The sequence below is a fragment of the Cryptomeria japonica genome, chromosome 1, assembly GCF_030272615.1.
Source record: "Cryptomeria japonica chromosome 1, Sugi_1.0, whole genome shotgun sequence".
NCBI classification, from domain to species: domain Eukaryota; kingdom Viridiplantae; phylum Streptophyta; class Pinopsida; order Cupressales; family Cupressaceae; genus Cryptomeria; species Cryptomeria japonica.
Window position 1 is genome coordinate 710,721,285 of NC_081405.1, and position 72,089 is coordinate 710,793,373.

At 37.0% G+C, this 72,089-nt stretch overlaps 1 protein-coding gene across 1 annotated transcript; it reads left to right on the forward strand.

Annotated features, from left to right (window-relative positions):
• Positions 1–12,968: 12,968 nt before the first annotated feature.
• LOC131062523 (tRNA(adenine(34)) deaminase, chloroplastic) lies at positions 12,969–47,661 on the forward strand. Its single transcript, XM_057996208.2, has 4 exons — positions 12,969–16,819; positions 17,001–17,088; positions 17,595–17,722; positions 47,296–47,661. Exons 1-4 carry the CDS (start codon positions 13,305–13,307, stop codon positions 47,564–47,566), a joined length of 4,002 nt encoding a protein of 1,333 aa, XP_057852191.2. The 5' UTR covers positions 12,969–13,304; the 3' UTR covers positions 47,567–47,661.
• The last annotated feature ends 24,428 nt before the right edge of the window (positions 47,662–72,089 follow it).

Consider the following 72,089-nt stretch of genomic DNA (forward strand, 5'->3'; position numbering starts at 1 on the left):
GTCTTGATGATCTTCCCTAGGGCTGGTACTTCATCGACATTGCAGAAATCGGTGATGGCATGAACAGCTTGTGGTGTGATATCATGCGTTCTCTCAAGATACATTTTGTCACCATGAACCCTGCTCAGGATGATTCTAATATGGTCATCTGTGAAATCCTCTAGGAAGTAAACCGCATTATGAAGCATCTTCTTCTCCAGGATGCTATATTCCGGTTTGATCTTTTTATCCTTCCCACAGAATAGACCTAGCTGCGAGTGGATTGTGAGAGACCCTAGGTCTTCAATTTTACAATCTATATAATCAAAGATTCCTTCTTCTACTATTACTCCAGCAGGAACTTGTGATAGGGCATTGTATTTGGGCTTGCATTGAATGAAGTTTACTAAATCGACAGATGTACTCGAGCTAGTATGAGATGCGGAAGCCATGATAAAAATAGAAAACTCGAGAAATACCTTTCAGAAATCGTGAATTTAGGGCTTTAAGATTCAACTTCACCTCACACTTCGTCAGTTGCACAATCACCGCTTTGCGTTCTTCTCTTGACCGTTTGCAATTAGCTTCTGAATCTCCTTCAAGATTTCTAAATTTCTCCAAATCGCAGCACAAATCACTTTTTCTTTGCTCTGTACTTGAAAAACTTCTTTGCTCGAAAAATGATAGTGAGAAATGATTTGAAAATCCCTTTTAAGAACATTCCTCACCCACCGTAATTAATGCTCCATCATTAGGGCGTAAACCCTAATTTGCCTTTTACCATTTCTGGTCTTTCGCCACAAGACAGGTATCACACACCGGTTAAGGTCTTTTACCAGTGTAAACTGGGGGTTCGAAACATTTCACCGTTTGCTCCCCCCAAGCTTTTCTGAAGCTTAGTTTGCCGGTTCCGTGATTTCCACACTAGGTGCATAAACCGGTTCTTCTTGCAACATTGCTGGTTTCTTCTACCAGGTTTTGTTCATATCTGCTTGAACAATTTCAACATCAATTTTTCCTTTCGGAGTGACCGGTATATCATCTGATATACTCTTTCTACTTCTGCAAAATCTTGCCGAATGACCCAGTTTGTTGCAGTGATAGCAAACCATTCCAGGTGCTCTCCAAGGTCCATTGTTCATGTTTCCATTCTTCCTTCTGCATGTTGCAGCAGTGTGACCATAACCATAACAAATCCAACAGTTTTCTCTCCATCAGGTTGCCGCTTGATAGCCCCCGCTTCCCGACTGATGATTAAAGGCATTAAATCGGTTGGGGTTCCGGTTCACAAAAGATTTTGGACCAACTCCTTGAGTCCTCTGAGGATATCTTCCAGTGTTATTCATGACAGACTTGCATTCAGATGCTCCGTGCCCATACTTGTTGCATGCATAACAATTACCATTGAACTTATTGGATCTAGGTACATTGTTTATAAAGTAAGGAAAATTATTATAGGCTTTGCTCCTACATACATTGGCAGTATGTCCTTCTTTAAGATAGTTAAAGCAAACAGGTTTGAATTTTTGCTTACCTTTACCTTTGAATGTTGGTTGCTTCTTTGATGCTTCAGCATTTGCACTTGAGGTCTCACCTTCCTCATGACCAGAGAAAACAAGTCCATTGGTATTCTTTACCAGTTTTACCGATTCAAGCTTTTGCTCTAGCTTAACAGTACTCTTGTTGAACTTAGCAAGTGTTTCCTTTGACTTAAAGAGTTCTTTGGAAATAGCAGCATTGAATTCCTTCAAGGTTGCAATCTTAGAGATAGCCATGTTTAGTTCACCTTGTACTTCTTCTTTTTCCATTTTGCTTTCATGAAGGTGAGCAGTAAGTGCATTGATCTCTTGCTTCAACTTGGAGATCTCATGATCTTTGTCCTTAACCAAATCTTCAGTTTTTCTCCGGTTCTCAAGCTCTTGACACATTCGAATAGTCAGTCCTTCCAGCTCCTTTCTCAGGTTGGAGTTTGATTCATTCAACTTTTCTACTTCTTGAAGTAGGGCTTCCATATCCGCTTCATCAAAAGAACTATTTTCAGATAGCTCCATTAGTTTTTCAGCATGTTCTCTCCTTTTTGCCTAAGAGGCCTTATATTTTACCATGAGTTCATCATAGGCTTGCTCAGATTGAGTGAGCCGATGAGTAAGTTCCCTCACAGTGTATTCCCCCATATCTCTTTCCAAGTGATTAGACTTATAGAAACATAGGCTCTGATACCAATTGATGAATACTAAGAGGGGGGGGGTGAATTAGTATATCGAAAAACACTGTATTTAAACACTTAAACAGTCTAGTGATAAACCAGTAGAACAGTTTAACAGTCAAACTGATTAATAGACATGCAAACCAAAATGTAAATAAGACATTCACACACAGGAGCAATAACACCATAACACAAAATATTTGACGTGGAAACCCAAATGGGAAAAACCACGGTGAGATGAAACTCACAAGTAACTATTTGCAGAATAGGAACCAGACCGGTTAAGGTCATACAATGTTCTTTACCAAAACAGATCCTGTTAGGAACTCAATCTTTGTTAGGAGATAAGTCTGGTCAAAGACTACCTTGCTAGAGGATTTTAGATCCACAGATGTGAACCACCTTGTTAGAGGATTTTACAAAGGCTACTCTAAGCCTACCCAGTTAAGGGCTTCATACTTGTCAAAGATGTGAGTAATCAACAAGTGAATGATATAGCAAATAGCACAGATTGCTTGGTTAGATCTATTATGGCTCATAGCTAATGCATTTCAACATTACTTCAGTCTTTAGTAACTCACACTCTATTACACCTCAAAAAATTGATCTTCACAGTTAAGATCATTCTTACAAAAAATCATCAACCACCTTAAACCCTAGCAACAACCTAAAACCCTAGATATGATGTCCTTATAAAGGAATCTAATTTCATGTCGGTCCAATAGGTTTACAATCCAATTTCCTAGGTTCAATGAATCTAGACATACTTGGTAACACGACACAAAAAGCACCGCCAGAGTGTCAGCACCGTCAAACAATCGGTGGATGGTAACTCATCACAAAATGGCAGTTGATAACTTATCACAGAATGTCGGTTGGTAACTCATCAGAGTATTACCGGTTTACACAAAATACCGGTTGTCGATTTGACAAAAATGAAGACTGGGAAATATGTGTTTTGCCGCTTTGATCCCTCGTACCGCTTGAGATCCACGAACCTCTTGGAGTCAACATACCGCTTAAGACCGGTAAACACATTCTACAAAACACCAATAGTCTAAAGACTATAATACAACATACCGGTTGCAACAAATTCCGGTTGAGCTTTGACTCATACATATAAAAGTGATCTCAATGCAAGTGTGTGTCCATCAATGACAATCACATCATAATCATCAAAAATGCCAACAACATCTAGGATTTTATTCATCCTTTCATAATGATTCATTCATTCATTTGTATCTTATCTTTTTATGCAATCAATATAGAATTATCGGGCTGTATTGAGCAAATTATTCTTTCATAATTTCTTTATATGACAGGTGGTGTGCTTGCACAAGATTCTTGTCTTGTGAGGTTGGATCATCAACTTCTACACTCAGGTCACCTGAGTAGCTGTAATGTTAGAAGTAAAGGTCAAATTGATAATTCTAGAAAACCAACTTAAGCTTGTTCATGAAGTAGTTCCAGAATATAATAAGAAATCAAAATACATCTAAGATAGCAAATGATAAGAGAAATTCTAAAAAACACCAAAAGGAACAACTAATGACAATAAAAAGAAAATAAAGGATTCATTAGTTCAATGGCCAACAATAAGTCTTCATGTGATGCTAAGGCTACTCAAACTTGTGATAAAGGTAAAAGTAATAACATGTTAGATAAAAATCAAAATGCTACTCCTATGCAAAACTGTGTTCCATTTGATATGAACTAAACATTATCTCGAATGAAATTTTATACACCATTGCTTGAGATGATGAAAATTGATGAGCATAGGAATAAGAAAGTGGCTTTGATTTCAGGGCTTACGAGTGAAAATGATCAAAATAAAAAGCATGAGTCTGAAATGGGAAAAGAGAAGGTAAATGAAGTAGAGGAAAATTTGCAAGAAGTCCTAGAGGTATACTTAGGGACTACCTTTACTAAGTGTCCATCTCAAATATAACCTTCAATGTTAATAATCAATATCTTTCTATGAGAGAAATGAGCTATAAAATTGTAAATGAAATAACACAATTACAAACCTGTGATTTTAAGAGATGTGAAAATGTCAAGATGACAAGATTGTATTAGGAACTCAAAAAAAGCTACAAAAGAATGATGGCATGCATTAATAAACATGTATACCAGCCTATGCAAGAGGATAAAAAAGAATGCACCAGAATGAAAAAATACAAGCTAGGAAGTGAGTTTATATAGAACTAGGGAGAGGATGTAGGTGGCATATCCAACCTATACAGAGTGACCACCAAGTAGTCTAAAAAATGGAAAATTCTCCTCTCTTTAAGGATGGTGACACCTCAACACTTTATATTATCTCCTAGTTATTAACTAATTAAACTCACTTTATTAACCTAAGCAAGCTTAATTAAATTATAGGAAAAATATATGACTAAGGCAAAACAAGTATCCCACTAGGAAAATAAAAACGTACACTAACACTAATTGATACGATGGAAACACTCCTAGGCTATGAGTGACATAAGTAGGAGTGAATCTCTAGAGTGTTTGTTCCCCTAGTATAACACCTATTTTACTACTGCTGCAAGGAAAAAAGATAGAGACTAGATTTGAAATTCGACTTAAAACATAAAAGGAAGCAATACACCAAAAAAATAGTGGCTTGTACTTGCTTTAGTATGCACAATGCAACTAAAAAGGCCAACTAACAATGCATAGATAAAGTTTTCACCCATTTGCATAAGTATTTTATAGTGAGGTTTTGAGTTTATGATATTGTTCAAGAGGAATAGCATTCACATATGAACTTTTAAACATAGAGCTATAAACACAACACAAATTATGATTTGTAAATGAGTTACTACTACATAAAGGCAAGTAAATGAGATAAATATCAAGGATTATTGTTTTATCACGAGAGAGAATCAATCATTTTACAAAAAATATATGTAGTACAAAGCTTTGAGTAGGCAACAATGACTCTTTATTGATTATAAAGGAATTATTCAACAAAATGCAAATCTATTACAATAATGGTTCTAAAAAAAACTCTTCTAAATACTTTCATCATTTATAATATGAATTGTCTTTGAAACTCGTATTCAAAAAAAACCTTATTCTTCCTCACTTAGGTGTGATGCAAGACTAACTCAAAAATCAAGGAAAAATTACTAGCTTCCTCAAGATAATTGAATATTGCTCTTGAATGCTTGGAATATTTGTGGAATCACTTAAGATGAACCATTTCTTCAAACTTATGTCAAATGTGTAAGATTTTCTCCTCTCAAACTATCAATCTCTAAACAGTATATTGACCTTCTATCATCCTTCTCTTCACTTTATTATATATCAAGGCTTGATCCTATATTCTACCTATATTTTCTATTTGCCAGATCTTGGAATCTCCAATGAATCATAGGTTAGGGTTCCTTATGAACCAAATAAATCATTGGAGGTTCTTAAGGTTCATAAAACCTCTGAACATTATGATGAGTTCTTTACTTTTATCTTAGATCTATCAAGCTCAGGCTCTAGGATCATTTCTTTCTTTATCAAACCTATCATTTTCTCTTTATTTACTCTTTCTTTCTTTGTTGGGCCTTACAACTTCCCTCTACTCTTTATCAAACCTTTCCTCTCATTGTTAACACTTTGAAGTCATCACAAGGAACTAGGAAGTTTTTCCTTTATCGAATATGAGAATTCCTACCTCCTTTATCTCATTTTGAGATGTTGAACTTTAAGTTGTCAAGGATTTTATCCTCTATGGGAACCAATTATGATGCAAAATATAGAGGATTCCTACCATGATAAGGATTATGCAAGTGTTCATCCCTTCTTCTCATGTCGAGGCTCTTAGCCTCATTGAGAACCAAGAACCTCCTAGGTAAGAGTTCTTGGTACAGGGGCACTTAGCAATTTTTATTGAGTTTGTTTCCAGGATGTTGGAATTATGTTTTAGTTTTGTAATAAGGCCAAGAGGCCATAGAGTGTGTGCTAAAATGATTGTAAGGGCCCTAAGAGTCTTAGTTTGACCAATGCTGGCTTGTGAGCTCTTAAGGGTGCCAGGTAGAGCACTTAATAAGATAAGTTGTTTTTGGGTTAATGTAGGCTGGTTGATGTTGTTTTGAAGTTGTTAAGGTCATATGAGTCATGTGAAAGTGACCAAGTTTGGGTTTGAGCAAAATTTTCTCACCTATGCAACAATTTCCAAAAGTTGCTCATAGCAACTTTGTAACATTTTCATACTCCAATAGTTAGTTGGTTGACACAATCAGTTGTGAATGTTTGTAACTACTCCAAGGCCAATATAAGGCTTGGAAAGATTGATGACAAATAGTTGTTGAAGGTTTTTGAAGATCTAAAGCAAATAAACAAGTTTTGGTTTTCTCATTTGTGTGTGTTCTACCGAGTTTTTAATGTTCTTTGCAAGGTTGTACGACCTGTACAAATCGAGCATCCCAAAATAGGGACATGGATTATTAATCTGGTGTCTTACTTTCATTTTTTTTTTGATTTGGAGTCTTGAAGTGTTGTAGGTTGTGAATAAAGTCCATTTTGTTGCAGGCGGGTCCAAGAGCCCTAAAAACCAGGGTTTTGAGAGAAAAATGGCTCCAACCTAACGTTCCATGGTGGATTTCCTCTCTGAAACCTTATGGAATGTTAGGTTGCAATGTACTTTATGTTTTATTTTTTGGTTTTGAGTCAGGGGAAGCCAAATCTGAGATTTGCCACCATACCCTAAGCTCGGCACGTTGAGTTGGCAAGCGTTAGGAATCATGGATAACAAGCCCTAATTGGGTGAGTCTAGTGGGTGAAGAAGAAGTATGGTTGGTTTTCAATTCCATATGGAAGCACGGACCCCAAAATATCATCAATTCACTCAAGCAATTAGACCGGTGAAGGATTTTTGATCAATCCCTATTTTTAAGGTCTGGAAAGGGGCAATTAGGCCTAGTTAACCGGTAAGGGTTTTATATGTTAGAGACAAAACCCACCTTTGGTTTTGAGATATTTATGTAAACCCCAAAAGGGTGTCTAGAATGTAAAAGAGTTCATAGGGTTGCTCAAGAATTTTAACTGGTGAATGCATAATACCTCGATGACAAGGCTACTAGAACCGGTTAGGCCTAAAAGTGCAGTTTATTTATAAAACACCAAACCGGTAAGTGTCAAAAGATCCTGAGGAAGGAATAGGGTTGGGAATATATCCAAAATAATCCAACCTAATGTGTGCAGTGTGGGGAATGAACATCCTGTGGTAGAGGGGTTGAACTCTTAGGTTGAGTGTGAAAGGGAGTGGAAAAACAAGGTCTCCTAGCCAAGAAAATGGAACTCACAAAACAACAAGAGCTTATCCTAGACTAAGGACCTTGGGAAGGTCAGAGAGGGTAGGTCTTGCAGATCCTTGGAGGGTGTGAGGTGTAGAATAATTGGATGGTTCTTGGATTGCTTGGAGGAGATACCTAGACAAGGTAGCACAAACCGGTGAGAGACAATTCACTCTACATCAGTTCTTCACCTATGGGAACTTAAAAATGATGATTTGGCTTACCCTTTAGTGCCTTTTATTGAGGGTGTCCATCTTAGTGGGAACTAAGAATTTCTCCTTTCAAATCTTTAAGCTTTCACTTCCTTCTATCTTGGGTGATAATTAGAATTGGAACCATTGGAGGGTTCTAGGTTCTCGAAACCCACTTGACCTATAACAAGCTCATGTTTGAGCTTTCTTATTGACCAAAAACTTTCACGAATCTTCTATGTGTTGGGGTCTTCAAGTTTTTATGTTTTAAAAAATTCCTTGCCACTTATGACCTTGAATTAAACTAAGTATGAAGTTCATCTAGGAATTGTACAGCACGAGTTTTAAAACTAGTCCATCTAGGAACCACAACACCATTGGGAGTTCCAAGAGTTATAGAAACTCCTTTAACCTCTAATTTAGTTATTGAGGCTAAAACCTCCAACTTCACATAACGTTGTCAAATTTCATCTAATTTTCCCCAAATTTGAACTAGGAATTACCCATTTGGGAACTTTAAAAGGAAGATGACTACCCATACACAATTTTTTTTAGATATTTCAAATTTTGGGTAAATGACTAGGGATAGGGCAAGGGAAAACCATAACAAAAGCACAATGGACCCATATACCCACAAAAGATCTCTTAGATCAGTTATTACAAATGAGAAAATAAGGGTGGCACAAAGTATCAACATGCCTTACACCTCATCTCCCCATGGTGACCTAATTAAATCTACATTCCACCTCAAATCCTTTCTAGGCACTTGGAATTGAAGATTCTAGATTGTTTTGTCAGATATTCTTGAACCCAAGCTTTCTCATTTTGCTTGGTATGCATTATTTATCAAGGCCTTCCACTTGTATCTCACTTATTTCAGTTGGGATTTCTTAATCTCCATTGTCAATCTTGTGGTTAACCTGACTCCCGAGTACCTTTTTTTGGTTGTGTACCAAAGCCTAGGAAGCCTAGATTTATATTCATGATCTCTTCAAAAATTATTTATCTATGAACCATTTTCATAGAATAAGGTTTAATTGTGAGATTAGCCCTACCTCCCTTTTAAATTTACCCAAATTTGGTATGCTTTGAATGTAGATATATTTACAACATTTTGAAAGACATAAATTTTACTATTTTTTGTAGTTGTGTAGTTGTTATTCAAATCTTTATATTTAAGCTATGATTTTATTGAGTGTGCTTATGCATATTTAGGTATAAGTAAATAGGTTGCATTTTAAGTTGCTCATTTGTAGGTGCTTTTGCATCATTGGGGTAATTCCCTTTGTAAAATTGTCAGGTTCTCATCTCCTTTTGCCTCCCAAAGGTCACTCCCCTCCACATGGGCACAAATGTGGATGTGGCTAGCCTAATCGAAGAGATCATGGTTCTCAATCACATGGCTCAAAATGGCATTCTAGATGAGCCAAGACTCATGTTGTTATGGATGGTCTTAACCTTCTTACTCACTATTGGCTTCTTAACATGGACGTGGTGCTCCTGGCTAGCTATTTTTGGAATTTTTCCTTGCTTGGATCTAATGATTCCTTGTATTCATTTCAATAACTTATATATGAATATCAAGAAGAGGAGGGTGCTCTTCTAGTTGGAAACTAATTGTTGATGGTTTCATCTCCATAGATGCATGGGATAAATTGGATGATTGTGATCGCCTTTGATGGTGTAACTCTTACTTCCTAGTAGCTTTGTTGATTCTTGTTGTCCAAGCTTGACCTAATTGGACTTTGTTTTATTACATCATCTTGTTGTTTATACCCAACATTGCTAGACTTTTTTTGTTTGGGTTTAATCTTGTTAGACTTTTTTTCTTGTTTCATTGTGTTGTTTGGAATTAATCTCACTTAGGCCTTGAGGGTATGCCTTCTACCATTGCCCTCTTTTACAAATATTGTATGATTTTCTTTTTCTTATAAAAAATAGTAAAACCATGTTATTTATAAAAAACCTTGATGTCCAAATTTTTTACACAGTGAAGGTAATATCCAAAATATAAGCTTAATTTGTACCTTTTCATTAATCACCGATATAAATAATTGTCTCCCTTTGTCTATTTAAATCATGAATTCCTAAATTTAATTAGGAGGTCATAAAATATGATTATTATACATTTAACATTTATGTTTTTTAAATTATTCCCCTTTTGCATATTTCCAAAAATAGTTTGTGCATAGCCTACAATCGTAGCATTCAAGGATATCACATTTCCTTGAGGTTTTTTATCAAACTATTCATCTTTTTTTTTTATAATTTGTATTAAAATGTAATTTTACACATTCAATATGCATAAGGATCTATATTTTTTATTTAAGAATGATTGTTGGTAGGGTTTTTTATTTGATAATTTATAATTTAATTAAATTGTATAGTATGAGAATGTGAATTTTAATACTTTATGCAATTGAATTTATATATTTTTGAAAGTCATTGTATGAATTTATTTATTCTATAATGTATTTTTTAATTTTTAAAATAATAAATCATTGAATGTAATCTTAAATGTTAATGAAAAATAAATTGCAACTATCATAAATTATATAATATAATTAATTTTTATTTTTTTGGTCTCACTATTTAACATATTATCAACTAAAAGATAAAATCCAATATTCAATTTAACAGATTTAGTGTTAGTTATATGTTTGAAAAAACTTCCCCTTGAAGAAAAATCTAGGAATGTAATTAGCTAAATAGTCTAATCTACTTTGCTCAATGTTACATGTAAATTATTGGAATTCCTAATAAACAAATGATAGAATCCTATGCCAAATAGTCTCATTGTAGATTTGGGTTCATCCTATAGTGTGTTGGTTGGGTGGTGGCGTTGTTGTTATGTCTACCAAGGTTCAAACTTCCATTGGGTCATTGTGATCATAGGCTTTCGGGTCAAAAGTGTTTCACATGGTACCAAAAGGTGTGTAGTGCCAAAGTTAGTGGTCACATTAAAAAAGTTTACTTGACAGTTTAAAAAAAGGTGTCATTGCAGAGAAGTTTTACCACTGTACTAGGTCAACTCTTGATACACAAGGTTTAAAATAAGGTTCTATCTTATATTTCTAGGAAACCTATATCTATGAACTCTTTCATATGCTTTTGATTGGTTGTCCAAAAAGGAGAAAGAAAACCATTAAATGTTGTACCTTGATAAAGTAGTTTCTAGGAAGCCTCATTAGGATCTACTGCATATTCTTTTAACTTTAAACTGAAATGAAAGTTTTTAATGACATCCGCAAGACTAGGTAGTTTATGAAACCTGATAGATGGACTATGTTGAAACCAACAAGCCACAACCACTAATTTTAGATGTCATCTATCTCTTCGTCAAAGTGGTTCCTCACCATCTCCTTTAGAATTTGTATGGTTTTATGGATAATGGGAGAATCACAACTACACCATGCAACCAACCTAATTACGCTGCTCATTTTTTTTAATCTTCACTATAATGCAAACCTTAGAGTATGTTTTCTAGGAAAATATTTAGTCACTACCTAAGCTTCTCTTTGTAAACACTTTGATATATTATTTGAAGAAATAATATAGGAGGCAAATAAATTCTACTTGCATGGGTGCCTATCAATCGACTATCTTGAGTTGAATGTGTATGTGTATAGATTTGGTCACATAAACACAAAACACATTTATTAAGAGTCTTGGATTCAAAGGTTTTCTATCCTATTGGCATAGGAAATTATACAAAAAAACCACTACGAGTATAGAATACTTAGGGCTCTTAGAAGAGGCAACGTAAGATGGTTCAAGATTCTCTAGTGAGGAAATAAAAATATCATTTGTAATGATTTGAGAATTTGATAGAAAAGAAATTTCTCAGGTTCTACCTTAGTTTCTACAAGCTTAGGGACACCATTGGACTAGGATGGAGATGTTGTCATTATAGGTGCAATAATAAAAGTATAAAGCTTGAGCGAGCATATTAAAAGAAACAATAGAGCAAGAATACCTAAACCCCTCTAATGACATGTCTAACTATAATGTAGATGCTTTTACACCTCTCCAAGCACGATGACAACTTTTATTTATTTGTTTGTTTCATCACCTAATTTTGTGATTTAGTTGAAAATCAAACATGACAAATAAAAAATTCAAACCTCGAGAATACAAATCCTTGGACATTGCCCTATCACCATTTATTATGTTTTGTTTGGCCAAATGTTAGTTCAAATAACTTTATTGTAGCTCATAATTCTCATTTTTCGTTCTAAAACTGGAGGCAAATGAGAATGAAATGAAATCATTTTATTAATATTTTACCATACACACACATATAACCGAGGGGAATTGATAGGTTAGCCCAACAACTTGCAACTTAACTCTTTGACAAGGTGAGCCCCCCCAAAATAATCTCTTAGGGTGAAGGATCAAGTCTGAACCGACTAACTGTTACTTAATCCAATAAGAGAGAAGCAGATATGAAACCTATATGGGAATAACCCAAAGCCCTCATTTAACTACACCATCCTTTCAAAAAAGGGGCAAACCCTAACATTTAACTTATATTATTAAGACATTAGAATATAAGCTAATATTAAAAATAGAATTAACAATTGATAAAAAAAATATATAAACTAATGATAAGTAATTTTTTTTGAAAAATGTATAAATTAATAATGAATAAAAATTTAATCAATCATAAAATTCTATTAATATTAATAACAATATATTTATTATTATATTTTAGTTGATCAAAATTAAGCCTAATTGTTTGGATTGCATTCTAGCTAGAGTAATTTGATATCTAAAGGTATGAATAATTTTTCATTTTTTTAGTTGTCAATTCAATTTAAAATGTGCTTATATTTTCCGAAGACAATTTTTTTCTCTTAGAATGTGATGCCTTCAAGAACAACAATGATACGTTTATTAATATCTTAACCACTAGCTCGTGGTATAATTTGATTATCAAGAGTAGACTGAAAAGTTGGTGGCGCTCATCATCAACTTACATAAGAAAAAAATTGATTTACAAAAGTTTTGATTGGATAGAGTGTCCCATAGACTATCTTTAGCCTCTTATATGTTAAAATTGTTTTTTTCTTCTTTTTTTCATATTTCTTTCCATAAATGAATATCACATAACTCAATTTGTCTGTAATAATTACAATTAAATTATTTTTACTACAACGTGAGGATCTCATTAATTCGATACTCAACCTGGACGCCATTAACCCTCTTTTAAGGCCAATACCAATGTTGATATACAAATAATAAAAAAAGTGTAACATAATCAAAGTAGAACAGCCAACACAAGTGGACTCTTTACAATTGTTTATCCTTTTCTGGGAAAGCAGCGGAATCTTTAGAGCTTTGAAAGTAAACAATGTCCATTAAACTCTATGTACCAGATCATTTATATCCAAAGCAGCATGGTTTTCTTCTCTATCAAATCCAGATTACTAATAATGATAACAATTTTTTAAGTTCCCGGCGTACTCACTGGCGTATGGACACCCCATATCCCTACTGGATCTACACAGAATCTGAAGCTGGTTGAGGTATGTTTTCATGTCCGTACTCTGTTTTTTCCCTCTTCATTTGATCCAGGCAAAGGAAAACCATGCGGATGTTACGAATTTACTAAGAGCTCCATGAACCCAAAAAATGTATATGTACATGAGCTCACCCTCCATAAGTTTTGGGGGAAGTAGTAGAAGAGACTGTTGTCCAAAATATAATTATTGGTGGAACAATCCATTTGAGCAAACAGCAGTCCCAACAAGAACAAAAAAATTTCTGTTTGTCTCAGCATACGCTAAAGATTCAGGATACACAAAAGTTTCATGTGGAGTAAGGCAGTCTGCCCTTATTTGCAATCCTAGGTGTCGGAGAGTTACAGGTGCTATTGGGTATCGAAAGACATTTTACATACAGGAAAAGTGCAGTTATGCAGCCCTGTGTTCAGGTCAGCGCAGGGTATGCAGATGTTTGGGATGGGATGAGGAGGAAGAGCGAGAGGAAGCAAATGAGGATAAAGATGAATGTTTGTCGATTTGTGAATTAGGCGATGAGGCTCAGGAAATTTTGAGTTTGCTGATAGAAGATAGTTGCAGAAAGAAACGAGTTTTCAATGGAAGGGAATCATCCAAGTCTTCTAGGGCAGGGAAAAGTTTGGAGAGAAAGGCATTTTATGCTGAAAGAACAATCCCAGGGAGAGTTTGCATGGATAGATCATGTTGTGCAGAAAAAATAGATGTGGGAAATGGTGCTGGACACCTGGGTTCCGAGTATAGGTGCGGTAGGTTTGTCAGGGAGAGTGCCGAAAAGGGCACTGCGGAAAAGAAAGGAAGTGTAAGAAAGTCATTGTTTCGGGAGAGAGAGATGTGTTGTAAAGCGGGCTCGAAGGCATCCACGAGTAATTTGAGGAGTAGGATAGAGTGGATTTCTTCTTTAAAATTGGAAAATGAGGAAGAAATAGCAAGACAAGATACTTACAGAACTGATTCAGGTGAATCAATGAATCAGTTAAGGATGACAGTGAGCTTGGCCTCTGGAGCAGGTTCTCATAAGGAGGAAACATTGCAAAGGGGCAATGAGAAAAGTGGTGTAGAAAAATCATGGAACAAAACAAAGAACGATAATATTACATCGGGTTGTACGGTAGAAACCCAAAAGCAGGAAAAATTTCGAAAGGGCGCCGAGGAAGCTGGGTTTGATATTGGTGCAAATCATTGCACGGTACAATTCCAGAAGGCCAACCAGAAAACTGATTCAAAGACATCATTTTCTGGTCAGAGAACTGGTGCGCAATGGTCTTCTACAGTAGTATCCACACATCTGAGAGAAGTAGGAGAAGAGAGTACCAAGAAGTCTGGCTTTGAGGTATCTATGAATGATTCAAGTAATGTCCGGCATGCTTCTATTGAAGAGCAGACCAAATCGGTTTTGGTGAACGAAGGGGAGAGTTCTGGTGCGGGTTTGATCTCAAACAAGAATCCAAGGGACCAACTGGATCAAATGGAGTCAAACAAGGAAGGACACTGTACACCTCGTGTGCCATCTGATAATTTAAGGAAGATTTCGGGCTGGAGTTGTGCTACAGAACTAGAGGAAAGAGAGAAAGTGATAAAAAATAACGAAAAGTTTGTTGTCCGACAGCAGGATGAATTACATACAAGCAAGAAGTTCGAGAAAATCTCACAAAAGAAGGGAGCAAAGTTGGTCCCTGGAATGGCATCTGATGATTCAAGGAAGATTACTAGGTTGAGTTCTATCTCGAAAATGGAGGGGCAAGAGTTAATTGCAAAGACTACAGAAACATCAACATTTCAAAAGCAGGATGAACTTGTAAAAAATTATGGGAGAAGTTCTAGTACGGAGTTGGAGGAAGTAAAAAGCCTAACAGAAGAGAATGCAGAAACTGCTTCTAAGAGATTTGGTACACTAATATCATCGAATAGAACAGCTCAGAAGTTTTCTAAAGACTGTTTCAATTCTGGAAGCAATGACCGTGCCAGCTCAGTGCCAGCACAGGAGCAGAAAACATCAACTGTGGTTTATGAGAAGGGCAAGGGAGATTCTCAGGAATTGCTTAAAACTTCATCATATTCATCTGTACTCAGTGAATCCTCTCATTCAGCCATGCACAAAAGTCAATCCACTAGAATTATTGAACAAGCAAATAGAACTCCTGAAAGGTTAGCTCAAAGCTCTTCCAGTAAAACAGAAGTAGATGTATTGAAATCTTCCAGTGGCTATGAAACAGGCAGTAAAAATTCCCAGAAGCTACCTAGTAATCCCTCTCAGAAGTTATCAAGCAATGACATATTACGAACTGTAATGGAATCAAATAAGAAGAAATATGCTGTAGAGACTGAAACAGACACAACTTCGGGGAAATCAACACAGACTAGACTATCAAACGAATCTGACTACAGTTTGGGATTTGCTTCAGCTGAAGGAAATGAGAAATCAACTGAGAAAACCACAGACGAGTCACCTTTGGAATTATGCAATCCTCAGTTATCAACTCCAGATTTTCCTTCAGAAGGGCCTTCAGAGGAAGTATGGGCTATTGCAGGTTGGTCTTCACGAGAGGAATTTGAAGAACTACAATATTCTGGTAAGATAAAACAAGAAAAGGACTCTAAACCATTAACTTCTGAAGAGACATCAGATGAACTACAGAAAAGCACAGATGAGCATCCCATTTCCGAAGTGGAGAAAGGCCAGATGGCCATTTCAGAAAAAAGGGGAAAGGTCATTATGAAAAGGCAATCAAGAGGGATCTGGAGCTCTTTTGTAGATTTTTGCTGTAGGCGTTGGGGTTTAAGTGAGGAATCAGATAATTCAACACTCAAATCAGGTTCAGGAAGACCTTCAACTGAATCTCAACATGGCGAGAAATGGTTTTCTGTACCAGATTTTGAAGATCAGGAATATATTGTGAAGGATAAATCACACAAGGACAAAAAGGAAGTGGTAGCCAGAAGTAAGGCAAATGTTCTCATTTCGGGTACAGAAGGAAATACAGGTGCTGGCTTAAAGGAAGCTGAGAAAACTCAAAAAGAAAAGGCACAAAAATCTGCCCAAAAATGGGCTTTAGAAGAATCTGCAGATGAGTCACAATTAACAAGAAGGCGTGTTTCAAGTACTGCAAATAAAGGGCATGAACGGCAGGAACGAGCAAAAGAAGATGTTACAGATGTTATTACAGATCCTGGGAAAACTGAGAGTAGTCACCAAGGAAAGGTGCAAAATGCTGCTATCAATTGGTCATTGGAAGGAACGTCAGCAGATGAATCGACATTGTCTAGTGAACCTGTTTCAAGTCGATTGTATGAAGAATGTGATAAATTGGAAAGCAAAAGGGGAAAGACAACTTTTGTAGACAAAGATGAATTGGATGAACAAGGGGACACTGAAAGGCTAATTCAAAGTTCAGAAATTGAAGAAAAGAATAAAATGACCAAAAAGTTAAAGCGAAACAAACAAGTTCCCAAGGAAACTTTTGTTTCATGGGAGGAAGCACTTATACTTGAAAGTGAGCAGAGACGAGAAGATGAAAAATTTATGAGAGAGGCTCTTTCAGAGGCCAGAATGGCTGCAGATGCCTGGGAAGTACCTATAGGTGCCGTTTTAGTTCAAAATGGAAGAATCATTGCCCGAGCCCACAATTTGTAAGTATTAAACAAACAATTCTGTAAGAAACGTGATGACATATCTTGAAATGGTAACTCGGTAATATCATTTGGTATGATTTTTCTGTTACTACTCATGAAGCATTCTATTTTGAGCAGTGAAAGTACCCTTACAATTTGAGATATTCTGCCTAAAATTGATGAAATTTTTATATTCCAGGGTAGAGCAGACCAGAGATGCAACTGCACATGCAGAAATGCTTTGCATTCGTTATGCATCAAGTCAACTTAAAACATGGAGGCTTGCGGTACTTCACTTGCTTTTACCCATCTCATTTTTTCTAGTAGTTATCAAAAATCAAACTATGTGCACTATCACTGACTATACTATGACATTGCGCTTCTGAAAATTTTAGAGGGTGATTAGATTACTTGCATGGGTGAGCAAGCTTGAACAATATTCAGAGATTGATCACTTATGTTTTGTCTCTCTCTCCAATCTTAAGTTCATCTTTTCCGGACTCTCTGCACTAGGAAGTCATAATAAAAATGATAGCAATTTCCTCTTAAGTCTTTACAGTTGACAATTTGTTTGGTGGTACTTGATTTATAACTGTTGTTAGTACCTTTCTAGCTGATTGGCAAAGCAAAATTGTATTGTTTTGCTCTTTGTCATGTAGGTTTTCAAGGTTTATCAAAAGTGAACTTTGGGATGCTAATTGAAACTTCTCCATGCTTTTTGTGTTAATGGTACATGTTCACCTTTATTGTCCTATGGTCAATTTTGTAATATCCTCTATTTTAAATGATTTAGGAATCAACTCTGTACGTGACATTAGAGCCATGTGCCATGTGTGCTGGGGCCATTCTTCAGGCTCGGATTGGGAATGTAGTCTGGGGAGCTCCTAACAAGCTTTTGGGAGCTGATGGCAGTTGGGTCAGGTATGTGAAAAAAACAATTATTTCCTTCTTTGAAAAACTTGTATTTGATATTTCCAGAATATGTGGAATTCAAATCTTAAAGTATGTTAAAGATTTATTTTGTATTCATTTTATTTTAGCTTTGAGTGTATGCACACTCTCAACAGGGATATCTGGTAGATAAACATGCGCTTTCAAAGAACTGATTCATGAAACAGAAACATTTTATGGAAGATTCGAAGCTGAACATGCGCTCAGTATTTAACGATTTTTGTACTTTTTTTTTTCTGTTTTATCTAAGGACAAAATTTAATGTTGGTTGTTTGGGAATAGCAACGTGATAACTAGTCTTCGCATTCAGAGATAGTTAAATACACAATGCAGAGATAGAATGAATCAATCATTCATGTGGCTTATGATTAGATGTTAGATCAATCATGTAGTTTGATATGAAACTTTGTGACTGGCTCCAAAATTAGAAACCCAGTTTTGATAAAATTGCCCTCGTTTTACAAGTTTAATAACATTTATCAGGAAGACGAATAGAATGCTATAAATTAATTCCAATGTGCAATGTTACTTATGAAACTTTGATGGTTAGCCAAAAAATTATTATGTTATAACTTATACACATTCTCATTGACTTGAAATAATATATGTTCCTTGTGGAGACTTAATAGGACATTTCAAAGTAAATTGTTCACCGAAGCATATACTATTCTATTAACAGAATAGATGCCTACATGTTCTTAATGCTTTTTTTTTTTGATGAATAAGGCATATACTTCTTTTTATTGATAAAAAGAATTATGATACACTATTCACGAAAAAAAGATGGGTGGTAGAAAGGTACACCCTCAGAATCTAGGCAGGATCAAGTCCAAACAAAAGATAAAATAAATAAGGAACAGGGCCTGATCAACAGTAAACACAATAAAACAGCTAAGTGGTAAGAGCAGTACTGGTAGGAGGGGGATCATGGTCATCAGGTTAACCCCATATAATCAGTGGAAATAGTACCATCATCAATAGGCTTCCAGCCAGTAAGAGCACCCTCCTCTTGATCTTGTGCAGGTTGCTGAGCATTAATAGGGGAAATTGCCATTAATGGGGGTTCTCTTAATGCTTATAATAAGTTGCCATCATAGGTTGGAAGAGTTATACCTTGTATACTTTGGAATACGTTTTGGAATTTGCAACCTAAGGACTTTGGTTTTGATGCTTCAATGTTTAGCTATTAGTTGGATGTAATAATCTGTAGTTTCCTGTTTTGGCTAAGGATAGTACTATGGCAAAATCCTAAGAACCCTATGACAAAAGCTTGTGAATTATTAATCTGGACACTATGGCTTATGTTAATTATGTTTGACAAGATATGGTTTTGATTAACGAATCTAATACATGTGATTTCAATTTTGATAAATGCATTCAGATTGAATGTGGAGGAATACCTTCAGACTAATGTTTATTTCTAATATTGACTTGGATTAATGTTTATCTGGTTTCAGATTAATATTTAGATTAATGATTATTCAAAGAATTATTTATTTAGGACAATTTCTCAGATTATCTCATGAAAGTCTATACCTTGATAAATCAGTTTGGGTGTGTGAGGTATCGCTAACAAGGACCAAACAAAACCAAGTAGAAGGGGTGATACATTTTTTTGCAAGGATTTCCTTGGTGTTTGGTGATGGTACACAACATAGACCATTAGCAGAGGAAACCAAGAGGCTAGGTGTCAATTGCTAGAACAACTGAACTGAACTCATTGCCTAATAGCATTGGCACAGGCAGAGCCCGAGGGTAATGTGCCCACTATGAACCCGATTTATTAAGGAATTTCTGATAACATAGATGCATGGGAAGAGGTGGAAACACCAACTTAGACTCACCTGTGGAAGGATAGCCAATTGGAAGAAGCCAAGATTTTGCATGGCCTGGAAAGACCAAGGAATGCTGTTCTCATGATGGAGGGAAAATTCTGGACAGGCATCCTGAGAGTTAATGCGCCACCTAGATTGGCCAATGATATCCGAGGAGTTCAAGAGTTTAGTATAAATATCAAGTGAGGCTATTGGATGAGGCTGCTGAGATCATGAGAAAAGAGTGGAGGGTCACAGCAGATAACTGAAGAAGGATTGATAAGGTATGTCTGTGCTGAGCTTGGTAAGGTTAAACCTTTGAGAATAAATTTGGGGTGCATGTAATTGTGTCTTGTCAATGTAATGAAAATATATTGACTAGAATACTCAGTCTAAGATAAATAAATACTCATCAGTTTTCAGAGGTCTTGGTGGATTGGTTGTAGGCTTTTAGCCACCGCTAAGTAGAGAGTAGAGCTCTAGGTTGGATTGTAGCCCCGGTCATTGCATTGATTGTTGTTAGGCATTTGTCCTGGTTGTAGCAGGATGACCCCACCTTTGTTGTAGCAAGGTGGAATTGTTGTAGCTGAATTTTCTTAATTCACCTGTGCTTGGGCCCAGTGAAGTGGTTGTATTCCTCCCAAGTTTGTGTATGTGAGTCTAGTTTGTGTCTAGATTTTGAGTCTTGTGTGAATGTGGGTGTTTGTCGGAATGTGGTAAGGGTTTAGTATGAGGATGGTTGAGAGTAGATGATACTGAATTTTTCTGGATGGCTAAAACCTGACAAGATTCTAACTGTTTGTGACCTCTGGAAATGATTGGGCACCTCATCAATGCCCTCATGAAGCTAGATACCTTGCAATGAGGCTTGCCGGGCAGAAAAGGAGGTTTGATAATTGCTTTTTGCCTCTGAGCAAAGTCGTTTGCACTCTGGTGATAAATTCAAATTGGCAATATCTAAACTTGTGTTTGTAGTTTATAAGTAATTCCTATTAAAACCGAATGAATCTTGACTAACATCTTATGGTACAATGATTGTAGTAATTAGGACCTATTTTTTTGGATGAACCCTAAATTGCTGTTGCCCTAGCCTGTCTGCAAATAGAAAGGATAGACGATGCCTATGACTATACACAATTCTTCAGGATGGTACAACAGGAAGCAAAGAGACCCTTGCTAGGTGAAGGCCGGTCTTCATATTCTTGTTCAAAGATCAAGGAAGTGATTTGTTGAAGACACCTTGGAGAATTGAGCTGGTGAATTAACAAAATTGCTTGAGATACGTTACCAATAGAGTCTAGAGTGTATTCTTGTTTTTAAACAGCCTATGTTGTAATCTGCAAGTAGTCTAATATTATTTTGTAATGTCTTAAGAAATACAATTAGATGTTGAAGTGTCTCAATTTTAATTTTGTGGAATTAACAGCTCAGTGTCTGCATAATTCTCCTTGAAGGCTTGAGAATAGTGTACGTATAATTTGGATCTTATGTGTGTCAACAAATGATGCTGGTAAGGCTAATATCATAAGTATCTAAAATGTGTTATCTCTGTGATGTCCCCATTTTTAAACAGGATTTAATAATAATAATAATAATAATAGTGGAAGGGTATGAAATAGAGATTTTTAAATTTGACATATTCAGATATATGTATTTATCAGGTGCTGCTGTGTGGAGTTGCTTCAGCAGATAATATATTATATCCCATGATATCTATCCAGTAAATAATATAATATTCCATTATATCTTCTAATGATTTATTTATATATATTGAGTCATCACTGCAGTTTAAATATTAATGCAAATCCTCAAATGAATGAGTGGTATCAATTGGTGCATTGTTTTGCCTGCTGTACACTTCCAAAAGGGAACCTGCTGTGACCTTTTCACACATCGTCCCATTGCGAATGGGGACTTGTTGACGTGTTTTTTATGACTATGTCGAACACAGAATAAAGTTACCTAACAGTCACTTCACTCTCTCTTGATCAAAGTGTGATTGCATGCTAAGATTGCAAGAAGTTCAAACAATCGACTCGAAGGTTCCTTTATGCTACGGACGTGACTCAGTTGGTCGATGTGATTGCTGGTAATCCAAGGGGCCTTACGTTTGCATCATTCTTTCACTTCTTTGTTGTGGCTGGAACTCCATCATTAGATATGGCAATTCTGCGATGCTGCTGCTTCGAACGGACTAAAATGAACTGAAAGTAAAAGGGAAAAGGTTTAGAAGGATCTAAATCTACTCCTAAGGGCAATGATAACAATGAATAGTGCTTTGGTGGACAAATTCCAAATAAACCAAACTCTTCTTTGCCAGGATCAAGTACAACTTCGCAAGAACTGATGCAATCTTCTGAGGATGTTGGAGGATTTTCACATTGAGAAAAGTGCATCTGAATACCCAACATGATGCAATCCAAACGATTATTCACAATCGAACTTAGCACAAATTTGGGGGTTCAAGCTGACTTTACACTGCAACTTACGATTAGCAAGATGATTCATCAGACACCATTACATTCCCTATTGAAATCAAAGCACTTTACTACTACTACTCTAAGTGAGGAAGGTGAAACCATGCACGCTTTGAAAAAATAACTTAAGTGGACACCATTAGAGAACAATGTTTCACTATTATTTTCTCAAAAACTTATTGCAACAATTTCATATAAAGCTCCCTCCTTTACAAATGACGGGGGGGTCACCCCTTTATATAGGCCTCAGGCCATGATTACATGCAAAACCCTAATTACATGATTACACGGAATCTTTTAGGGTTTTCCCTAAAAGATTCCCTACTCAAGATGCAACAAGGTGGGAATCAACAATAAATACCCCATAAAGCCCATATACAATTAATTACAATCCTGCCAAAAATGGCACCCATAAAGCATTAATTAACCATTACATTCAAGAGTGCTCACTATGCAATGAATGTACCCTTATGCAAAAAATCGCCCATGATGCCATAAATGCACCATCTCCTAAACATGATGTCTACATGCAGAAGGAATCTGCCATAATGCCATAAATTTGACGGCTGCATGCGAAAGATGCTCCATTAATTCTTCATGCAATGATGGGGTCGCCATTTGGTCAAATATTCCGGCAATGAATGCGCCACCATGCTGCCATGCGTTCAATAGATCCTCGCCATGCAAGTGGACCTTGCCATCGTATATTCACTCCTGCACATCTAGAATTGTTGGAGAGAAAATTTGATTCAGGAAGAATTTTCTTGAAGTCTCTTCAACTTTCCTTGCTTGAAGAAGGTTTTTCATCAATTCTGCACATTTCCTATTTTTTAGGAAAATTTCCAAATTAGGGTTCCACGGTCCAGGAGAGAGAAATTTCTCCTACGAATCCAAATCTGTAAAAAATTTGAAATTTGGATGTGATTTGATGCCCGAGAATGGATTTTTAAAAATCTTTTCCTGGGGGAAATTTCTTGTTCAGTTCATCCCTGATTCCTTCCTTGCCAAGAAATTGTTTTTCCACCTTCAATTCATCCTGGCGTGGAATTCATGTTGTGAAGGAATTCTCCTTTGAAAAGAAATTTGTTCCTTACCCCTGAGGAAGGAAATTCTTCATGCCTTAGCCAATTTTCATGATTTCTAAGAACTATGTTGTGAAGGAAGGAATTTCCATCACTTAGTCAATTTTTTCTTCTTGGGCGCAATTCTTTCTCGAGGAAGGAATTTTTTTTTGTGCTCTTTGAATTCATCACATTCCTAGGGAGCTTTTTGACCAATTTGCCACATTTCCTATTTTTTAGAAATTTTCCTAGAATTTAGGACTCGGGTCCAAGAGATAGAGAAAGTCCTCACGATTTAGAATCTACAAAAATGTCCAGATTCTGATAAGATTCGGTGTCTAAAATTGGAAAAGTCAAAAATTTTCCCGGGGGGATTTTTACTTTTCATTCCTCCTTGACCCTTGGACTTTCATGCCTTAGACAAATTTCTTTAGTTTTCAATCCTAAGCATGGAATTCGTTTTGCATGGTGGAATTCATCATTTCCTTGATTATCCTTGACTTAGCTATTTTGGCATCTATCATCTTCCTTGGGCGGATTTTTGAATTAGTGGAGGATCTCATTTTGGCAAGACATTATCCTCAAAAGGACACTTGGGAATGGACTGAGATCAATAGAAGGAAGGAACCAGCCAATTCATTGGATTCATCATTCATGTAATAGTGGAGGGATACTCAACCAAACACCAAGCCATGGTAATGGAAATTCCAGGTATGATTAGAACCGAGTTTGTACTGTTTTAATTTACATTGTGCAACCAATATTTTTAGTTCTCCCTCTTCTTCTGAGAAATGTCAATCAATCAGTTTGTCAATCGCTGATTTGGGAATGGTAGAATTGGCCTCTAGTGCTAGACAATTGAATTCTAGCCAAATTGAGAATTGTATCTAAGAATGGGAACTCTAGAAACCTAGATTACTCTTCTTGTTACCCAACTAGGTCCTTATGATCTAGTAATAGGATTGGATTGGCTAGGTCACAAAGCCAATTTAGATTTCTATTGAAAGTTAGTTAGATGTCTATAATATATGACCAAAGAATCAACATGAACATTCAACGAATATATCAAGTCAATTCCATTGAGATTTGTCTTTGCAGACAAGGTAAGAAAAGAAATAAAGTGTGGTTGTGTTATATCTATGCAATTCTTGTTTTAGTACAAAACTGAGAGTTGACCCAAAAAATTTATCCTCTTTTGCGAGAATATGCAGACGTGTTTCTTAAAGAGATGTTGGGATTGCTACCAAAAAGGTAAGTTGAATTCACTATTGACTCAAATTAGGAATATAGCCAGTCTCATCTCTATTGTACCATACAAAATGACTATGCCAGATTTAAATAAATTAAGAATATAAATGCAAGAATTAGTGGAAAAAGGATATGTCAGATTAAGTGTATGGCCTTGGGGAGCTCTAGTAATTTTGTTAAAAAGAGAGATGGTACATCACTGTGTGTTTGAAGTGAGTTTGAACTACTAACAACTAAACAAGTTCAAATTATGAATCAATTAAACATTAATTCCCATAGATAACTTTTCAAAGCATAAACCTTAAAACATCAATGTAACTCATACAAATCTTCTTAATGATGTAGCAATTAAGCAACACATAAAGACACACATTCACACAAAGAACACTAGATATACGTGGAAACCCAAGATGGGAAAAACCATGGTGAGAATAGTGCTTGGATCTACTGCCCAAATCCAGCCTCACAAAAATAATGAATCATTTACAATATGAAGTAGGCACCAACGTATTAGAGACACCAATCCCCAACACAAAGATCTGAGCACTAACTCAATAGGTAAGACACTAGTCCTACTGAAATACAAAGATATGTTATGCGGATCTTTAAGGCCAAAAACTCAGCTTGCACTTGATCTGATCAACCTTTTGACACTCTCCCAAACTGCATATGATCTTTTGGTGATAGCGCACAATGATTGGCATGCAACTCACATTACATTAAATCTGATTGTACATCAATCACATTGATAATTACATTGAAGCCCTAATTGCATAGCATTTCCACCAACTACTCAACCTAGGACAGATCTTAGGTCACTATATATATGCATTACAATTACAATTACATTCATATGTCGGTCTAAAACATAAAAACAATATCTGCAAGTTGGCCACACCAAATTCCTTAATCAAATGTGTAATAGGCTAGGTCTAATAGCCCACATTATACTCCAAAAGAAAGAACATACTATGCGGTTCCCAATGCAGCCCTATCTGGTTTTAATGGTCATCCACACACTACCTTTGGTGAGCACACGCTACAAGCCTTTGCTACATAAAGCCGAAACAACGGCCAACCTAAATAACTAGCATAGTGACTACTCCGTCACTTCAAATTTCATGTTCATTAAACATCAATTTCAAAAACTGTGGAATATGATGAAATCTGTGTAGACATGCTCTCCTTTCAAACCATATGCCATAACTTCCAACTCTGAAGAAATCTGGATCAAAACAAGTTACTAGAGCAAGCTCACTATCTGGGTAACTTACCTCATACATTCTGGATCATACTTCTGGAGCACTTTCACCAACATGAATAGATCCAATATGATACTATAGATAATCCTCAATTGATTCCACCATCATAGCTAGCCACAATACTTCCGCAGCTCAAAATGCTTTGATATGACATGAAGTATTATGCATTCTACAACCTTCCAGATGCCATTACATCAATGGTAGAACTGACTAGTACATTTGGCACTCCTTTGACATCAATGGCAACGTATGTTCAATACTAACAACTAAACGAGGCCAAATTATGAATCAATGTCCCTTGCCTCATATTGATGGTTTATTTGATAAAATGAAGGGCACCAATGTTTTCTCCTAGATAGATTTGTGATCAAGACATTATTAAATGCAAGTGGAGGAGGATATTTTTGAGAAAACATTTTGGGTAAGATATGGACACTATGAATTCATAGTTGTATCTTTTGAATTAACCAATGCACCAACAATATTCAAGAGTCTGATGAATCACGTCTTTAGAAATTATTTGGATAAATTTGATATATTATCCATAGATGACATTTTATTATTAATATATTCCCCAAATATGGTAGAACATGAAAAGCATCTCCAAATTGTATTGCAATATCTTAGAGAAAATAAGTTGTACAGGAAGCTGTCCAAATGCTCATTGTTTTAGAAAGAAATCTACTGTTTGGGGCATAGTATTTCCAATAAGGACATTTTTGTAGACCTAACAAAGGTTCAAGCTATAGCTGGGTGACCCACATTGAGAAATGTCATAGGGGTTCCTAGCTTAATGGGACTCACAAGTGGTTAGTGGAGGCTTGCAAAAGATTTATCTTGGATAATTTCACCAATAACATCTCTATTAGAAAAACAAGCCATTTAATTGGTTAGAAAGGTGTTTGAAGAGGTGATGTGGAAGTTAACTTCAACACCAATACTCATAGTCATGGATTTTGGAGAAAGATTACATAGTTTGTACCATAGATGAAAAAATCGTTTAAAAATCGTCAAAATTGTGATTTCTCCTGAGTAAGAGCCCTAGACGATTTAATCGCCATTTAAATCGGGAGTGATTTAAAAAAAAAAATTGGGAGATTTTTGCTGATAAAATCATGTGGAAAACTGTAAAAATCGCGCTATGAAAAAGTGCGGAAATGTTTATAATATCTGGCAAACCTAAAAGCAGCTTTATTTTTTACAGACAAGGGCAAAGTTAATTTTTTTAAGCGCGCAACTGGAGGGAGATGCGACAGCCGACGGGATCGACAGAAGTTGTTGACACCACAACTGACCGGTTGCAGAGGTAAGGGTAGATTTATTGCAGAACAAGGTTTAACTAATAGATTGTATTTATTGCGACATAGTGAATTTAGGATACTGGATATGTCTATCTAGTTTTTATTGTAGAGTATCCAGTATCCACTACGTGAATAGTGAATACACACTCTCTGAAATAAATTAATTGCGACATAGTATCAAATACAAAGTGAATTTATTGCAACATAGTGGATACAGGATAGACATATAAAAGATAGGATATCATAAATTCACAATGTTTAACTAATTACCATTATTTTCCTAAATAGCTTAGATGTAAGAAAATTAAAGATCTTAAAAAATAGAACACATAGGACATTCGTAATATGCTCTGTAACTTACAAAGATTTAAATTAGTATGATTTATATATGATGGAAACCAGTGATATGTTATTGTGTTCTATAAATTTAGTGTATATGTGTGTTTTTTTAGAATATTTTAAGAAATTATATATTTTCAAATGTTCGATCATTTTGCCAATTTTTTCCCGATTCCCGATTTAAAAAAAAAATCGGCCAAAATATTTATTGCTGATTAAGATTTTTTCATCTTTGGTTTGTACAAACACATCAAGGGAAGGCTTGAGTGGAGTATTAATGCAAGATGGAGAAGCCTATGAATCTTAGAAGCCAAAGAACAATGAATGGAATTATCTCTCATGATTTGGAGCTTGCAGTGATCGTGCACACATTGAAAATGTGGCAACATAATCTTATCAGACGTATGTTTGAATTAAAAATTGATCATCAAAGTTTAAGATATCAATTTATCTAGCCTGATTTTGAATGCTAGAAAGTGCAAATGGATGGAATTCTTAAGTGAATATGATTTTGCATCTCTTAAATTTAGGAGAAGGAATGTCATGAATGAATTGAGTATAAGGCCACAAATGAATGTTGTGATAAATGTATAGAATAACATAATTGAATTAATTTTAGTTGCACAAAAGTGAGATGAGAATATGAACCAGATTGTAGCAGCAACAAAAGTAGAAGAGCTTAGAGAAATTGTCTTGAATGACAAATATTGCATTATAGAAGGGATGTTGTGATTTAGACGACGAATTGTGATACTAAGGGATTTAGATTTAAAGAATTTAATTCTCCAGGAAGAGCATATAACACCATATGCAGCATGCCTAGGAGCTGACAAGATGTATTCCAATTTGAAAATGGCATTCTTTTTGCCCAAAATGAAGAAAGAAGACACAAATTTTGTAGCTAAATGTTTAGATTGCTAGTGTGTGAAGGTAGGATATGGACTTCCAACATGATTTTTTTATTTGCATGATGTTTTGGAATGGAATTAAGATGTAATTTCCAGGGATTTTGTTATGGGTTTACCCAAAACCTAGTGAAAGCATAATGCAATCTTAGTTGTGGTGGACTGTTGTGAAATATGGATCGAAGAATAATGACAGCGATTCTGGAAGACTGATTGCCGTCATTATTCTTCGATCCATATTTCACAACATGGTATCAGAGCCAGCATATTAAGAGAATAAATTAGACAGCCATATTACTCATAAGCATTTATCGGAAGTAAATAACAAATCAACGCAGAGGCTATATACGCAGAGGATATATCCGACTAAGAAAATATTCAAAATGTCAAGTAATATGAGAGTGGAAGATAGACTCGAAGGAGCCTCCAACTTCGTTTCTTGGAAGATACGAATCATTGCCATTCTTGAAGAACTAGAATTAGAGTCTTACATAGAAGAAAATCTAGACATGCCAAATGATGAACCAGAGAAATCTACCTGGAAAAGGCATAATAATAAAGCAAAGAAAATAATTATTGACTCAGCCAAAGATCATATTCTTCCATCTATAGCCAGACTACCTAAAGCATATGAAGTATTTAAAACCATTAAAAATACATATGAAGTTAACAATGCGAGCAGAATGTTAACCTTGAAACAACAACTTTTAAACATAAAGATGAATAAAGATGATACAATATCTACATACTTTTCAAGGATATCTGAAGTAAAAGACCAATTACAAACTATTGGAAATGAGGTAGATGATCAAGAAATCTCTCTCATAGCCCTAAGAGGATTACCAATTTCATGGGAATCCTACATTCAATGTATTAGCAGAACACCCCCCTTACCCAAATTTGAACAACTTAAGAATGAGTGCATTCAAGAGGAATCTCGACTAATCTCAAGAGGATTAGGGACAAATAAAGAAGGAGAAATCCAAGCACTTAATACAAATACCTTCAACAAAAAGAAAAAGTTCTCCAAACGGAAGAGAGGAAATAAAAACCATCAGAAAAGAGATATGTCTAAAATTCAGTGTTACAAATTCGACAAATATGGGCACACTCACAGGAATTGTCCAGAAAGGAAGAAAACACAAGCTACTCTAGCCGAACTCAAAGGAGAAAACTCACTTTTCTTCTTAGCCCTATCAAGCGAAATAAATACAAATAAAAACACTTGGATCGTAGACAGTGGAGCATCAAGGCATATAACAAGATTCAGAAATCAGTTTGAAACACTTAACGGGCACTGAAGAGGTTACTATTGGAGATAACTCCACATATCCTGTGAAAGGAATTGGGACCTGTACTATCAAACTAAGAAATGGAGTATCTCTACAATTAAAGGATGTTTTGTTTGTACCTGGAATAAAAAGAAATCTAGTCTTAATCTCAGGCCTAGCTGATCAAGGATATCGAGTTACCTTCAATGAAGATAAAGTTCTACTCTGGCCTAAAAATACAAATATCAAAAATGCCATAACAGTAGGTTCAAGAGATGGTAGCCTATACAAACTATGCAGTGATCAAAAGGAAGCACTAAATCTTGAAGTTTCAAATAATAATAAATTATGGCACAAAAGATTAGGACACCTAAGATATAGTGCTCTATCCAACATAAAGAAGATTACTTCAGGACTGCCCCAAAAAATCTGAACACACAGGCATTTGCAAAGGATGTGCCTTGGGAAAGAATGTGAAAGTTTCTTTTCCCTCAAGCGAGCACAAATCAAAAGTTATTTTAGAACTAATTCACTCAGACCTATGCAGTCCCATGTCAACACCATCCCTAACTGGATCCTTATACTACATAATCTTTGTTGACGACTACTCTCGAAAAACATGGATATATTTTCTAAAGTGCAAAGACTCAAATGAAGTACTATCGAAGTTCAAAGAATTCAAGGCACTAGTAGAAAACCAGTCAGGGAAGAAAATTAAGGTGTTAAGATCTGACAATGGGGGAGAATATACATCTGACAACTTCAAAGACTTTTGTAATTCTGTTGGGATTAAGAGGGAGTATACTGTACCATATAATCCACAACAGAATGGAGTAGCAGAAAGAAAGAACAAAACCATAATTGAAGCAGCAAAAGCCATGATGCATGACCAAAACTTACACACTTCATTCTGGGCAGAAGCTTCAAATACAACAGTCTACATTCAAAACAGATGTCCGCACTCAGTTCTATAAAACATAACTCCTGAAGAAGCATTTACAGGGAACAAACCAGACTTAAGTCATTTAAGGATATTTGGCTGTCCCGTATATATACATGTTCCTAAAGAAAAGAGGACAAAATTAGAACCATCCGGAAAAAGAGGTATCTTCATTGGCTATAGTGAAAATACTAAAGGATATCGCATTTACATTCCAGGAAAAAAATCTGTTGAGATAAGTAGAGATGTAAAGTTTGAAGAAAACACTACACTCAAAGAACCTGAGGATGATAACATTACTAAAGAAGAAGAAGATCACATAACTGAGATTGAGAGGGAGAATATCATAGAAAATTCCAAACCTTCAAACACTGAGAGGGAGGACATCATAAGAGCTTCTGAACCTCTTGTTGATGAAAATATTGAAACACTCAATAACAAGAAAAGACCTCTATGGGCAAGGAAAATGATTGAAGAGAATAATGTAGAACCAAATGAAATTTCCAAAGAAAATAAGAGAACAAGAACTCTAAAATGTTATGCTGCACTTCTAACCGAACTCACAAATTCTGAACCAACAAATGTCAGAGAAGCCTTATCAAAACAGGCTTGGAAAGATGCTATGGTTGAAGAATATCAATCTATACTAAAGAATGATGTTTGGGATATAGTGCCTAGACCAAAAGACAAATCAGTTGTCTCATTCAAGTGGTTATTCAAGATCAAATATGCATCTGATGGCAGCATTGAAAAACATAAAGCTCGCTTTGTGGCTAGGGGATTCTCTCAAAAAGCAGGAATTTATTATGAAGAGACATTTGCCCCAGTTGCCCGGTATATGTCAGTAAGAACAATCATTGCAATTGCAGCATCCAAAGGATGGAAAATTCACCAAATGGACGTAAAGACTGCCTTCCTAAATGGTTCAATTGAAGAAGAAGTATATATAGAACAACCAGAAGGATTCACCGTACGTGATAAAAATTGCTATGTTTGTAAACTAAAGAAAGCTCTCTATGGGTTAAAACAAGCACCTAGGGCCTGGTATGCAAGGATAGACAACTATCTCTCCAAACTAGGGTACTCCAAGAACCTAGCAGATCCCAATATCTACTTCAAGGCTTCAAATGACAATATGATTATATTGGTCCTTTACGTGGATGATCTTTTGATAACAGGAGAGGATAATCTCATTGAGAAATGTAAGCAAGATCTGGCAGCAGAATTCGATATGAAGGATCTAGGGCTTCTACATTATTTTCTGGGATTAGAAGTATGGCAGAAGAAAAACTACATCTTCCTAAATCAAGGAAAGCACACCACAGATATTCTAACTAGATTTGGGATGATGGAGTGTAAGCCATTAGCTACACCAATGGAAACTAATTTGCATAAGCTGAAAATTGAGGTAGAAGATTCAGACCTACAGATCCCACACTCTACAGACAAATCGTCGGTTCACTCATGTATTTGGTAAATACTCGTCCTGATATCTGCTATGCTACAAATGTATTAAGTCACTTCATGTGTGAACCTAAGAAGATACATCTAATGGCTGCTAAACACATTCTAAGATATTTACGAGGCACAATCGGACTTGGCTTAAAGTATGAAAATGTTGAGATTCAACTTGAAGGATATTCTGATTCTAATTGGGCCAGAAGTACCACTGACCGTAAAAGTACTACAGGGTGTTGCTTCAGTCTTGGTTCTGCTATGATATCTTGGTTCAGCAGAAAACAGTCAGCAGTTGCACAAAGCTCCACCGAAGCAGAATATATGGCAGCCTCCATGGGAGCTCGTGAAGCGGTATGGCTAAGAAAGTTATTATTTGGATTATTTGGAAAAACTCTGAATTCAACAATAATTCACTGTGATAATTAGAGCTGTATCAAGCTCTCAGTAAATCGAGTTTTTCACAATCGATCCAAACATATTGAGATCCCTTATCACTACATAAGAGATATGGTAGATCGAAACGTCATAAAACTAGTGTACATCAGTATTGAAGAACAAAATGCTGATATCTTCACCAAGCCACTTGCAAGATTGAAGATAGAATACTTCAGAAGTAAACTTGGTATGACTAGATTATAATTGAGATTATTAGGATGAAATTCCTACCATGTGTAATTTGTTCATGAATAAATAAATAAAATGTATATTGCAATATTCTAACTGTGTTCAAGAAGATGACGATCTTCTTATGTTTAAGGTTACTATTTTAAGGTGATGATCTTGACAATAGTTGACCAAGTGTCAAGATTGACTACATTAAGTTGTTGTCCCGGACTGTGCCAGATATCTTGATCCTAAAGTATGTGATCATCTCATGATTGACTTCTTAAGTGATTGTCCCAGACTGAGCCGGATATCATGATATTGAGTTTATTGTCATGACAAGACTATATTAAATGTTGTCCCGAATTGTGTCGGAAGTCATGACAGAATATGCTCCCAAGAAAATTACTTAGATCCACTCCTGCTAAGAGGGAGTGTTAAGATATAGCCCTCATGAATCTAACTAATGGTAAATCGGTTATTATCTGGAGAGTGATATATTAACAGAGCATACAGTTTGGAAATTAAACATAAACAAACTAATTGTTATGAACGGTTGCCTCCGTAGGGACATGTCCCTACGTGGGCATCCTTTCCTCTTGTATTTAAACCGGATTCAATGATGGAGACGATTAAGAACTCACGACAATCAGTCTTCCAGAATCACTGTCATTATTCTTCGATCCATATTTCACAACATGAACAAGCTCAATAATGTCATGCATTTTCTACTAACTTGAGACATTGCAGATGCAAGAGAAATCACCCAAATCAATGCAAATCAAATTATTAGAATGGAGTATTGAAGAAAATAATTTCAAGTTGAGATTCATTGTTTACCTCACAATTTTGGGATCTTTTCAAACTACTTTTGAAACCAAGCTAAATCTCAATAGATGTAGCACTCGAAAACTAATGGATTGACCAAAAGAGACAACTAGATTATTGAGGATGTGCTATGGATGTATATCACGAGTAATTATACACAATGGGAAAATTTATTGCCTTCGGTTGAAGTTGCCTACAACAATAGTCATTAGAGCTCTTTAGAATCGACATCATATGTTGCCTTGCATGGAAGAACATGCAAAACCCCAATAAATTGGGTAGGAACTTGTTGATCTGTGTTTTATGCACATAACATTTCAGAATAAAATACCAAAGTAATTTACCCTCTCTTGAACAAAATCACCTAAGATGCTAAGGGTAAGATCAACTAAAATGATTCCAAGGTTTCTACATGTCAAGTCTTGATGAGTGGGTAACTCAATGGTCGATGTGAATTGTTGTGTTCACTTGAGGACTTACACAATGTTAGGATTATCTTCTGTAATCATGAAATATGCGGAATAGGTATGCTGACAACGTAGGATTTAGCAATGTAGTTTTAGACTTAATTCTTACTAAAAAATGGGCAAAAAGAATAGGGTTCAGGAAATCTATTCTAGGCCTAGGAATGTAGGAAATGATGAACAAGTTTAGTGCAATCAAACTAGGCAAGGTCTCACAAACAGGTATTGACACAAGCTTAGTGCAATCGTCTAAGGTATACCCAAGGATTTTCAGACTATCACCATCAAACGTTGACACCATCCAAGTTGATGTTTGTCAAGGGACGCGTAATAGTTGAAGTTAAGCTTACTCAAATCTCCAGTCGACCACACAAGGTGCACTTACCAGCGGCAAGAGGCTAGTGTTATGGATTAAGGATTCCACACAAATATATTCAACAAATCTTTCACTCAATCTAATAAACATGAAAACAAATTCTAATAAAAAATTCTAATCTAGCTTGGAGGAATTGAGAACCATGAATGCAAAGACAACATTTGAAGAGCAAAATCACCAACAATTGAACAATGATTTAGATTCAAATAGTTGCAGCATATACCAACAATTCTACAAAAACTCTCTTACAAATGAGAGACAAGGAGGTATATATAGAGTCTCTTACAAAATGGATGGCCGAGATTAAAACTAAATCAAGGGCCAAAATCATGGCAACAAAACCTTAGAAGTGCCCTAATTAGGGTTTACATAAAAAATGGTGCCACCAACATATGGCCCAATAAAAAGATACCTAGTCATCAAATAGGGAATCTTCTAGAAGATTCCTCCTTGCATCTCTCTCTCTCTCCTAGCATACTCCAAGAATCTAGCCAATATAGAATCTAACTCCATGGAAATGCTAGGTAAGGTATCTTACTACAAATCAATCACGTCCAATGAATCCGAGCAAGCATCCAAAGTGTTCTCTCAATCTGGCATGAGCTTTTGCGAACTATGAACATGAATCAACAAAAAGACCAAATCATCTATCTGACTCTTCTTCAAAGAGTCCAACTGACAAAAATACATAAGTTTCATCTTGTCTCTTAATTCGACTAAGTGTAAACCACTAGCATCACTAACATCAACACCCAATAATTCCTCAATTGAGGCAAGGATCTTCAACTAAATGTCCTGAATCAATCCTTCCATCTCTGTACAACTCAACTGGGCGTTCTCATAAGTTGATTTCTTCACGGCCAATGAACAATGCCAACCATGGAAATCATACCTGTCTCCACTATGCACAATGCTCTCGCTGATCAACGTGGACTTAGGAATCTTCTTCAAAGCTCTGAGGCGTGGAATAGTCTTCTCCTGAATAGGCTGGAATTCTTCCCAAACTCCCTCCAAATACTGGATTCTAAACATGAGCCCTATTGTCCTATCATATGCCTGGACAAACTGAGTAAGGAAATCATCTGGCTGTTTTCTTGCATTCTCAATCCACTCATCCACGTCCGAGAGTGTATCTCTCGCTGCCTCATAGTGTGAATGTAGTCCATGATCAACCGCAATAGGGGAAATAAGGGTGGGATTCTCACGCCTTATCCCCGCAATATACTCTCTAAGTCTAATATTCTCTTCTTTGTACTTCTCCTTCTCTTCAATTTCTCTATCCAACCTTGCGTTGATCGCCCTAAGGTTATCACCAACCTCCTAAAACTCTTGTTCTCTTGTAGTACGGCCAAGGGCAACTGAAGTAATCTGGAAATCCATAGGAGTAGCAATGTCTGCCATCACACCTCCAATAGGAATAGCCACCTGCGCAATCCGCATTCCTGTCTCATCTCTAGCTATGTGCGACAACATTTTAGTTCTCTTGGGTTCTTTCTCCTTATTGCTCCTAGCTATGTAGTCATCAATGTTATCAATAGGTTGTACCTCTATCATTTTCTTACTCTTTTCCATACTTTTCATTAGCCAATCAGGAATAGCGGCCATCTCCATACCATCATCGAGACACATATCTCAATCAAGTCCTCTCAATGCCGAGATAACATCATCATCATCATCATCAGGATTACTCCTGGTCAAATCATATATCTCATTTCTCAAACTTACCTTCAAAAGGATAGTAGGGGATCCCGATTGATCATCATTCTCATTTGGTGGAGCAGATGTCGCTGTGGCATGTAAATCCTGAATATTCTCTGGTAGTATCACTGTGTTGGAACATTGTTGGGTCTCCTTATTCTATTATGTTATTTCAACTTCCTTAGTTGATGAGACACTGAGAGGTGGTGAAGGAATAATAGTCTTTTGCTTCTTCTTCTTGACCTTTTCAATCTTCTTCCCTTTGGCCTTGACTCCTCCTGGCGTGTTTTTCCTTCTCTTGGGAGCTTGACTCTCTTCATCTGTATGAATCCTGACATCATTGATAGTCCTCTGATCATCTTCAGAAGTAGATTCTTCCGACTTCATCTTTTCATAAGTGAAGGAAACACCCATATAAACTAACTTGTTCATTTGAATATCCACCCATGTATGAGAGAAACTCAAGACCTCTCTCATCAATACATTCAAATCAATCTCTTCTGATTCTAACCAATTAGGCAATAAGATTGCCTTCTTCATTTCATTTTCATATTACGGATGCGTATGATCCCTGTCATCTAACACCTGATCAGGAATGAGGAAAAGTCCACACTTTCTCATGAAATCCACTGACATTCTGGACCACATTCGTCTCTTCACTACCTGTTCGTCCATCAGGTTGGCCCAATAATCTTTTGTTTACCTTGTGGATGAACTTCTCTTCCTTGATCCTTCCAACTTTCTTATCTGGATCAAATCTTTCTCTTTTCTTGAAGGTTGCAAATCGATATAATGCAAGCTCTTCACTTGCAGTGCTAGCGGCTAAGGCAGACTGGCAAACCTCCAACGTCTTCCCAACTGAAATAGGGAATGTCATGCCTGTCCTATGCTTCTCTCTCTGAATGGAATCAAACTCTAGAAGCTCTTTCACCACTTCCAACAAGATCATTCTGTCGGAAGGATACCTAGGAAGCCTGTAGGGTTCGGATTGAAACCCATGAATCCTAAGGTACGTGAAAGTGTGAAACTGGATATGCCACGATCCATATTTCTCTATTAACTCTGTTGCCTCCTTGGACAACCTCTTGTGGATCCCGCCTTGTAGCATCCGCGTGATGTACATTGTGAATACGTCATTCACTCTCTTATAGTCTTCAATTTTATACATGTTCAGCTGGGGATAGCACTCATGACTCCTGAATTGTCCTTTTGCCCATTCCCGACTTCACCTCTGCATATCAATCCTTTGTATGTAACAAACTGTGCAAGCAGTTATACCAAGTAGGAAGTCATGGCGAATGACTTGGACCGCTCTACATTCCTCAGCTGAAAGTCCAGATTGTCACTTATGATTCTAGACCAATTTATCAACGTCCCTCTAAGACAATCCTGGATGAATTAAGACAATCCTGAGATGAACTAAATTTATTTGATAACTTTATAAATAATTAACTTAATACTATTAATTAAAATAATTAATTAGGCTATCCAATAGAAAATAGCAATAATTTGGACAACTTAACTAATTAAATCAAGATGCAAGTCCCGATTCTAAAGCTAGTAGCATCAAATTCAATTTTGATGCACATTGTGGTCTTAGAACCCTGTTTTAGAAATTGTGTCAGAACGTGATTTTGATGCACATCGTGCTCTTAGAACCTCATTTCAGAGCGTGTGCCCCGAAAGCTCCTGTTTCAAAACATCAAAATCAATGTTTAAAGGCACAACAAGGTTTCACGACGCAAGTCCCGATTCTCAAGCTGAAAGCATCAAAACACGATTTTGACAAATATGGTGTTCTTAGAACCTCATTCCGGAGGTTATGCTTCGGTAAACAAAGAAGGTAGAACCCTTATGTTCATTTACCAGAAATGACAATCAAATATATAAATGATATACATTATTTATCATAAGAGCATACTGACCCCAGAGTTAAGTAGAACCCTTATGTGTTTTGTATTTTGTGATCATTATCCTTTGATGTATCCTTCTTGGGGGCATATCATTGCGATAATGTGCTTATCTTTTGGATACATGTATGATATCTTAAAGACATTGCTCTCAGTAAGGAATACACAATTGATTTAATGTGGGGGCATACACTCCACTCAATGTTTCACTCTTTTTCATATCTCGATACCCAAGTTACTTTGCAAACTTAGTCTTTTGCTTTGTAATTTTGGTAATTTTTTTCATGACTCATATTAAGTGAACCTTACTAGGCTGGAAGTCATGGTTTTATTTCTCTTAATTTGATATCCCTTTTATCTTGATGTTGAAGTAGTAAGATCCTAATTATATATTGCACCTTGCGGCATCCCCATCACTCTGTTAAGAAGGAATACTAAGTCACTATATTCCTCTTTGAAGTCTGTGCACATAGGTGTCTTGGGAGCCTTGGAATGATGAAGCCTAGGCTCGATCATCCACTCTTTGTTTATTATATTCTTACACACATCCATCTTCTTCGTGTACCGATCTTCATTATTCATCCTTAGTTGCATTCTTCATATCTGCTCCATGTGGAATTCTAAACACCTCAGCAATCGCATTCTCAACAAGGTAGGCAATGACAACGCCCTTAGGAGTCTTGATCATTCGCGAGCAAGGATCATAACATTGTGCACACTCTAGGATAAGCTCACTGCATTGTATGGATTGTGGGAATCCAGCGGAAGGAATCTAATTTCCGATTTTGAACATCCACTATCGCATCAGGTTCAGGCTCAGGAAATGCATGTTTGTATCCGTAATCTCCTTCCATCTGGATGACATCTTGGATTCTGGATAGAATCTAGTTTCCAGTATCTTTTGTTGTTCTCTTCTTTCCATAAATCCAGACTTCGACATCGCATCTGTACGAAGCTTGAAGTTAGAACTTAGGAAAAATATAATATTCTTAATAGAATTCCTGACCTTTTAATGATTTAGGCTAATTAGGGTATGAAATCAAGAAAATAGTCCACACTCTAGGTAGATCTTAACAATTTTAAATACAAAATGTGACAAGATTAAGGTATGAAACCCTCATGGAATCAACACCTCCTTATACTTAGAAATTCCGCGTAAATTATAGTGCAAAGGAGTATACCAGATCAAGAGTGACTAGGGAAAGCTGTGAAAGGTTGTGTTTTGACAAAAAATTATGTCTGAAGACAACTTCTGCAGTCAACAATGGAGGTCACAAATCTGAAGACAACCTGCAACTAATAAATTAACCTCTCAAAACAAGTTGCAAACATTCAAAAATATGCACAAACTTGATAAAAATCAGTCTTGATGACGAAAACAATCAAACTTGGGAGCATAGGTATGGCTGGTAAAAGATAAGTTTTCTGAGGACAAGCAGCCAATAACAAAGTTGCAGACCTGAGACAGCCCTCTAATGGTCTGAAAATGATCCCAAAATGCCCCCAATATGTCTCCAAATTCAAATCGCTATAATTGTGGTTGGCTGGGCAATAAAAGTTAGGTCTGAAAATTGATGATCAGCCAACAATGGAGGCCAAACTAGCTGAAGCAATGGCGTCAAAATTCAGATCTGTAGTAACCACAGCAAGTAGGAACAATGGCAGCCACCAAGCATGAAGGGATCAGCCAAAATATGGCACCAAACCAAAATCGAAATTTTCCAGCTATGACGTCACCTTGCACAAGTCTGAAAATGTCATCAATGGCATTCAAACCTACCAACTTAGGTCTGAGAACAGCAAGCAAGGATGGCGGCATCAATGAAAATCGTCCAAGTTGGAGGTAGAAGCTCCAAACACAAAAATCACCCTTGCACAAAATCGCTATCTTCACCAAAAATCGTGGCACTCAATCAATAATGGCAGCCGCCAATCATGTCGCCTATCTGGGAAATGGAATGGCAATGGGAAAAAATGGCAGCAAGAAGAGTCTTCAATCAATCACTTTACTTGAACATTTACTCCAAAATTGCCAACTATGGAGAAAATCGCCCTTGCTCAGACACACTTGGCAAACTCAATAATAAAATAATGTTGGACTCCTCCCTTTAAACTTGCTTTCATCACCAACTTTATCACACAAGCAATGTGGGATAAAACACTTGTTCTTATACTTGCTTGGGTAAAACTGATTTGCTTCTAGAAGGTTGAAAACATTAAATGCTTATTGCAAATCATTTATTGATTGTTTTTTATTTTTTAAATAATCGTCGCCTTTTATTAAAAAACAATTAAACGGGGCTCATTTATTAAAATATTTCAATTTAAATCCAAAATGAGCCAATTGGGGAAAATCGATCCTAGTAAGGATTAAAAATCCTCACAAAAATCACTTAAAATCATCAAATGTCCCCTTAGGGGAAAAACGACCCCAGTCTGGATGAAAATCCGGACTCAAAATCATCAAACGTGCATAAAAATGGGGCTAGGGGAAAATTGATCTAAGTGTGGAATGAAAAATTCCACTTAAAATTAAGTCATCACACAAAATACCCCTCGGGTGGAAAAACGACCCCAGTTTGGATGAAAATCCAGACTCAAAATCATTATAAATGCTCTCAGTGGAAAATTGCCTTGAGTCAGGATTGGGAGTCTGCACAAAATCCTCAAAACTTGTCACAAAAGACCTGGTGGAAAATCGACCCAGATGTGGAATGTCATCCACAATCCTATCCATACCTCCTTGTGTAAAAACGTGGGTAGTCAGGATAGATCCTGACACTTAGTCAAATTTTATTGCTTCCAGGGGAAAATCGACCCTAGTATGGATTCATAGTGGTGGAAAAATGGAGCAAGTATGGATTTCAGGGGAAATCCATGTCCAGTCTAGATTCTTAGAAGGGAAAACCATGGGTACTCAGGAATATGAGGGGAAAAACACCTCTACTATGGAATTTTGACCTTTTAACCCTTAGAATATGGATTTTCATTCGGAAAATGATGATTTTCCACTCAGAATCACTAGGAAACTTCAAATTTCAATAAAACTCATCTGAACTTAGGCAAGTTTATCAAAAATTGGAGCATAACACAAGGGAATCATCGGGACAAAGTGCGAAATCAACTTCAATAATTCTCTAGGAGCGAGAAAACAACTCCAAAAGGTCTGAAAACACCTTAGCACTTAAAATCACTGATGAGGACATTCAAAAACACGTTAACGCTCCAAAAGGGTCAACACTTGGACAAAACTAGGATCATTAAAATCTCAATTTTACGTGCTTGATCCTATAACTTCAAAAACCCTAAACAGCACTAAGCATGATCAAAACTCCGAGACTCGAGCACGAGAAACACAAAATTGTCCACTAAGCAGCCAAAACCCTAACCTAACAATGCAGAAAGTAGGAAAAGAGGGGGTCCTCGTTAGCAATGGGGCGATGTGTGAAAAAAGGTCACAATAGAACTGAAGGCCAAATGTCTTTTAGACCAGATATGTTTCAATGGAACAAGTAGCATGGACTCGATAGAGGCTAAAGGTAGCATAGGACAAACAAAAAAGCTATGTTGGTTTAAGCTAGACTCTTAGACCCCTTGTAGGAAATAAAGCATTTTTGAGAGTGCAACCTTGTAATTGAATCCTGAGATTTTGGAAAACCTCCAAATTGCCACCTAGATTTATAGGACTTTTTTGAAATTTTAGATTGGGTTGGACGAATAGTTTTTGATAGAAGTGCTTTTCCCTCCCACATGAATAATATACATAATGTCTTCCATTTGCCTATGTTTGCAATAATATTTACTTGATTCAACCTAAATAATTGATTGATCTTATATATGTTATTGTGAGGATCCGGTTATTACTGAGAGGGGGGGTGAATCAGTAATAAGGATAAACTGCAATTTTTCACCAATCTGCAAAATACTTCACAAAACAGTTCATAACCAGTACCGGTAGCTGATTAAACAATCACTTCATGTAGATTCACCAAAACATTACCAATAGCAACTTAAGTGTTCATCATTAAGCAAATATAGTAAAGACATCAAATGAATAACTCAACAATCCATCCACAACATGAACACAAGGATTTTTCACGTGGAAACCCAAATGGGAAAAACCACAGTGAAAATTGGTACCCACAAAATATTTGCACTCTTTCGGAATGCGCCCTATTAGGAGCCTAGACCGGTTGGGAGCTTTACAATAATGCCCGGTTAAAAGCTGACCTTGTTAGGAGTCACCCGGTCAAGGGATTTTACAACTTAGCTTTGTTAGGAGCTTTACCCTGTTAGGAGTAACCTCGCTGGAGGATTTAAACCCAAATTAATGAGCCACCTGGTGAAGGGATTTACAAGATCAGTCCTGTTAGGATCTACCCGGTTAAGGGATTTTAATGTTGTTGCAATTGTTAGGAAACAACAGATAAATGATCCGGACTCGGCACTTCATAGCTTTCTATTACAGATCCTTGTCAGCTCCAATCTGCTTCTCTCATGCAGACATCTCAATCTGGTTGGGCACACACACACTTCTCTGATCACCGACACAATAAACCTTCTAAAACTTGACCTAAATAGACTTTACAATTAGGTCGGTTACAAAACCCTAACTCACAATGAATCTACATCATAGATCATTACAAATTATTACAATTCATCATACAGATCATTACAACAAATTTCAAGACAATTACAACCATTGAATGATCATAATTCATCACCGCACACCGACCTGATAAGTTGTCAAACCCTAAGCAATTCGCTGCTTCCCAAGAAATTCGCTCCTTGTACACACCAAAACAACATCTTATCTCTTCACACGGATTTTGACACGTCGTCATCAATTTATGAACATGAAAAAAATCACTGCCAAACCATAAAACATCACCGGTCAAAGATCTTGTTACTGGTTCACAAACCCTACACTGATTAACAACAGTCAATTACAAACATGACTTCCGGTTCTCCAAACATGATGGGGTTCAAGTCATAGACTCCTTATAATGTCATAAGCATACATTTCAAACTGCAACACCTAACTCAATACGGATCTCTACCGCAACCATCTCCTTTGTTCCTGCTTACCGGTTCACTGTCACTTGGCAGTTTTGCTCTCCAGCTTAATACAATTCAATCTATTATCGGTTAGACTTAATTGATAGACTTAAAAACATAAACACACATGGTTGCCATCAATGACAACATAAATAACTGATCATCAAGCATCATATCATAATTATATCATCACCAACAGTCCTTTATCGGTACACCATCATCTCCATCAATTATGCCAACATGCCAACAATATACAGATGGACAATGACCACAATTTTCAAGCTAAACCAATCTATCTTGCATTGACACACTTCAACTTTGACAATGCAACATCGATTAAAATAAGGTGTAGCTAGATCAATACAATCCTAGTTTGGCAACATGGGAGGAAGTGTGTGAATTGCATTGGTTATATCCGCATCTATTTGAATCACTTTGAGGATGAGTTTCCTATGAGAGAGAATGTGTTGGGTACGGTTGTCGTTGCACCAAAAGGTCAACCTATCAATGCCTGCTACAACCACCAAACACATAGAATCCACGGGAGGCGGTTAAGCCATGTCGCAAACCCACCGCTTGTGTTGCACAGAGACCAAGGGTGCACACCTTGCAACAATTCCCCCCTCGGCGCAAGTGGGGTTTGAACCCACGACTCATCTCTGATACCATTTGTTGGGTGCGGTTGTCGTTGCACCAAAAGGTCGACCTATCAATGCCCGCTACAACCACCAAACGCATAGAATCCACAGGAGGCAGTTAAGCCATGTCGCAAACCCACCGCTTGTGTTGCACAAAGACCAAGGGCGCACACCTTGCAATAGAATGTAATACCCCATAGTTTGTGTATGCGAGTCCAATTTGGGTCTGGATGTTAAGTCTATGGATGTGTCTAAAGTCAACAAGTGTTGATTACAAGGATGGCTAAGAACAAATGAATCAAATTTTGAAGTCAATGAGTGTTGATTATGAGGATGGCTAAGAATAGATGATACCAAATTACTCTAGATGTTTGCAACAAAAAGAATATTCCACCGTGACCTCTATGAAATTGGATACTCTACTGTGAGTATAGTTATGTGGAAAAGTAGGCTTGATGCATTGGTTTGGCCTTTGAGCAAAAGCATTTGCACTTTGTTGATAAATTGGTGATATTTGGACATGTGTTTATAGTTTGTTAGTAATTTTGATTGTGACCATAAACGTTGACTAGTACCATAAGGGGTAATGACTTTGTAGTTTAGACACCTACAATTGTCCTAGCCTAATTAATTAAATATTTTTATTTATTTAATTATTTTATCATAAGCCTTCTATTAATTAAATAGATTTTTTATTTATTTAATTAATTCATTTATCCTTTTCTAGTCCCTATTTAAATTATTTATTTATTTATTTAAATTATCTTTTCCCTAAATAAAATAAAATAAATATTTGGTCCCACTTCCCTATTAATTAAATAAATCTTTATTTATTTAATTAATTCATTAGCTTTTTCCCTCCATGACACTTGTGATTTATCTCTTAATTTTCCTCTAACTACCCCCTTCATATTTTATTATTTTCCCTACCTACCCTTTAATCCTAGTCAACCGTTTATTCTTTCATCTCTTAATCTTATCCTTCCATTTTCTAAGGCCTCTTTTATATAAGAGGATACTCTCATCTTTTCATGATCCTAATCAGCTATCTAATCAATCATTTATGCAATCAAGCCTTCTTGCAATAAAATGACTTCACAACCACAATCCGTTCTTTGTTGAGCTCTTGTGCACATACAAAATCTGAGAGCAAATATATCAAACAAGATCAATGGAGATAGGAAACAATGAAGATCAAACCTTACTTGACATGTGAATGGTATTATTATCTTATTTGTTGATTTACATGTTCTTAGGTTTCTTCATTGGTGTATGGTGAATGCTTTATTGTGGAACTAGGGTTTATTTGTGGTTGGATCTTTTGTGGTTTTGCAATTGTTTATCATCATCATTTTTCACTGTATACATGTAGTAATTAGGATGATTTGCTTTGGTGAACCCTAAATTGGTGTTGCCCTAGCATTTTTGTAGATAGAAGGGGTAGATGATGCCTATGACTATATGAGATTTTTAAGATGGTACACTAGGAGGAAAAAGATCCTTGGTGGGTGAAGGACAGATTTCAAATTCTTGTCCAAACAAGGAAGTGATCGTTGAAAGTTCTTTGAGGAATTGAGCCAATGAATTAAGAGAATTGCTTGAGATATGTTAGCAATAGAGTCTACAACATATACTTATTCTTTAACTGCCTATGCAGTACTGCACAAGTAGTTTGAAAACATTATGTAATATCTTAAGAAATACAATTAGACGTTGAAGTGTCTCAATTTTAATATATGTGGAATAAACAAGTGAGTGTTTGCATAATCCTCCTTGAAAGCTTAAGACTTGTAATTCGGATCATATTTGTTTTAACAAATGGTATTGGTAAAGATAATCTCTTAAAGTATTCTAAGTTTGTAACCTCTCTAAGAAACAAAATGAGCTTTAGATTGTTGATTCATGTTTGCTATATACTATGTAAATTATGTTAATGAATGTCTCACAGGAATTTAGCTTAATGAAGTCCCTGGATGACACGAGAGAAATTCCAGACTTAATCTAGAGGATACATGTAGGGCCAAGGATTACTCTAGTTCTTCACTTAGTTCAATGTTTTGCTATCAGTTAGATAATTCAAGCTAAAGAGGTTGTCTTTTTTATTTTTAATCTTAATTCTTTGTGTGAAATAAATCTGTTTAAGTAATGCCTCAGGTCTAATTATGTTCAAATTTGGTAAGTCTAAATCTCATTTCAAGTTTGTTTGGTTGGAGTTAAAACCCGAATGAGATTCTTGTTTGTTGATATATTGGAGGAAATTTTACTCGTTGATCAATTCATGCCAATTCTTGGTTACATGTCCATCGTAAAGGGGACATAGTTCACTAGAAGTTTAACCTTGTGAAATTTTTTTAGGACTGAAACTGATTAAATTGAACTCTAAAAGTTATCACATCTGCCAGAGGGAATAGTCTTAGAACAACTCTCCTTGATTGCTTAAGAAGCCCCAATGGAATGAACCAACTCGATCATACCACATGTCCACATCAGAGTAGCTATGACATCAGAATAAAATCCCTTGAGCCTGAAACCAAAATCCATTTTGAATAAGTATTAGAGTTAAGCAAAGCCAAATATACGTTTCGTTAAGCAAGAATATAATAATAAAGTTATGAGCAAGAATATGCACAAAATGAAGTAACCATAGCCTTTGACCTAGAGAAAGAAAAATGGAAGAAAACTCCAAAAGAGTGAAAGATCTCCTTGGTGTTGCAGAGTTTTACTACCTTCTAGAGGCCTTCACGGATATCTTACACATACAAAAGCAGCCTAAACATCCATATAGCTAAGCTCCTCTCTAAACTTACCTACCACTTTCTAACTTGCTTTAAACTGCCTTACTGATGCAACCAGGTGCATTTACAGGCAATTACAGCTGACTGTTATTCCCATACAGTGCCCCCTTGGTGTTATTACAGTTCGAGAGTCACAAGAGAGATTCAGAAGAAACCCAAACATCATAGAACACAAGGAGTTTAAGAGACAGAATTTCAAATGCTCCAGCTTCTCCTTTGTCCATAAGCTGTCTTTTTGTGTCATCTGAGATAGCAATGGAGAAAACCATCTCGTATGTACAATTATCATCACTAGCATTTTCGGCTGCAGCCAAAACAGTATGATCTTTTCAGTGTTACTTATGCCATTTTCCATCATTTTAAGTTCTCTGAGTATCTAAGGCTCTCAAAAGTGATTTATGTACCTGCTCTAACCTACTAACATATCTGATCCATTTCTGATCACCACGGAAGATTAGGAATACAGAGGTTGGTGCACACTACTACAGTGAATCATGAGGTATGCTAGCCCGCAGGTAGTTTCTAGCCTTGGTGCTTATAAAATGTTAAAGCTTTCTAAATTGATCTTATGCAATTCAAAGAGCCATGATAGTTTGCAACATAACAGCTATAGTTGTTGAACCTTTCATACAAATAAACTAGGTAGTGCAGGAAGGAAGGAAAGATTCAACATTTTTTTTTTGTCATTGGAGTTTGGTGATGCAGTAGGGGGTAGTGAATGGGCATTTGATCTACTCCTATAAGATACCGAGTTGCATTTACATGTGTATTTAGTTATTCTGTTTCGTTAAAAAAATTAATGTTTTTTTAGTTTCTCTGTATTGTTGTGTTGGTTTCCCTTAAATATATGCATTAAGTGGCTTGAGTGTATTATAAAATTCTTGACAGCATTTTTATTCAATACTTGTATTTTTGTTGTCTGTGGTTGAGAATTTTTCAAGCATCTAAGAGCATAAAGTCTCAGTTTTGTTTCTTCATTTCGTGCTTTTTAATGTTGCCAAAAATGTAACATTCAATTGATAATTCTGCTGCTTATTCAATGTTTTTTAAACAATGTGACTGCTGAGTTCTGATATGTGCCGTGTTTGTTCTCTCAGCCTTTTTCCTAACCAAGGTGTGGAAACGATGCATGCCACAAGTGAGGAGCAGCATCCTCTTACAGTTGGCCCAGTTCATCCATTCCACCCAAATATCAAAATTCGTCGAGGCGTGCTAAAAAATGATTGTTCGGATATGATGCAGCAGTTCTTCAAATTGAGAAGGAAAAAAGAGAAGAAAACTCAATCCAACTCCTGTTTTTCTCTTACAAATGTTCCATCCAAGATGTTCACCAAAATTCATGAAATATTCAGCGTGTTTTGTCTCTGATGTTCTCTTCATTGACTAAATACTGGTAATCTGTTGCTTTTAACCCATTAAATAATGTTTAACTGACTGATCAGTTTTGCATGCACTTCATCTTATACTAACCTCGTACTCAAGCATATCTAGTCTCCAGACGTGGCACAAGCTGATGTTTCGAGCCTCCTATCTGTTATTAGTATGCATTTCATAAACGCTACAAGATGCATAGAAGAATGTAGTGCTGCACATATTCTTATGTTTGATGACCAAAATGTGACGTCTTGAATTAACTTAAATGACACAAGAAACAAAAGACAAACACTAACGACATGAAGGAATAAAGAAATCAAGGAAACCAATTATTGAGTAACAAATGTATGCAATTTTTTTTTTGACGGATTAAAAAGTTTCAGGGCTTTTAAGAATATTGATACTACACTAAAACTGATAAAAACTAAGTGATAGTTACTTGAAGACCGGTGAAACCTAAGCATCAGAGATTACATGAACTAAAGATGTTCCTATCAAAGTTTCTATCGAATACGATTATCATAAGTACCAAATTTGCAAGTCCATTGTAGCGTATCTTAAAATATAAATACCAAATTTAATGCTGGCTTCCATATTTAATAATCTATCATTTTATACTAAATTACATGAGGATGGATCTTTGTGAGACCGTCTTTTGAAACTTAAGATATGAGGGCCTAGCTTGTCATGGGCAACAAACCAATGGACGAGGAAGGTAGGGTTGCTTTGATCATCAATAGCCTACCACCTTTTTTTTGGAGGGTTTTGTGGAGTCTTTGAACTTATTGGCAAAAGGCTAAACTTTGACCCCTGACAATATAAAATTATCTGTTGTAGAAGGAATGTCAACTAGAACAAATGAGTGAAGTTAATTTTGTGAGTTTAAAAAATGCACTTGTTGCAAACTATAGTTTTCATTCTCCCACTTCACAACCACACAAAAAGGCACAATGTTTTCACTATAAAGAATAGACTGATTTATCCCACAAGCCATAAAATTGAAGCTACTATGATGACTACTATTGAGGAAGACCATGGTGAGGAGTTTGCATTGATGATATTTTAAACCATGACAAAAGTAGTTGATTCTTTGATTTCAACACATCTAAACACTTAATGTATCCAAAGGACTAGTATGCATTGGTATTGATGATCACCATATGGATCTTGTTTTGCTTAGTTATGACAAATCGGATATAGTTAAAGGGATAAGTGATGTGAAAATTGTATTGAAAAGGAACATCAAAATTTTAGTATGAAATGTTAGGTATGTTTCAAGTTGAACAAAAATTGATTCTCTGTTAGCTAGAAAAAAAAAATCCCAATATTCTTATCCAATTATGTGGGATGAAGTGCATTGTTTTTTTTTAGATTAAATGAGAAATGAGGGTCCCAACTCTTTTACAATGCAAGCCATAGATAGAGACAAATACAACAACCTCCATTAAAGAAATAAGACATAATTGCAACTAAGTTGATAAGCACAAACAACTACAAAATAAAGTACCCAAGGATCCAACCTAAATAATTCTACATCCAATCAGATTCAATCTCACACCCTTCACTCTTAAATGAGAGTAAGAAAGATATTTGGGATGATCTTCCTCCTTTGTACATTGTCCAAGAAAGATTTTCTTCCTGTGAGATTTTGCCAAGATCAAGAGCTCAATGAAAAGTACAAAATAGAGACAAAATATAGGACATGAATAAACTGTATTCTCATCAATAGATAGATGATCAAAAGATCAATAGTTGTTCATACAATGTAGATGAGCCTGCATATATAGGCAAGGCTATATGGATATGTGAGCACACAAACATGACATGTGGCTCAATAAGAAACATGGGTAGGTAGGAAATAGGTGTGGTAGGTAGGAGAAACAATAAAATATTCCACATGAGGTGGATCACCCACCGAAGGTGGAAGTATCACTCCACAATAAGTGGATATGATAGAGTAGTAACAAGATCACACCATAAAAGGTGGAAATTCTCCTACACACACTATCCGCAATGTGGTACAAACACTCAAGTGTTTCATACCCAAACTACTATGAAATGCATTATCTTAAGTAAACTTAAGGTGTAATAATATCCAACATGAACAAATAATTACACCAACACCCTCCCTTAAATGCAACTTAGAGGAATGCACTTAAGTCTACAATGCAACTAAGCAATGCAAGATGGGTTCCGGCTACGAGGTCATGTTAGGTACCCATGTACAAATGCAAATGCATGCAAACCAATGCAATGAAATCTCTCACAAAGCGGGGAAAGAGAGAAAAACCTAATGGGAAAAAACCTTCCCCCAAAAAAGAGATGAAATCTATACAAGAGAACTCTCACAGAAGTATGTGAGGAACAAAACCCCATGTGAGGAAAAAGTCCCCCCCATATGAGAGAAGAAGAGAAGCTAGGAAGCCCCCCCTCAATGTAGAATCAACACTAATGATAAAAGCTCAATGATGTATGAAGAAACTGTTCCACGAACGTCGAACAACATTCGTCCCCTTAGGAAGAAACAAAACCAAAGGTGTATCCATGAAGTCTCCCCAATCATGAAGGGAAGATATATGAAAAAAACTGATGTTGAATAGAATCTTTGAAAACTGCTCAAGTGTCCCCATGTTGATACTGAAAGATACCCCCTCCAAAGGTGGTAAACTGCTCCACACTGCTGAAAAAGGCACTCCAAGATCTAGTAGAGATGAATGTAGAACAAGTCCCAAAGATTCACATGTTTCCTCTAAGAATAAAAAGGCCTCCTCCAACTGCTATACATAAGAATCCACAATCATGTCAACCTCGAAAGAATCATCATGTAGAGAATGAACAAGAGGGTCAAAGTGTTCTCTCGCAACAATCGAAGAAGGATCATCTTCATCAAAGAGAAGATGAATATCATCAATGCTGTCTCCAAAATTTGCAACGTAGGATTCTACAAACAAACCTGCAATGTCTGTCAAATACTCATCCCAAGAATTTGAAGCTAGAAGACAAGATATATCTTGATGTACTGAATCACATGAAGGTAAAACTGTCGCACTAAAGCAATCATCAGGTGAAATAGGTGATGTGATATCAATATGAGGAGATGAAACACAGGGCTCAAGAACGAGGTCACATGTGAGAATCCCCAAATTCAAGTAACCAAAGCTCTCCTCAAAATCTGAATCATCACAAGAAGTGTGATCATCATATGTGAAATCATCATCAACAACAAAATCTGAAAATGAGTATAACCGAGATGCATGATCAACCACCCCAGTTGCAATGATAGCTCTAGTCTCCAAGTCTCTAATGAAAACTGACTCAGGTGTAAACTCCACAATTCTCTTAGTTGCCCCATGTGTGATTTGATAGATGGAAAGGAGATTGTTTGTCAAATGGGGTACACACAACACATCATTGAAGGAGTTATCCCCAATGGCAATAGATCCGTTCCCAATCACATCCATGTATGTCTGATTGCCCATCAAAATCTACGACATGGTGCAAGGCTCAAATGTAGAGAACATAGACTGCGAAGATGCCATATGATGAGAAGCCCCTGAATCACGACTTGTAGTAGCACAAAAAGTTTTTCCTTTTCTTGTCCCAAAAGAGTGAGTCTTCCCACTTGTAGAAGTCATGAATGCTTGCCCTTTTCCTTTTGAATGTGTGGAAGTGGAAGTTGATGAATCCTCCTTCTTGTAGGCAATAGGCAAATCAATGTTGTGCTTTTTGAGGATGTGTGTGAGCTCATCAATCTTCTTAGAATGGCAACGACGCTCCTCGTGACCAACCTTTTTACAATAGGCACAAGTAGGTCTCTCCCTCTTTGGTGAATTGTCCCTCTTGGAAGAGGATGAATCTCCTTGTTATGGAGAAGGTGTTGCTTTTTCCTTAGGTTTTGATTACCATTTCTTCTTGTTTGAGTTGTCCTTTCCTTGATTTCCTTTGTTCCGTTGATTTGCCACTAATGCTTGAGACTTAGAAGCCTTAAGAATGCCCATGCTTATCAACTTAGTTTGTTCCATCATCAACATTTCATCGAAAGCATCAAATGTAGGCATTGTGTAGCTTGAACCCATTGTCATCCTATGGGTTTGGAAACTAGAAACAAATGCTGCATATTCTTGTGGAAGCTTGCCCATCAAATTGAAGATCAATTGAGTATCCTTCTTATCAATGCCACAATCCTTGAGTTGTGCCCTCAATTCTTTTGCCTTAGTGACATAATCTTGTATAGTATCAAAGTTCTTGGGATCTAACATGGTGAGATCACTATCAATCTGATATCCCCTAATCTCATCAACTTGACCATAAAAGTCTTGAAACTTTTGCCAAACATACTTGATTAGAGTACATTTCTCAATATGAAAAATGAGATCCTTTGATACATACTTTCTTAAGGTACCAATTGCCATAATATTTTTAGCCAGCCAATCCAAGTGACCAACAGGATCAACCTTAGGATCAGCGGGAGCAACAATAGTTCCATCAATATAATGAGTTAGTCCTTTTTCCATAAGTTTACTTCATGCATCAATTTTCCAAGTAGCATAATTATGAGGAGTTAAGAGAGGAAACTTAGAAGAACCCATGGTAGCAAAAAGGAAGGAACACAAAAGCACAAGAAACACCCCCCACATTCAATCAATCAAAGTACCCCCCCCCCCCCGCAAAATAAATAAATAAATAAATAAAAATGATGATTTTGACACTTTATATGTAGTGCGTGTACAATAGGCCACTTGCAAACAATGACAAGGTGGACTTTTGATTTTGTTTTACAACTACTCCAATAGGCTGAGAGCTACAATGCAAAAGACCAGCAAGATAGATCTATGCAATACAAGTGCCAAATTGGCCAAAAAAAGACCATATGCTGAAAGTACAATTTCTACCCAAAATTGTTGCAAATTGATAGCATATTATGGGAGTAGACGAAAAGGTTATGCACTTTCAAAAAAAATGGCACCTAAAAAGGAGTTTGTATGAGCCCAAACGGAGTCGTGGAAGTTGCAGAAACAGAGATTGGACAGGTATAGTCACCAAAAACTAAGATTTCTGAAAAATCTATCCATCAAAATCAGAAAATAATGCCACCACGAGAAAGTATACGAAAAATTAGCCCATTTCAAAAAAAATTGCACCAAAAAATGAGCAAGATATGGCCATTTGAAGTTGAATTGCAAAATAAAAAAACTCAACGGAGGGGGCCTGCAACATTTCAAAAAAATGATGACGTTAGCAAGTCACGAGCCTAAATTTGAAGTCCATCTAGCCGTCGCAAAAAATTCGCCTCCCCTGCTGACTAGGCGTTCGTATTGTACGAATAGATGATGTGGATGACACGTGTCAGGTGAATCAGCAAATGATGTGGCACCCTACGTGGCAGATTGTGTGTCTGTACAACGTTGACTATGTGCAGACGTGACAGGTGATGTGGCACGGTCGCATGGCAGAGGGTCCACAAAATTGACGTGGTGGTCGTGGAGAAGCCGCGTGGCAATAATTGACAGCGGACTACAGCACGGGCAATGGAGAAGACATGCGACAGAGCGACCTAGATGGTGAAATAGTTGGCGTCGGAGGTACCAGGTCGCTGACAGCAGCAGTTTCGCCGGCAGCGACAACGAGGGGCGGTCGGGGTTGAAGAATACAGCAGGCGGGCGACAGGGGTGTCGACGGCGTGGCAGGGACCGGTGCCGACGAGCGACAGGAAGGGGTCGCTTGAGTGTCGACAGTCATCGACGGAGAATACAACGGTCGGCGAGGTGAGGGTAACAACATGGTGGTCACCAATAGTTGAAGTCGTCTAGAGGATTTTGCTGGCTGTGGGTAAAAGAACTGTCGGTGAGCGATGCTCGTGGCAGGGAGAAGCCCGAGAGGAGGTTGGAACGGGTGGAGCCAAATGGTACACAAAGGATGTTGAGATCAGCGGGACTAGTAGGTACAACCTGCGAAGTCTACAGGCTATGAAAAGTACGCGGGGGGGGGGGGGGGGTGGTCATGGGACCCCCCCGAAATTTATAATATATTTATTTATTTTCTGCGGATAAATGGAATTTTTTGTTAAAAAAAATAAAAATTCAAAATCCGTATCGTACCGCCCAAATTGGGCAAATTTTTCCTCCAAGCCCGAAATTTGATTTTCACCAAAATATGCTGAATTTATACTCAAAATTCATGGAATTGGCCACCTGGACGCAATGGCGAGGTCAGATCTGGTCGAGGACGCCTCCAAAAGATGTTTCTTCTTAGATTTGCCTCTTGACATCGTAATAATGCCTCTCAAAAACGAATCAATGATGCTTTAATGACTCTGATATCATGTGAGATTTTGCCAAGATCAAGAGATCAATGAAAAGTACAAAATAGAGATAAAATATAGGACAAGAATAAACTGTATTCTCGTCAATAGATAGATGATGAAAAGATCAATAGTTGTTCATACAATGTAGATGAGCCTACATATATAGGAAAGGTTATATGGATATGTGAGCACACAAACATGACATGTGGCTCAATAAGAAACAAGGGTAGGTAGGAAATAGGTGTGGTAGGTAGGAGAAACAATAAAATATTCCACATGAGGTGGATCACCCACCGAAGGTGGAATTATCACTCCACAATAAGTGGATATGATAGAGTAGTAACAATATCACACCATAAAAGGTGAAAATTCTCCTACACACACTATACCAATGTGGCACAAACACCCAAGTGTCTCATACCCAAACTGCTATGAAATGCATTATCCTAAGTAAACTTAAGTAAGGTGTAATAATATCCAACATGAATAAATAATTACACCAACACTTTCAAGTCCTCAAACCTAGAAGAGGTGGGGAATCCCCCATAGAGGGCCCAACCAAGGGTGCATTATAAATATTTGAATATCAAGTAAGAGTAGCCAATTGTCAAACACCTACTGTAGGAGTAGATTGAATATTAACTAAATTTGTTGGATAAGCAAAATGAATAATCAAGACAAAAGATGGATGCGTCTAACCAATAAGAGCCAAAGAAGCAACAAGAGTGGGAAGAAACAACACGATAGGATCATCCAACAATAGTTTAAGGCACAAAAGACTCTAAAGTAGGCTTATCATGCCCCGCCACTAGACAATCAAGAGGGACATCTTGAGAATATGAGCCATTATAAACATCAACCATCAAGTGCTTGAAGAGGGTGTCATGCCACCTTGAAGAAAAATTAGCATTCTTGCAATGTGAATGGGGGAAATCAAAATCAAGGTACCCAAAAGTGAAGCATCACCTATAATGGAAGGTAAGACCTTTATAGTCAAAAACCTAAGTCCAAGGCATATTCTCCACATTCAAAATAACTTGCCCAAGAAGTACCTTGGAGGTGTCAATGTTAACCAAACAACAAGCATAGGTAGTGTGCCCAATGTTTGAAGTAATTGGGTTAAATTTCAAAAATTGTCTAATAGAATTGTTAATAGCTTCATAATAGGATTCTTCCCATAAATGGAGTGGGAGATTGGGTGATCTAACCCAAATGCATAGATATGAAGGAGCTCGATAAATGAATTAAAAGAAGGAAACCATGGCTTGAATGAAAGAAAATGTTCTCCCCAAAACACAAACTACCATCCCATATCATATCACTGTCAACGTGAGAACCAAAGCCAACAATTAAAATCCTTTGGCACAAGGGTAAAGCTCATTTTTTTCATATGTGAGGCGCCTTCAAGATGCTAACACCCACTTATGTAGGACGTGCAAAGAGAGCCAATGACAATTAAATATGCAAAGTAAGGCACACTGAGCATAATGTGAAAAGTTCCCATTGATCTTTGGACCACAACATGCAAAAGGAAGATAGAGCATAGGGCAAGTTTTTAGATTGAAGAGGGGGCGAGCAATAACCATGAATGATGAATGAACAACCACAACAAATGACATATTCTTCCCAACAATAGTATTAGCCAAACTAGGAGACATCTTAACCATTGTCTCATCAACAAGATACCAATACCCACAACCTGTCACCAAATCACAACCAAATGAGGTGTCAAGGCTTGTCAAAGAACGAGACCAAAGCAAAGAAATGCCGCCTAAAACACTCTAATCAATAGGGACTGGTGCATCCACATCCCCAACAACACCAGAAAGCTATGGGAAGTCAATTTTTGAAAGCAAGGGTTCTTGTAACATGGAAGAGCAGAACAAAAAACATCAAAAGTGCATTGATTCTAAATTGTAAATAAAATAAAATAATCACTCTAGACGTTGGGCCAAGAGATGTGTACACAAGCTTATATATTTATTTTCCAATCTCTTTTTGCATTTGCACCAAAGGAAACTTAGTCTAGTCATAAAACTAATGAATTCAATATAGAAGCTAATATTATATAATGTCATTGACAAATGTACCTTCCAATTCATGACTATTCTAGTGCATTAACAGAATTGAAGTTATCTCCATTTTAGTTGAGATTCAACTCATAGAGAGTTCTCCAATTGAGACTTTGTATTCACAACTTTTCCTTGTAATGTATTGGAGGCCCTAGTGGTATTTTGAAGATGAGTACATTGGCGATTTAAAAAAATTAAATACACAACTTAGAAAGATAAACAAGCTAATTGATAATTTTGTAGCAAAACATGTTCTTTTTGTATCTTTCTCACGTATTTACTATCATGAAGGTGGTTTGTACAAATATTTTTTCTTGTTTTTGCATATCTTAGAAGTCATATTATAATTTAATAGTTAAAATTCTAAAATATTTTCACTTTAGTCATTAAGGGGGATTAGAATATTAGAGTAATGTTATAATAAAATATGTTTATACATGCAATTAGTAAGGATAAATTGTACATTATTAATAAGGTTAATGTAAGGTGATTGTAGTTCTTTAATAAAGTTACAAAATAAGATTATTTTGAATCTATATATTATTGTGCTCTCTTCATGAGAAGTATGCATGTTTTCTCATCTCTTTTCTTTGTTCAAATGACAACCTAAATAATAATATATTAATATACATAATATAATTTTTCACATTCTTATGAATTTGGATAATTTTTTTTGAACAATAAACTATTCACAAATAAAAAAAACACAACACAATAGATATTATATGAATCTTCACAAAATTGATGGAAATTATTTTTTCAACATTACCAAATTATAAATTAAATAAATATTTTCTAAAATAAAAAATTGATGCTTGTGTTTTTTAAGGGAAGCCAACCATCATACTAACCTAAATAATCATAAGGTGGGGAAATTTGCTAAATATCATACTATATGAAGATATAAAACTATTAACTTTCAATTTGCCCTTCCTTCAATATCATAAGATTTTAGTTCTTGGAATGTGTAATTTTTTTTTTTTAATTTTCTTTAATCTAAAACTAATATAATTTAGAAATCTTCATTTTCATTATGTTTAACTATATATATATATATATATATATATATATATATATATATATATATATATATATATATATATATATATATATATATATATATATATATATATATATATATATATATATATATATATATATATATTTTGATCGATAAAAGGTCGAGGCCAAAGAATTTTATTAATTTAAAAAGTAGATAGATTTACATTTACACCTCCATTCGGTGTGGGCACCGGTAGGAAAGAATGGAGGGAAGAAAACCTCCGGTCTAGCCCAAATCCCTCAAGGATCAGAAAAATTAAGAATGCAATGCAAAATGGAGATACAAGATCACAAAGGGAACTTGTCCAAAATAATGAAGATTGTATGTAGAAATCCTCTATGTAAAGTTGAGTAGCAGATTGCCCATCTCTTGGGGTGATGCTGCCATTTGTGGGCGACAGTTCTTGCTATTCCTAAAATACAAGGTTAAGCATGCTCTGCTGCTTATGCTGCACAAAATCTTGAGAAAATCTTTCACCAGAATGTTAGGAAAAGGAAAACCGAACAGGTCAACTTATACAATATATCATACCTGCCTGGATGGTCACCCTGTTAGGATACACAACTCAAAATATTAGTCTCAAAAAATCTCCAGAAACATAATGCGAGAGTGATTACCCATCGAAGAGCATAAACTCAATAAATATTAATGAGGCAGATTCCATAAATATTTCTGCAGAGAGATCGTTGGGAGCTACCATCCTAAAGAAAATGGTTCGAGAGCCTTCAAGGCCCTAATTGAGTGTCATGGGAAAGCTTTAAGTAAATCAAGCATGCCCTTAAGAATTTTGATAGAACCCTTGAAACTTCCACCGACATTAGAATCCTAAAAGTTATCGCCCAAACCAAAGCCATCGGATGTACACACTAACCTCTCACCGAAATGGTACACCTGTTGAATTGAAGAAACCTATCGATGTTTCATAGATAAGATGATTTATCGAATAGACTTGGGCCTCGATGAACTTCAAAAGGGACTTATCGAAAGCATTATTTTTCATCAATAGAAGGTATATTGAAGAAACCAAAGAAGGTTTCGTCGATGAAGCAAGCCTACCAAAGAAAATACGATATCGGTAGGACATGTAATGAATTCACTGAAGAAGATAGTTCTACTGAAATGATGAGATCGAAGAAACTAGGGAAGGTTTCATCGATAGGACTGTTCGAGAAAAGAAGGGTGTCGAAGAGATACTAAAGTTATTGGTCGACAGTGACAGTTTCATCGAAAGATAAAAGGTCGATAAAACATAAAAGAGTTTCATCGATATAAAAAGGGCATCGAAGGAAAGGGAACACCGATGAACCTAAGAGGGACTCATCGAAAGCAATGATTCCACCGAAAGAGGATATCAAAGAAAGCAAAGACGGTTTTCATCGACGGGAAAAGGCTTCCGAGGAAATAATACCATCGACGCAACATGAAGGAAACTTACCGAAAGAAGCATTCTTATGGAAAGAATGATCTCGATCAAACAGAAGGAAGCTACATCGATAAAGATGTTGATAAGAATATGAGTTTCAAGGAGGCTAAAAGGCATGTTACCGATGTGTGTGGTTTTACCGATGCCACTTTATCGAGGAATATTACTAATGAGCTCATCGATGAAAGATGATAGTGGAAGAAAATCATCAAAAGAAAGATGGCCTCGATGAAACAATAGACCCATTCATCGAAGGAGTGTAGTGATGTCGATAGAAAAAGTGTTTCGATGGAAGGATAAAGGAAGTTACCGAAGCCCAAGGTTTCTTCGACATGAGACCCAACGATGTCTCATCGATATAAAAAGGATATCGAAAGAAAGGAAACACTGATGAACTTCAGAAAGGACTCATCGAAGATAGTAATTCCATCGATAAAAGATATCGAGGAAAGTGGAGATGGTTTTCATCGACGGAAAAGGTCTTCGAGGAGATAATACCATCGGTGCAAAGGGACTCATCGAAAGAAACGTTCTCATCAAAATAATAGGTCAATCAGACAAAAGGTAGTTACATCGATAAAAGATATCGATGAGGAAATAGGCTTTAAGGAGGCTAAAAGGCATGTCTTCGATATGCGTTGTTTCGTCGATACAACTTTATTGGTGGAAGACGACAAGAGAGGATAAAGAAAGGCTTTGGTGAGACAATAGATCCATTCATCGATGAGGCATAGTGATATCGATGGAAGAAATATTTCGGTGGAAAAATAAAGGGGCTCACCAAAGCCCAAGGTTTCATCGACATAAAACCCAATGGATATTAGATAGGTAGCGGTGAGGAGACAACCCTAGCGACCGAATACCGTATTTCAATGAATGAAGGAAATACTTGATCGAAGTGATATTCAAAACAAAAGTGTTAGTTAACGGTTATATGTTGAAAAGCCAATATTTAAAGTGAATGTTTGTCTGAGTATCTATAAGGGGGTTAAAACAAAGTTTGGGCAAGAGAAACATAAGGGGATGAAAGGAGGAACAAGCTAATGACCACTTAGGACATGAAAACAAAAGAGGGGGTTGCCTTAAGGTGGCACAAACAAGAGATTGATGCCATCGACTCCCAAGTTGGCCAACTTATCCGCTCTTTTATTTCCCTCCCTATAAATATGATTGACTGTGAACCTATCAAAATCTCTACATAAGTCAAGAGCTTTTGACAACAAAGTATTTAGTCTCCAATTAGGCATACTACCTTTCCTCAAAGCATTGACAATTATAGCTGAATCTCCTTCAATTTCCAAGTTCTTAACTCAAATTTTCCTGCATAAATGCAGACCCTCCACCAGGGCCATAAGTTTCACCCAATTATTGGTGTTGATGCCAACCGGAGAGGCAAGGGTTGCTAGTTCCTTGCCTTCCCAATTATGAACAACACATCTGATCCCTGCTTGCCCTGGGTTGCCACAGGATGCCCCATCAAAGTTTAGCTTCACCCAACCTTCGCCTAGGGGCTGTCATCTGCATGCATCCTTTGATCGAAGACTTGCAAAAGGACCCTCTCCTACAAAGGGAGGGAAGGATAAGCCTTCCCAACATTTTTTTATCTTTTCATCCCAATAAGTGATAGAGGCATTCTTCAATGTGCCTGATGACGGTCTGTTGTTCATGAGCTCAGTGATAGATGACTCTATCCTGTTAATGATTCTGGGAACTTCTAGTTTTTCATTCTTAAAGAGACGTCTATTTCTCTCCTTCCATAGTTCCCACACAATGGAAGAAGGAAGAGTTGTCCATAAACCTTCAAAGAGACAACCACGTCTGAGGAGAGGCCATGCCTTGAGCATTCCAAAGATGGTGTGGGGAAGGCCGCAAACCATTCAAGTTTGTTGGTGAACCAGATCCAACATTTGTGAGCAAAGGGGCAGTTAAGGAGGATATGATTGGTGTCTTCCTCATCTGCCTCGCATAGAGGACATCCACTAGGGCCCTCATACTCCATCCTCCTGAATTTGTCCGCAGTTAGGAGCTTATTCTAAATCGCAAGCCAAGAGAAGATGCCTACCTTTGGCAGATAATATTTATCCCAACACAGTTTCAAGGGAAGCTCAGTCATAGGTCTTAAAAACGCTTTGGAGATGAGAGAGTACCCATCCCTGGGGTTGTATTCTCCCTTTAGAGAACCATCCCATATGAGCTTATCCTCTTCATGACTTAAGACTATGTTCCTTGATTTGAGAATGGTCATAAGAATATGCTTGTCTCTTTCTGTGATAACCTCATCAACCTTCTCGATCCACTGCCATCCAGCCCCATCCTCTGAAGGGGAAATATAGTTGTTTAATAGGGGGCCTCTATGAGATTCAAGAAGGATACGAGTAGCACCAAAGTCATGGATTTTATCAATGGCCTTATACCCACCCCATGAATCAGACTAGAAAAGGGCTTTATCCCCAGATCCCAGGTTCCAAGTAAGTCTGTCAAAGATAATCCTCCTACAGTCTAACATGAAATTCCATAGGAAGGACCCTCTAGGGGGGTTGCTTTCTCTAAAGATTTGGATAGGATCCCCACCATTGAGGTATTCAAGGTGCAACAGATGAGCCCATTTGAGGTGGGGGGTTCTGAACAATCTCCAGATCAACTTGGCACCGAAGGCTCTACCCTGATCTCAGAGATTTTTAATGCCAACTCCACCTTCTTCCTTGGGTCTGCATATCTTATCCCAGGATATGAGAGATATTTTCCGGTTGACATTAGTACCTTGCCAAAAGAAGGTCCTAAGATGTTTGTTGAGCTCGACAAGTTTGGAAGAAGATAGATGTTGATAGGAGAGCTGGTAAATGGGCATGGCTGACAAGACCGATCTCACCAAGGTTGCCCTACCCGCAGAAGAGAGCCATTTTCCTTTCCATTAGTTAATCCTAGACTTGATTTTATCCACCAAGTTATCCCATAATTTTGAGGGTCTCCTCCCCTTATCAAGGGGAATGCCTAGATATTTACAAGGGAGGGTACCTTGACTAATCTTCAGAACATTGCAGATCTCCTTTCCTAAAGCGGGGTCTATGTTGAACATAAAAACTGCAGATTTAGCTAGATTCACCACTTGACCCGAGGCTAACATATAGGACTCGAGGATGCCTTTGAAGGTGCTTGCTTCTCTCACACTTCCTTGCCCAAAAAGCATCGTCTCGTCAACAAATTGCTGATGGGTGAAAGGAGGGAGGCTGCTAGTGATGGGGATACCTTAGATCCCACCCTCCTCTTTGGCTTTAGAAATGGATCTGCCAAGAGCTTCAACCATGATGATGAAGAGGAAGGGGGACATTGGATCTCCTTGCCTGAGCCCTCTCGAGTTGCTGAAGAAACCTTCCGGCGAACCATTAACCATAACAGAGAATTTAGGTGTGGAAATACATTCAAAGATTAGGTTGATCCAAGATTTGAAAAATCCAAAGGCCTCCAGGCATTTACATAGGAAGCACCAATCAACTTTGTCATAAGCTTTACTAATGTCTAATTTGACTAGCATGCTTGGAGCCCTGTTGAGCAGGACCGAATGAATGGCCTCTTGAGCTATAATAACCCCATCATAGATTGATCTATCCGCTATGAAGCCTGTTTGTTCTTCACTGATGATAATGGGGAGCAGATTTTGAAGTCTAGCTGCTAGGGTTTTGGTAAGGAGTTTATACAGAGTATTGCAAAGGGCTATTGGTCTGAAGTCATTAAAGCTTTTAGGATTTTCTCTTTTGGGAATGAGAACTAGGAAGGTATTGTTGATTTCTTTGAGAATGTTACCAAAGTTCCTAACACCTTCTAAGGCATCCGTGATCTTTGTCCCAATAAAACCCCAGCATTTTTGGAAGAAGCTGGTGGGGAAGCCATCCGGACTCGGAGCCTTGTCCGGATTCATCTTCATAAGGACAGATTTAACCTCCTCCACTGAGAATTTTTTTAACATGATTTTATTGTAATCGTCGTTAATGAGTTTTGGAAGATTCTTGATGATATTGAGTTGGCCCCTAAGGTTGGAGCCTTCAGGATTGTTTAAGATTTTATCAAAGAACCTTACTGCCTCAGAGGCAACATCATCCGGTTCAGACAAGATGGAGCCCTGGCAGTTCTTGATTTTAGAAATTCGATTGACCCCTCGCCTCTACTTAGTGCTATTGTAGAAAAACTTAGTATTTCGGTCCCCATCACTCAACCAGGTCTCCCTTGATTTTTGTTTCCAGAAGATTTATTCATAAGACATAATCTTTTCATACTCAATGAGTAGAGCCTTTTCCTTAAGGAAGATATGTTCATCCATTCCCTTCTCAAGAACCTCCATGTTAACAATCTTAAGATCATTTTCAATTAAGAGTTTGTTATCGAAAATGTAGTCACACAAATCTGTCCAGCTTAATTAAATAAATATTCGCTATTTATTTGATTAAAAATGCACTAGCCACCAGTTAATTAAATTAATATTTAATTAATTCATCCCCAAACATTCTTCTATTAATTAAATAAATTATTCGATTTATTTTAATTAATTCATTAAATCAAATTCAAATCAATTAAATAAATAAAATCTATTTATTTAATTAAATCCACCTATTCCTCTTTTAAATAAATTAAATAAAAACATTTATTTAAATCATTATCCCCACCCCACTTGCATTTTCCTACAAATGCAACTTGCACACATTTATTGAAATAAATGAATTTTTATTTTAATAAAATCCTATTTTCCCTCACCCACCAAATCCACTTGCAAAAATCTAATCCCCTTCTAGATTCTTCTAACCCCTTCCTAATTAGCCTAATCCATCCCCTAATTATTGTCACATTCCTAAGCAAAATGGAGTCACTTCTCAAAGACTCCAAAGTCTTTGAAAAGCATTTAATGCTTTGTGTGTTCAACAAATTAACCCCCAAAGTCTTCCAAGACCACTAATGGCTCTTACATGACCATTTATGGCTCTTACATAACCATTTATGGTTATTTCAAACTTGTCCCCCCAAACATTTATTGTTTTGACCATATTCATCCATTTCACATTTGCACAAGAGTTTATCCATTCGATAAAAGCTTTATTCTTTGAATAAAGAGTTTATTCATTCAACCAACCTTGACTTTAACTTCCAAAGTCATGTCAAGCATTTAATGCTTATTCCCTCTCCTCTCAACCTATCTCACATTGACACTTGTCATCCTGGGATTGGGTTGAAAGCCCTCACATGGATTTGAGATCATTCAATCCTGACCCTTGTTGAGATTACTCAATCTCAACCATCCATTGCTCCTTTTTTCCTATAAATAGAGCCCATTTCTTCATAATCCAGATCTTGAAAACTTGTATGCATTTAACCTATAGGCATTTTAGAGAGCTTTAGCATAGCAAACTCATATATTGTCGTTTTGGTTAAAATAAATCATTTTAGTATCAATACCTTAATATTAGCTTCTTTATTTACATTTAGAGCAATATTTCAATCTCAAACCTCCATAAGCATCCATAGTGCAAAAAGCTGCTGAGAGCTACACTATTTTGGAACTTGGAGAGGAGAGGAACAAGGGAGAAGGAGCTAAGAGCATGCTAAGAGGCATTTGGAGATGCCTCATTATCTTTGTTTCGTTTGTTAGATATATTAGCATGATTTTAGCATCTCTTTTGATATGCCTGTTTAGATTAGCTTTTGATTGACTAACACTAACGATTTTCTTGTGTCTTGTGTTATTTATCTCAGACTAACCTTGTCCATTTAGCAGAGCATCATTTGGTGAACCTGACGTGAATCGAAACACCAAAAATATCATTTAAAAAAAAAAACTAACATGTCTGAATGTTGAAAGTGTCACACAAGTTGTGCTTTGGCACTATTGAACTCGGTCTACTATTGTTCTTACAATAGCGCTATTGTCTCAAGTTCAGCGCTTTTAGAACCGTTTTGGCGCTTTTGATGTTGTTTTGGCACTATTAACCCTTTTTCAACGCTTTTGCCTCTCTGTCTTTCCCCTTCTTTCAGCGCATTTGCGTTAAATAGCGCTTCTGTTCAAACACAAACTAGCGCTATTGTAACATAATGTCGTAAAAATCACCTTGTAACCAAAAAAATAAAAATTTTAGGCTTGTGGAAGCCCCCCTTGGACATAGATTTTACTAACCATTTGTTGTTTGTGTAGGTTTAAAATTCGCCATTAAAAAATTACAAATTTTTTTTTAGTGCTTTAAAACTTGAACAAACAAAATTTTATTGCTTTCTAGTTAGGGTCACTCGTCTTTTGGTGCATTAAAAACTGAACAAAACAACTTTATTTTTGCAAGTTAGGAAACAAACTTCGTTTTGGTGCTTAAAATCAACAAAACAAAATTTATTTTCTTGCATCAACTTAAAGAAATTTACAATCAACACTTTGTTTTGGGCAATCTAAAAAGAACAAACCATTTTTCATTCAAGCTCAAAAACAATTTTACTTCAAGCAAAACGTGCTTTTTGTTAAGTTGACCAGGATTTCATTTTTCCTAGTTTACAAAATATTTTGCCTTTGAAGTTAAAAAGAACATCATGACTGTTGGAGCAACATCTCCAAATAGTTAGATCACATTGCAATGGCAGATTAAAAAGAACAAGTGTTTTTCGTGCTTGGCACACTTGTGCAAAAAGTCGGTCGAGTGGTCCCACTTCTAACACACACTATCCTCTCCCTTGGCTTTCGTGGTCCTAGGTGCAAGAGAAAAGTGTTGGTAACACTCAAATTCTATCTTTTTAAGAGAGGCCTGCCAAGGGATCGATACTCTTGGGAACAACCTCGAGCGGTAAATCCTTCGAGCCGCTATAGAAATCAGGTGAGAGCGAAAGCTGTAGCCTTAGGTATAGTTGTTCCTACAGTGTAACTGGCCGAAAGGACAAATGGGCCCCACCACCAGTTACAAGGCTCTTAAGTGAGTCACTGCAGAATGAACTTATGTCCAAAAACATCGAACATGACTAAACACCTTTTAATAGTATCCCACCCGTTCTATTGATTGAGGATATTTGCGATATAATTTAGTGCAAGAGCATAGATGGTTTTGCTCCCAAGATACTCACCATACATATTTCCCTGAGTAGAAACATAGCTTTTGAAAAGTCACTTGTGGCTTGATAAAAGTGGTGACTCCCCCATCATAGGGATCATCTATTTGTTACGCTCGTGCAAGACTTAGTATATCACATCCTTACCTGCCAAGACGGGATTCATAAGGTATGTAGTACCAAAGTCGAAAAAATATCAAGATGTGGGCTAAATTTATCACAACTGGCCATTTGACCTTAGGGATAAAAAGTGTTTGAAGTGTGTTCGTTTTAAAAGACCAAATGCAAATTGAGCCAACTTCAGGCTTTGGAAATACACCTTAAAATAAATCTAAAGGAAGGGTCATAAAAAGTCCAAGGATTGGGTTGATCTAGACCCATACTCATTTTTTGCCTCTACGGCAACATTCTTGTGTTTGTGTGTTTGCATTGTTTTCTTGTCAAAGAAAAATCAAAAATCACTTTCAAAACAAAGTATTCATCCAACCAAACATTTTTCAAAATAACCAAAACATCAAAAGCAAAGTGCAAACAACAAAGTATCAAAACTTTATGACCATTCTTCACATCTTGCAAAAGAAGAAGCGTCATCAAAATATCAACTTGAAAAGAAGACCATTAAGCTCAAAGGCTTTGATCAAAAGGAGAAAATTCTTCTATATAAATAGACAAATCTTTGTCTCACATAGAGTCTTTTTGTGTCACATGCGTCTCTACCTTCAAGGCAAAACAAACGAATTTGATTCAGAATCATTGAACCGCAGAGCTTTTATGCAATATAGAGCTCTGAGTTATCACAAAAACCAAGGAGGTAAGATTAATCCCAACTTTTTCCCAAACGTCTGTATCACCTACAACACAGCTCGAGAAATACCACTAACACCCGAAAGGGAAGAGATAGAGTTTGTCCCATTTGTGACACAAAGTTTTTATTGAAGTTGAAAACATTTCATCCATCATCTTATTCATACATCATCACTTCATTATCAATTCATTCCAACTCTCAAAACATTAAGAGGTTCTTGTCCCAAAGTTCTCTTTTAGATATTGCTTGAATCAAACACATCACATCACCTTTTAGATTGTTTCTACATCTAGGATAAGCTCATCCTGAGAGACACATCTACGTAGGTTAAAACTAGTTTATGAGTGAATCCTCTCATTACTAGGTAGTTCAATCTGTAACACATTTCATATTTCTCTACACCTTATCACATCAAAACTTATCAAAACAAGCAAGCAATTCAAAGAAGGAAATTCGGTTACATCCACCTTAAAAGTGCTAGAGATCCACATGCAACACAATTCACCAATCATCAATCTCTCATTTCATCAAAAACTCATCATCATTTTCACACAAAAGCTTGCAAGCAAAATGGCCCAAACCCGATCACGGTCAAGGCAATGAGAAATAGAAATGGAAGAAGAAGAAGAGGAAAATCTCAATGAATTTCAAGAAGCACTTGGAGAAAATGCGAATGATGAAAACCCAAGTACTCCTACTCCTGCAACAATAGAAAGGGCTCAGCATAACCCTCTCTTTAACAGACTGTTTGACGAAATACTCAGGAGCAATGCAGATGCTCACTTCTTAAAGCTCACTCAAGAAGGAGCAAAACTCCCCTTTGACTTTGATCTTGCCCAATTAAGACAAGCATCAGAAAGACAAAGTCGCCATGAAGAGGAAAGAGGTAGAGATCCCATCAGATATAACATTCCTCGAGGTAACCCACCACCTCCTCCTCCAAATGAAATGGAGATGTTGTGGCAACAAGTCGAGAATCTCGCCCAATAGCTTCATAGTGGTGTCAAGACTAACCAATTCTCACTCAATGACATTTGTCCCTATCCTTTTGATAGGAATCTTTATATGCCACCCTTTCCATGAGGATTCGAAACACCCAAATTCAAAAAATATAGAGGAAAGGGAGATCCCCATGATCATGTCAGAGAATTTCATTCCGCTTATCTCGAAGTGGCATATGAAGACACATACCTAATGCACCTTTTTCCCCAAAGCTTGGGAGGAACAACCACATCATGGTTTTCCCGACTACCAGGTGGCATTAGAACATTTGAGGAACTCATCTAGAAGTTCCTAGCTCATTACTCTCATAACATTGAACGCAACATCACCATGGCTGATCTGTGCAACACTAAACAAAAACCAGGTGAACTATTCTCAGTATTCCTGCAACGATGGCGTCAAATGTATAGCAGATGTTCTCTTCAGTTACCCGAACAAGAACTAGTGGAAATATTCATTTCCAACTTAAACGAAGAAATGGAATTTCACTTGGATGTCAAAGACACAGACTCTTTTAATGATATGATCACCAAAGGTTTGAAATGTGAAAGGTCCCTCATCAATAAAGGACTCATCAAAATCTATAATGAACCAAAGGATGGTCCTCGCCCACGCTTCAATAGCGATAAACCAAGCTTCTGGAATAAAAACAAGAATATCGTCAACAATGGGGTTGTGGATGCTCGGACTATCCAAAATGCACAACCTGTGGTTTGATTTGCAGGACAAAATCCTCCACCTTAGAATAACACAAATGTTCCTTCCAATCAAGGTCGCATCACATCTCATGATGAACCAAGACCTCGTCAGCAAAAATAGAAATGCACATACACTCCCTTAGGAGAACCCATTGAAACAGTATTGCGACAACTCATTTCTCAAAATTTGGTCACTCTACCAAAAACATCAAACTACGAACCTCAGGTCAAACCTGCATGGTGGAGAGATACTGAACACTGTGATTTCCACCAAGGAAGAGGACACAAGACAAGTAATTGTCACCGATTAAAAGATCTTATTCAGGATCTTATTGACCGAGGAGAAATTGAAATTGAAGGACATGACCCAAAAACAACAAATAATGATCATCTGATGTTCAAAAATCCACTTCCATCACAAGATCAAAGGGGTCATTCCACTTCCAGGCGAGGCACTGATACCACTGATTATACACAGGCTGTGTATAATTACACTATAAATCATCTGTATGATGCCAGTGAACAAGTTGCAACTATAACCTTCAAAAATCCCAACTCAAATTGCAATGTTGTTACACGTCGTGGCAAGGTCACCATAAAGGCAGCTCCACAAGGCACCACCTCCATCCCAAAGCAGTACAATCTTGTGGAACAATTAGACAAAACGCCTGCGCTTATATCCATTTTAGAGCTATTGCGCCTATCGCCCTCTCATAAAGCTATCTTGGATCAAGCACTCCAAGAGGCGTCAGTCCCTGCAAATCTGAATACAGACCAATTTCAAGCCATGGTTGGAAGTCTAAAGTCATCACCTTGTCTCACTTTTTCCGAAAGTGACAACTCTTCCTTCCAGCAACCTCATAATGCTTCGCTACACATTGAAGGCTTTATCAACCAGCATAGGATCAAGCGAGTCTTGTTCGATAATGGAGCAGGCCTGAATATTTGTGCACTACAGTTGGTCACAACATTGTGATATGCCATAGAGTCAGTGGATCCTCGTAAGAAGATCACAATCAAAGCCTATGACGATGCAGAGCGTTCCTCCAAAGGAGTTGTGGTACTACCAATCCAAGTAGGCCCTGTGGTAAAGCACATCATTTGTCAGGTTCTGGACCATCCTCTGCCATACAATCTACTGTTAGGGAGACCCTGGATACATGCCATGCAAGCCGTTGCATCTACCTATCATCAATGTATCAAGTTCCCACATAACGATGTAGAGATCACAATCCTGGGCGATGCCAATCCCTTTGCGTATTGCCATAATATCAGCCATCAACTAGAGATTACTGTTCCTAATAATAGAGAAGCCATTTCCTCCACATCATATATAAGTCCTGCCTCTCTTACCAGTTCAAACACCACTATACCCAAGCAAGAAAAGCTTAAGATGAGGATTGCAGAGGAAGGTCCTGGGGAATACAACTTAAGTCAACTCTTTTGTGTGGGACAAATGCCCACTTCTCCTAGAACACATGGTAAACCACAACAGTTACTCCAGCAACCACTAAACACGCCTACATGTGCTTTGACGCCTTTCATCCTTGGAAAGAGTCAAGAAGAAGAAACCCACGATGAGGACTTGGCGGACTAGATCTATAAAGATCCCATCATCACTGATATACCGAAAGTTAAACTTCCTACGGATCAGTATGGCAAAGGTCTCCTCATTATGCAAAGAATGGGGTATGATGGTCAGAGTGCTTTGGGATATTGCAAACAAGGGCGACATGAACCTCTGCTGCCAGAATTAAAGCCCAAAGGTAATACAGGCCTAGGCTTTGAAAAAGAGATCTTTCCTAAGCTCAAATTCAAAGGAAAACCCAGCAAACCATTATGTCAGCCCACGGCAAAAAGGACACCTTTCATTATCAAAGCAGCATCAAGCACCATCCCAACTGCCCCATCGAGGCTCAAAACCCCAACACAACTATCACCAATGCCAATCATCCCACCAATCGAACCAGTAATCCCATCAGCAGCACCATTAGCAGCAGCAACTGTATCAGAACCCGCAGCAATGTCTATAGCACCAGCAGTTCCAGCAGAAGCAACTGAGTCAATATTACCAATACTCCCGGTACCATATTCTTTTATCCCCATCAATCTTCTTGTAGCACCGATCACTACAAAGGTACATCAACCAATCACACCTGTAGTATTTAACTCAAAAGACATCCCAGTATGGTATAGTAATCGGATGCTGGAAAGTGACTCAGAGACCGACTCACATGAGTGGGAATTTGATTTTGTACAGCTTAACACTTCAGATGAGGAAGATGCACCACTACCTCCACCACGCAAAGACATCCCTGTTTATGGAGAAGCATAGATAAAGACTACTTGGGTTCCTGAACTGGAAACATCTTCCACAGACTCTACGTCTCATCCTACGCCTGATTCTGACAGGGAGAGTACCATTAACGACCTTCACCATAACATCTTAAACTTCACTGATACATCTAACGCACTTAACCTAATCGATGAAGTAATGCCCATTATCCACCCTGAACTCATCGAATGGAACCAACCAAATTCCCCATGCCTTGACTTTTTCCAAAACGATGAGGCCATCATTGACTTTTTGGAATTAAGGGATAACCTACCAAGCGGGGATCACAAAGCTGGATTCGCCATTGAACTTAATAGGGCAGCATACTTCGGGGCGGATGCCAAACCTTTCAGTTGCAAAAATATAACAATCAAACATGGATCTTCTAGTAAAAATCACACTGTAGCACTGTTTGATCCGACAAAAATAAAAAGAAAGAGCGTATCCAACGGTGAAAACCTCTCTGAGGCGCCTAAGGATGAAGGGTTTGACATTCTCCCTGATAGTACACAACAGGAACGATCAATGATTCTCATCGAGGAAACCGAAGAATACAATGTGGGGACTCCTGAAAATCCTCATCTCATACATCTGGCATCTCTTCTCACTCCAGAGGAATAGCCTAAATTTATAGAATTCTTCCAGAAGCGCCAGATCAACTTTGCATGGTCATATGCGGACATGCCTGGGCTTGATTCTGATTTAGTCATGCATCACCTCACCGTCGCAGAAGGAGCCAAACCTATCAAGAAGAAGCTTCGTAAGATGCATCCTCAAATTGCAGTACTAGTCAAAACAGAACTCAAGAAACTCCTAGATGTTGGTTTCATTAGACCAATTGATTATGCAGAATGGATCTCCAATATTGTGCCTGTCAGCAAACCAAAAGGGGGCATCCGCATTTGTACTGACTTCAGAGATCTGAATAAGGCTTGTCCTAAGGATGACTTCCCCCTACCAAATATCGATATCATAGTCGATCTGACAGCAGGACATGCCATGCTTTCACTCATGGATGGCTTTTCAGGATACAATCAGATAAAGATCGCACCAAAGGATCAACATAAGACAACCTTCACCTATCCATGGGGCAAATATTGCTGGAATGTAATGCCTTTTGGTCTCAAGAATGTAGGAGCAACCTATCAAAGAGCAATGACCACCATCTTCCATGACATGATGCATATTATGATGGAAGATTATGTGGATGACTTACTAGCAAAATCACTCACCAGAGAAGGGCATCTCCACGTCTTAGATAAAATCTTTGATAGATTGGAACAATACCATGTTCGACTTAACCCAAAGAAATGTGTCTTTGGAGTAACCTCCGGGAAGCTTCTAGGATACATTGTCTCAAGCAAAGGTATTGAGGTTGACCCAGCAAAGGTAAAAGCAATCATGAATATGCCACCACCAAAGAATATTAGTCAGCTAAGGACATTACAAGGGCGACTTCAATCCATCCAAAGATTCATTGCACAATTAGCTGATAAGGGTCACCCATTCACACATCTGCTACACAAGAACATCCACTTTCAGTGGGATGCCCGATGCTAGCAAGCATTTCAGACACTTAAAGACTATCTCATGAATCCACCATTGCTGATGCCACCAGATCCAAGTAGAGCGTTGTTACTCTATATCTCAGCAACAAGTACAGCATTGGGTGTACTACTAGCACAACATAATGCAGAAGGAAAAGAGTGTGCTGTTTACTACATCTCTTGCACACTGGTGGGCTATG

Coding starts and splice junctions, on each gene's coding strand:
- LOC131062523 (XM_057996208.2), top strand. CDS start 13,305: ATGTATATGTACATGAGCTCACCCTCCATAAGTTTTGGGGGAAGTAGT. Junction 17,089..17,594: donor TTAAAACATGGAGGCTTGCG/GTACTTCACTTG, acceptor TAAATGATTTAG/GAATCAACTCTGTACGTGAC. Junction 17,723..47,295: donor GCTGATGGCAGTTGGGTCAG/GTATGTGAAAAA, acceptor TTGTTCTCTCAG/CCTTTTTCCTAACCAAGGTG.